This window comes from Cryptomeria japonica, chromosome 10 (genome assembly GCF_030272615.1).
Source record: "Cryptomeria japonica chromosome 10, Sugi_1.0, whole genome shotgun sequence".
Taxonomy (NCBI): domain Eukaryota; kingdom Viridiplantae; phylum Streptophyta; class Pinopsida; order Cupressales; family Cupressaceae; genus Cryptomeria; species Cryptomeria japonica.
In genome coordinates, this window is record NC_081414.1 from 744,597,107 (window position 1) to 744,669,195 (window position 72,089).

The 72,089-nt window shown below is 36.0% G+C and overlaps 1 protein-coding gene across 1 annotated transcript; it reads right to left on the reverse strand.

The window, feature by feature from the left end:
* Positions 1-5,973: 5,973 nt before the first annotated feature.
* LOC131076001 (calcium-dependent protein kinase 2) lies at positions 5,974-14,951 on the reverse strand. The gene is made up of 8 exons (XM_058013015.2): positions 14,056-14,951; positions 8,189-8,332; positions 7,906-8,058; positions 7,706-7,821; positions 7,450-7,617; positions 7,183-7,310; positions 6,986-7,085; positions 5,974-6,879 (listed from the first exon to the last, which is right to left on the reverse strand). The coding sequence occupies exons 1-8, from the start codon at positions 14,792-14,794 to the stop codon at positions 6,799-6,801; spliced, it is 1,629 nt and encodes a 542-aa protein (XP_057868998.1). The 5' UTR covers positions 14,795-14,951; the 3' UTR covers positions 5,974-6,798.
* Positions 14,952-72,089: the final 57,138 nt, after the last annotated feature.

A 72,089-nucleotide genomic window follows, 5' to 3' on the forward strand; every position in this document is an offset into this window, starting at 1 on the left:
CCACCATGATCATGCACATGCCCAATTGTGAGCCCAATTTTACACTCTCCTTAGCACTTTCTTTAGTTTTCATTCCCCTAGATGATATTAGGACCATTTCAAGCCATGAATTTAGCCCCCAACTCAAGATGATGTGTCCTATCCCATTTAAAAACATAATTATCTTACTTTGCATTTAATTGTCATCAAAAATCAAAACTAGGATCAGATCTAACTTCACAAGACTAGATTCCCACATCTCCCTTTCAAACAACTCATTTTTGTGGGACCAAGGCACCCTCCGACTATGTCTTTCCAAAATATTTCAAGTTTTAGCCTTGACAATACATAATTTGGTCTGTATTTTTGTTTATGATCATTTTACATTGGACTTTTATTAAAAATCAACCTTGTGGCTGGATAAAAGTATAAAATTGTGTCACGTTTCAAGCCAACTTATCAGCACAAATGAATTTAAGTATTTCTATATAAAAATTAATTTTCGTCGAATATCTGGTCTATATACATTCATTATAGCTAACTTATATATGGGCCACAACTTTTCCAAGTGGAAGTGTCTACTAAATGTATATTTTATACCACTTAGGGTCCAATTATCAAAATAATATTTTAAAAAAGAACTCGATGTTTCAACATCTCTTACTCTTATAGGGATGACCCCACAATGCAACAGTTGGTTGCAAGCCTCCTACATGGGAGGTCTTAGGCTCGAGTCTACTCGACTGGTTCTTAGCTCTAGGGAAAAGCTAAAAATGTCGCTTTGGTTGTGACTCATCAAAAAAAAAAACACTCCTACTCTTATAAATATACCCTTTGGATTAGGGTACCTAGCTACTATGTCTAACACTTTCAAGCTCTACTTTCAACCACAAGTGCACCTTGATATCACTATTCCATTTCTATAACTTTTAGTGGTTTTTTCTATCTATGATTTTTTTAAGCAATTTTTGTCAAGTCATTCATGCATGCTTCTAGACATAATTAGCCCACATATAAATCAATCAATCCATCTTCTATGCAACAAAGGAATAGAACCTGGAATGTTTGGCTATCTTTGATTAGATTTAGTCAAACATAACACCTTTGCTCCATTCATATTCCAATGTTTATGGAAGAGAGGTTGGTTCTGGTTAGATTAATAGGTAAATTTGTCCATCTATTTTCCATATCAAACATTTTGGTGAATCCAACATATTTTACACATCTTTTGACTCTAAAAAGAATAATATATGATTTGCATGCATTTTTTATGTCTACAATTGTGTTTTATTAATTGCTCAAGTGATTGAATGATTTGTTATTTCATTATATTACATCATTTAAAGGCATTGATTAAAACGCATTTTAATTTTCTTAAATTAGAAAACCACAACTTTAAACACAACATCCTTTTATTGACACATATCTTGGAGAAAGTAAGCTTATCCAACCATGTTGGATCTCTTTTTAGAATATTTTTATGCATTTGATGAGTGTCATTTAGTAGCGATGACTTTGATATATCAAATGAAGCCCTTGATGACTACATCTCTATTGGATCATCATCTGCATCACCTATGTTGGCATTAAGGTGTCTCGACCATAGAGTCCTAGAATGTTGGATTATTTAATTAATTATCACATATATTGTTATATCCTATGTTTTTAACTTCCTATTGTCATGTCATCTTTGTGGGACCTCTTGGTGAGGTGGCATCCTACTTGGAAGGTGAGACTATGACATGGACTCCTATTTTATTGGAATTTGGCACCTACTTTAGAAGTCCTAAATTTTAGGGGACTAGTTCTATAAGATGCTATGTTGAAACTATGGCAAGTTTCCATTATGACTATGACGACTACTAGTTTGGTGGAAAAGCCATTTACAACTCATGTTTAGTAGTTGGCATTTATGTTGTTCACTTTTGACAAGTGGTGTGAGGTAAGGAAGGTGCATATTCTTGCTTATAGCATTTTCTATGTTGAACATACATGGCATTAGGCAAGATGACCATTTTGGATGAGATAGGTATAGTGCTTTGGAAATAAGTTACTATGTGCAGCATGTCATGAGAATGGCAAGTTGTTTTTACACCACTTGCCTCTTAGATGTGGAAGATAGTTTTGGAAACCATGGGCACCTACCTATTCATGTTGATCTTTGTAAATACATTGTATGTCTTAGTTTATTTTATGAGATAGCTTGATTATTTATTGAGATGTCACTACACTATTGGAATTGCTCTAGAATTTTTTGTCATTGTATCGACTCTTGAATAGCATTGGTTTTGTACTTTGTATAATAACTCTTTATTGCTATAATGTTATTGAGCTCTCTATTTTGGAGTGCATTCTTTTCTCGAAAGGGTTTTCCCATGTAAATCTAGTTTTATTGTGTTATTTGTTTAAATCTAAAATTTATATGTACATCTAATCTATAATTGTTTAAGGTTTTGTAAGAAAAATTGTTGTATTTACTCTCTTATTTGATTAGCGTAGAAATTATTATTCTACTCATATTCCTTTCATTCTAAACCATCCCTTTGTCAAAGATTAATTAACATGATACATGTTACTAGTTATAAGAATGAACCTTAAAAGCTTAAGATTATCGTCCACTTTTGTCTTGATGTTCCTCAACCTCAAAACAAACCAATGATTGTTGTTAAAGTTATTAAGAGTCCAACTAGACCTCCTAATTACTACTTAAACTATACAAAACAACTCACTCAAAGAAATAAAATTAATCAACAAGTGTCACAACAAACTCATTATTTTCTTAGACATATAACATGAGAAATGATAAGAAACCTAATCCTATAACATTTGTTCCTCCTTCTCAGCCAGTGCCTCCTTTTGCACCTCGTCTTACTCAATACTTTGGAAAGGAGTTTGATCTTGTTGAGCAACTTTATGCTACTCTAACTAATGTCTCTCTTTGGTAATTGATTCAAACTTCCCCTATATACCATGATACACTCCAAGAGGCCTTATAAAAGATATTTGTTCAACCTTTTTGTAATATCAAATGATGTGGTAGCCGCATTAAAGTGTATACATGCAACAAAGTTGGATATTGTGTTTTCACGACGTGAGTTACTGCCATTAAAATTTCAAAATTGGTACGATTCCCTCATGACTATTGTGCTCATTAATAAACATGGGATAAAGCATACCTTAACTGATAATGGATCGGGCTTAATGTTTGTAGCATAAACATGTCACATCAAATCAATGTGGGTACCTCACATATTCAACTTGATCCTCTCTTTATTTGTGGCTTTGATAATGTTGGTAGATAATCATTAGATACAATCACATTGCCTTTTACAGTAGGCCACATGACTTTACCTATGCCTATCCATGTCATGCCCAATACTCTCACAAACAATCATCTTCTAAATGGATCATGGATTCATGTTATGCAAGCAATCCCTTCTCCTCTTCACTATACAACAAAGTTCATTTACAATTAAGTTGTAAGGACTTATTGGGTTAGGGATTGGTTACACGAAAAAAACATGTTCAGGCTCTAACTTATCGGTTGGCTAGGTGTCTCCATTTTGAAAAGATTCCAACTAAATCCAACATTTTTGTTTTCCATTCAAATCCACTGAGTTGCATTTGTTCCCTCAATATTCATGATAACAATCAAACCTAGGATGATAAGATAAACAAGCAACATTATGTTGTATTATTTTATCTATTATCTAGTTAAAAAATTTGATGCATCCTTATATTTGAATTTTGAAGGCCAAATAAACATTGTTGACGCTCAATTAACCTTGAAATATAATCGTACCTATGCTTTTTACTTCTCATATTTGTTAAGCAACTTTACAATCATGCTTCATTTTGTTTCTACCCTTATTATTAACACTTCTGATACAACTTCGTATCTTCTTCAATCCCTTGAAACGTCAACTTCAGAATATACCACTTGCGTTGACAAGATTCTTCTTTTAAAATTTAAAAAAACAGAGCATAGTTTTCCTTTAAATATACACCTCCTTCCAACCATTTTAAGCCTAAGTTAACTTTTTTTATATGAATTGTGTTTCTTGTTCGAAATTTGGAATACATCTTGACCATAACTTGGTGGTTTTCAAAAACTATGTTTGACTTAGTACATTTTTTTTATTGATAAAGCTATGAGAGCCAACAATCTTACCTTTATTTTAGTGACTACCATTTTACCAAGTTCTCTAAATAAAATTCTTGTTATATGACTTGAATGCTTGTTTCAAACAGCTTTCACGTATTGATTTTTGCCATGACGCTAGCATATACAAAATCCATTGCATTATCATATAATAATAATAATAAGCAAGACATGATAACCCAATTCAGTAAAATCGTTTGAGCCATTTTACATGACTATTTAATTAACAGTTTTCATTTTCAGTACCATTTATAGTACCAGATGTCTGCATGATAGCGTCATCATTCTTGTTTGTTTCCTCCGTGGTTCTCTTGACGTTCATAGCTTGATCTGCACAGGTGAACCATAATCCTTTCTTTTAAATTTCTTTTGCATGACTAATAGCCGTCTTTTTCATCGCCGAAGTTGGTACAAAAATTGTGAAAATTAAGGATAGGTCTCTATGTAACTGCTTAGCTTATTATTGCAAGCAATTACTGTTCAATATTTTAGGAGCAATTTATGTAACTGGTAATTCCATAAATATTTGTTTATTTATTGCTTATGTTCTAAGCGATTATTTTAAATTCTATTTTTAAATGAAATCATTAATAATAATTTTGGCAGTAAATTTAGAAGAAAAGAATGGAGGCATATAAAAAAGAGGGAAAAAAATTTGTGAAACCATATATCATTTTTTTCAATAAGGATTTGTGAAACCACATATCCTTTGAACTCTCATCCTAATGATGAATCACGGAATGTGCTTCGAACATTGATGATAAAAAAAATTCACACAATCAAATCCAGAAGCATCAAAAGAATTATAGCATGGATTGAACTCTCACCCTGATGATGAATCACGGAGTGTGCTTCGAAACGTTGATGATAAAAAAAATTCGCGCAATCAAATCCAGAAGCATCAAAAGAATTATAGCATAGATTGTGAAAATCTGAATTGCTGATTATTTCTAACCCCTTCTTTTTCAAAGCTTATTTATTTTTAATTTCTAAGCAGTAGTTGCTCCACTAAAAATAGAAAGAGATTCTAATTTATCATTTTCTATTTACATGAAAACACACTTACACACAGCTGTACCTGAAGACACACTTACACAGCTGCATGGAGACATGGGAACATGAGGTAACCAACATGCTCTCATATTGAATAAAGTCATAGCTTTAATAATGTAGAAACTTGTCCACATACTCTCATAATAGAAATAGAAATATAACTGTGTTAGAAATTAGTTATAGACTCTCATAATAGAAATAGAAATATAACTGTGTTAGAAATTAGTTATAGATTATCCTATGCAACTCTTCAGATTTCCCATAATGCAACAAGGGTATATGTTTTTGGTTTTTTAATTAAATTTTCACTTACGAGGGTACATTGGTAAGATATATCTGATTGCTTGCACAGAGTGTGTTTGATGGGATGCATGCAAAATATTACAGCAAATTTATTCTATAAAATATTAAAGATTTGTCACTTTCAACAGAAATATTAAATTTACTTCCTCGAATTGCAGAGAGAACTAGGTATGGCTTGCAAATCTGGTCAATGCGTAGTTATGGCTTCGTTTTGTAAAATTGATTATGTGCTCTGGTACAGACATGATATCATGCTAGTTTGTATACCCTCTCCTCTGTATACCCTCGATGTATGGTGTTCTGATTCTGAGGCACAATTCCACTGAATTATAATAGTTTTTATTGCATTCCACCAAATAGAACTATTTTTACCCCTTTCGCATTTATACTTGTAAAGATGGAATCCCATTTAAGATAATCAAGAAAAAAAAATGTGTAATTCCCACAAATAGACTTCGACTTATGGACATTTAAAATATTCAATTCCAACTTGCAATCCTTCTAATCCAAGATGAAATTGCAAGTTCTTGATCTATTATCGATTAGAAACTTCCATAACAAGTATTCAGATTAAGGAACAAAATCTTGATCAAGACAAAGCATTGAAAGACCCAGCAAAGAGTCGGATAGAACATTGCCAGAAAAGTTGAGGAGTAAAACCAATATCAAGAGATCACAAATCTTACCTCCGCAGCAAACCTGAGCTTTCCAATCCCTTGAAACTAATTATTCTTCCAAACTACTCAAGATAAGTGTACTAGTCTATATGCTACAACATCAAACTAAATTATGATGGGGACCTCATATTTCATGGCCCAGAGATAAAAACAATCTGTAAGATACCTTTGCCCTTTCTGAAGCAACCACCTCTAATGTAAAATTACAACACACTTAACAAGCCAATAGCAATCTAACAACAGATAACACCTCAACAAGTATTCAAGGTCTTTTGAGGTTCAAGTTAAATATGATGGACAGCTCCTGCCGCTTCCTTGGTTTAAAAGTATCCTCCCACAATAAACAAGACAGACAGCTGATAGATTGAGAAGAAAACATCTGTCCTGCAACAGTCTTCAGCAATTCCACCAAAACACTGTACAGAATATCAAATTGACAGTAGATGAATCCTGCTGTCTGTAAAATCTTGTTTCCCCTGGAAATTTTATGAACACATTCATCTAATGATTGTTCGAAAGGGAAATTTCATAAGGAAAAGAAGATCCATCATAGGAAGATGTCATTGTACACAAATAGTTCGCTTGGTAAGCATTTCTGATTAGAAGCAGCGGCATATGATTAGGTCAACGTCTCTTTTTGGGATTGTTATCTGGATTTCCTTTTCTCATCATTGCTGAAAACTCATCATAATTTATTCGCCCATCCTAATCATATAATTAAGCATGAATTAGTGCTACCTAATATTCATAGTAAAACTTTACTAAATACAAAACATTTAATAAAATATGACAAGAAAAAATATCTGCTCACATTGTCTGCGTCAACCTCAGCAATTATATCCTTAATAGTTCCCTCATCACCCATTCCATATTTTTTCAAGGCTTGTTCCAGTTCATCCTTTGTAATGTACCTGAAAAGGAGAACCCAATAAATACGCTCAAATAACATGGGAGTAATTCTACTAAACAAAAAAATTTAGATATTAATTTAGGTGCACGTGTGCTTACCCACTGTTGTCCTTGTCAAAATATTGGAAGGCACCATACAGATGATCCTCTCTTTCCATTCTGTTCATATGCATTGTAGCTGAGATAAACTCAAGATAATCAATTGTCCCATTCCCATCAACATCAGCCTGAAGCAGACACAAAAAACCACATAAAAGACTAGGTTAGACAAGATAGACCCAACGTCATTACATTGTTGCAGAGGTTCTACTTCACTCAATAAATTAATATGACAGTAATCACAAGGAATCAGAGCCATTGTCTTACAGCGTCCATTAATTGCCGGACTTCAGCCTCGGAGATTTTTGAGCCCTGTCTGGCAAGACCTGTCCTTAATTCTTCATAAGTTATAGTACCACTGCCATCAGTGTCCATATTCTTAAACATCTCCTTCAAACCCTTTATTTCCTCTTCTGACAGTCTTTCAGCAATAACCTGCAAGAGAAATCCACATGATTTAGAAGATGTCTAACCAAAACATATAAAAATCAAACAATTAAATCGTCAAAAAGTAAAACCACACCTTCAGAGCAACTTTCTTAAGCTTGTTTGCTGCCCTAAATTGCTTCATCCTAGTCAAAACTGCACTATCAATTGGTGTATCTGGAGCTTCCCCATCTTCTCTGATCCAGGGATGTTCTGCATTGCCCATAATCTTAATTAATGCATATATGACAAAAGAAAACTATTGCCAAAGCAGAAAATGGAATATTTGTAGCTTACTTAAAACTTGAAGTGCTGTGAGTCTCTCTTTGCGATCAGAATTTAGCATCTTTTTTACCAGGTCCTTGGCACTACTAGATATTGATGGCCACGGATCAGTTTCAAAGTCAATATACCCACGCAAAATTGCATCAAATATACCTTGCTCTGTCTCTGTTAAATCAAAGCTTAAGCATTAGTTTACAAAATTATAAACTTATCATCTATTTAAAGCACATGTCACCACAAATTCAAAGTGCCCTATGATTGCGATTCAATTGTATGCGTTCGTTAAGCAACCAACCTGCCCAAAAAGGGGGAACTCCACTAAGAAGAATATACAGTATCACCCCTGCACTCCAAACATCTACTTCTGGTCCATAGCTTCGCCTTAAGACTTCGGGAGCCACATAGTATGCACTGCCAACAATGTCTCTAAATACTTGACCTGAACCACATAGAAAACCTTAACTCAGAAATCAATAACAGAAAAAAGCCCCTGGAAAACAAAGAAAGTTCTCATAACCTACAAGAAGCCTTCAAGCTATTCACCCATGCAATTCAGTTGCAAACAGGCAGAATATGGGAAATAAAATGCACATAATTGTATGCAGAAGGCTACAATCAGACTTGTTTGCCCAAGAGAAAGCCACAGCAGTCTCTTGGCATCTCATGCTACACAAATCAGTTATTGAAATTCTCAAATCCAATCTGACCAAGCCAGGTCAGTCAAATGCGAAATGACTAGAAGGGTAGAATATTCTTTTGCATTCCTCAAGATTGTAGGCAAAAAGCAAACGAAAGAACAAAGATTATATATATATATATATATATAGAGAGAGAGAGAGAGAGAGGGAGAGAGAGAGAGAGAGATCATGACTAGAATCAAAATAGTTCTGGCTTGGCAAGTGGTGAGGCAAAGTTTTGAAAGCATCCGAAATTATATTACTAAGTTAAAGGAATTTTGTACTGTAAATTCTATGAAACTATTATAATGTAAAGCAGATGCTCAGCAGAAACAAACATTGATTAGCAGAGAGGCTGCAGTGAAAAGTATATCTTGCCTTCCAAGTTCCAAGTCAAAATTGTCAAGAAACCTCTTATATTGCAAACTTTGCAGCAAATTGCCAGGGCTCGGAGCAAAACAGAATAAGCACATTTTGTGGATATCGTTTACAGAGGAGTAGAAGGGGCAGTTTGGTCTATTAAAGCAACAATAATATACATGATTTGTCCCCTTTCCTACTTCTAGTCTTCTTCTTCTATCCATATTGATGCAGCCTTTGCTTGACTACAGAAACCAAATACACTGCTATGAACTGGTCATATGGAGCTTGCTTGACTATGCAAGCAATGTGCAGAATAAAATCAGGTTGTAAGTTGTCCGTATGAGTTGTGTGAGAGAAAAGAGGTTTAAGTTATACTTCGAACGCATGTCTAAATGACAAGTATGTGGTAATTGAAAACTTTTATTTCTATGAGGTTTCCTCTTTTCCCTGAAACTCGGCATAAAAAAACAAATTTTATTTGGGAAAGACGCTTATTGTAAATTTCGCATAACCAGGAAAACAGGTCTGCCCCACCATATGATCTCTAATTTTACAAGGGGTTTTAAAAAGTTGGTATTAAATGATAGAAACACATTTCCAATTTCAAATTTATTGATAAGCAACAAATCTACTCCCTGACTCCTTTTGGCAAGACTCATGGGATGGTCATGAACCCCTGGCAAACTATCAGAATATGGATGAAATCAAAAATATTATGACAAATATTTGGGGCCACAAAGTAAGGGTGTCAGTTAATGGACATTCAGGGTGGAAATAGAAGTCCTTCAGAGATATTGATGCTCCCAACAATCAGAAAGAGCTTTTACAGACAATATTGTCCAAAAGAACTACTTTTTATTGAAAGGGACAGTTGAGATCAATGGTGTGGTGCCAAATCAGTGAACTATACTGTGAAAATCGGTTATAGGCTTAGGAAGACTGCAGAATGGAAAAAAGATTGGCCATTCCATTTGATGTGGAACAACAAATGTCTTCCAAAATTCGAGGTGTTTTCATGGGCAGCTCTGCAGCAGATCTTGCCAGGTGACAGACTAAAGAGAAGATGTATTTTATGTGAAAAGGAAGTGGAAACTGTGAACCACATGCTGCCAAGGATGCGAAGTGGCAAAGTAATGCTGGAAAAAATAATGAAGAAACTTGGATGTTAAGAGCACACTCCCAGAAAATGTTGTCTTTGTCTAATATGTGGCCAATAATTTATAAAGAATCAGTCTTTACAAGTATTTGGACTGTGACTCCCTCCATAATCATATGGAAATTTTGGAAAGAAAGGAATCCAAGAATATTCCAGGGCAAGGAGTTAAAAAAGGAATGTCTATTCCTAAAAATTGAGGCTCTAATCTCAAAAACTGTAAACAATGCAGCCAAAAATCAAAACTTGAAGAAGAGTAGATTCACACTGTGGAATGAGAATTTGAAGAGGAGGCTGGCTGATTCTTAGCATCCCCCATCTATGTGGCTAAGCAGGTTGATCTGGCTTCGGACCCAAGAAAGAATGTTAGATGGACCCCCCCAATGTCTGATGGATGAAAGTGGATTTTGATGTCACTTCACATGGAAACCCAGGAAGATGCTGATGCAGGGTGTGTTATAAGAGATCAAAATGGGAATGTCTTATCGATGACAGCAAAAACAAACTGGGGAAAGCAACAAATAATGAGGCTGAATTTCAAGTGGTGCTGTTGGGATTGATCAAGGAGAGTAAATTACATATTCACAGAATTCATGTACAAGGAGATTCACAAATTGTGATCAATGCCATTCGAACAAATGATATGCCAGATTGAAAGCTAGGGAAGTGGCTGTGCAGATTAATGAAATGATAAAATGCTATGATGAGTTCACCGTATCCCACGTATACAGGGAAGGGGCCAATGCGGTGGATAACATAGCAAAGACAGCAGTTGATAAAGGGACTAGCGTGACACCCAAAATGGATTGCAAGAACAGTGGTGAATGATAAGTAGTTAAGCGAAGGCATGGGAAATAAGCCACCATCTACTCGAATGATGATCTCAAAACACTAAATTGAGCTAACAGGATGGATTTGTTTCACTGTGACATTTGCAAATTGAGGATGGATAAAACTGTATGCCTAAAGGCTAAGAAAGGCAGATGGCATTTTTGGGTAAATTTTCTAAGCAAAGATTAAAGAAGGTATTCAAAACAAAAGCTGGAGTTGTTCTCCATGCTCTACCTCTGGTTTTAACTTTTAGATGATGTGTATATGAAAGAAGAGGGTAGGTACCAGGTTAACAAGGAAATTGCATCAATGTTTGTGGCAATGCTCTTGGATGCAAGGGAGGAGCCAGATATGGTGGAGCACATAATGTCTCTGGTGTGACCACGATGGCTTGGGGGAATGAAGGGATCTGTAAGGCATGGTGCTGAGACGGGGCTTTTTGTCGGATGGAAGGGTCTGTCCACAGATTGGCATTGTGCAGAACAAACCTGTGGTGCAGTTTGTGATCCAGAGTGTGGGGATGGACATAAATATGAGACAGCACCATGCGAGTATGGGCATAAATTTCATTAAAGTGTGCACAGGTGTCGCTATGGAGGGTGGCATAGGCTGGTCCTTCACTCCAGATGAGACAGCTGCAGAGATGGAAGAGGCCAAGAACAAAGGGGGTTAACTGTTTGGTGATGGAAATCTTTATGCTTATATAGTTATAGATGATATTAAGGTTTAGCAAATGGTTTAGATATATTGGAATAGACACAGGGCATGGCTCTATTTGCATGCTTCGACAATATGCCAATATGTAAGGGTGATATGAGCCAATTTTGATAGACGGCTCTACTTTGTATGTTCTAGGGGAAAGAATGTGTCAAATTACAGCCCTGTAGAGGGGAAAATGTTATAAAGCTTTTGTTATCAATAGATGGGTGTGGCACCTTAGAGCCACATTTACTGTGAAAAAAAAAAGATCTACTCCCTGACATTTCCAGATGTATTTCGAGAAGGTACTTCAGAGAAGGTGCAGCATTAAACAACGGAAACATATTATTATATAGAACGCTGGCAAGTCGTCATTCAAAACAAATTGTATAATAGGTAATTCCAGTAAACTGGACAATTTACTAGATTTACATGATTTTTGCGATTCTGCTAAGTTAGTGTTAAGTTCTACATACAAATTTCACTAACAGCTTTCCAAAATACCAGCTTCAGACACTCCTCTATAATTACTAGGCTGTTCTGATGCGACAAATATTACTACGCTCTTCTGGTGCAATTAATACTTCTTACCAAAGAAATGAGAGAATCAAGAATCACTAGACTGCCCAGCCTCACTAAATCAGATTATTAGACTGTTTTGGTGTAGATTTAAGATCCTTTATTTAATAGAATTTTCTACTTGCATCTGAGATTTAAGGTTTCCTTGAATGTATAGTCCTGATCTTTTTAATTAATAAATTTTATCAAAGCAAATGAACGGTGGAAGTCAAAAAAGATGATCTCAAATAGTAAAATCTAAACCAACGGAGCTTTCATTGTAGAGACTGTACAAATCCCGGGAGATATTTTAGATGGTGAATTGTGGAAATGTATAATGAGGTAAAATACCACATCCAATTTTTGGTATACTCAACGGATGAAATGGTAGAAATGGCAGATTTTTAATTGGTTAACCTATGACGTCCAGTAAGAGACACAATTTGACAGTCAACCATATCATATGTTTAGTACACAAGCACACCTTGATGTTTTATCATTGACTGGATGAGCTGCATAATTAAAAAAAATATCATTTTTCATTTGTTCATGGATTTAAATTTTTAAATATTACTTACAAAGTGGAAACAGCAAGACGAGAAAACCCATTCTACAAGTGCTGACTTTCTCCGGTAGGCTTCCTTGTACATGTGAATCGTGACAGTCCAGAGTGAATGATTGTTTACAGATTGAGCCCATTGCTGTTCTGTGTTCATTGGCCTATAGCCACGCAAGCATTTCTGAAATGGATCGGTAATTACTAATTTATCTATTTGACAAAAGTCTATAGCAAGCTGCTAGCAAATCAGGAATTCAAAATTGATTTCTATGGATTACAGTGCTGGACACAAATATAGTAATAGTTCATCCTTGTTAGAATAACTGTAACTGTATTTGTGGTTTTACAAATAGGAATTCGTATTTTTTGGGAGGATCGCAGGGAACAGCTACATGTCACCAAAACGTCTGGGCATTCCCAAATAGAGGGATGTTCCAAAGGGGCATTCCCTTTGCAGAGAGGCGAGGCTGTCCCGCTTCAAAAAAAAAAAGGGATGAAAGGGGGATGTTCTATCCTTGTCCGCACATCCCCGAGACATTCTGGTTTCCAGGAGCAGCGGAAAACCAGGAGGAAAATGTCAACGGGGACCACTGAAATGAAATGAAATTAATGATTTTTAATAACATCCAATAGGCAAAAATGATCTATGGGATCAAGAGCCTTAAAAAGCTTGTAATCTCCTCTTAGATCAGATCTTCTGCCGCAAATTTTGATCCAGAAGTTTGCAGTTTTGTCCAACCCTTGCCTCCAGTGAGTTCTAAATTATTAATTTGGGCAGCCTGCCCAAAATTTTCTCTTTCATGTGATAAAAATCTTCCAAACCTTTCTGTTCTGTTTTACAGAAAAAATGTATAAATTCAGTCATACAGCCATCAAATTTAACCGGCATCCGATCCTCAGTATGGTGCACCTAAATGATCATTATATATGTCAATGTTTAATGTGGTAAACTACCGACCCTATGGAACGAAGCAGTATAAATGTCAATAATTTAATGGGCTAAACTGCTACATCCAATTCCGGGTGCACGGGAGGAATGCAGCAGATTTTAACTCCTGACATAGGTACAAAAGCATCTGCCGATTGCCAGGCAACGCCATCATTCTGAATGGTATGAAATTTACACTTAATTTCCTACAAATGAAACCCCTCACCTTCTAAATTCGCATAAATTTAGAGATTGCAAAATACAAATTGACAAGAACATGCCCAAACAGACATCAAAAAACAAATTTTCTAAGACGGTCGTCCGATACATATCAAAACGCATTACATACCAACAAGCAAGAGAGAAAAGGGTTTTAGGGGTAAAAGAAAAAAACCTTCTTTAAAGAAAGCAGAGAGGCCAAAATCGGTGGCCTTGAGAGGCGCATTCTCGTCCTTATTCAAGAGGAGGAAATTCTCAGGCTTCAGATCGCGATGGACGACCCCCATGGAATGGCAGGTGTGCACCATCTGGACAATAGTCCTGCAGAGCGTGGCGGCAGCCCGCTCAGTATAATGCCCCTTGGCAATGATACGGTCAAAGAGCTCCCCACCAGCGCAAAGCTCCATGACGAGATTGACCGAGTGCCGGTCCTCATAGGCGCCCTTGAGCTCAACAATGTTGGGCTGCCCTGTAAGATGATGCATGATCTGCACCTCTCTCCGCACATCCTCGACATCATCCTTATTCGACAGCTTCCTTTTCGCGATGGTCTTGCAGGCAAAGAGCTCGCCCGTAGTCTTGTGCGTGCACAAGTAGGTCACGCCGAACTGCCCGCGCCCCAGCTCACGCCCGATCGTGTAAGTCTCCCGAACATCCTCCATTGGGCGGCCCAGGACAGCTCCCATGGGCTTGGGCTTCACGGCCTGACGCGGCCGTAGGGGCGAAGGCGGCGCGCCGCCGGCCGACCCCACGCTCGTCCCCGACTGTACCTGGTCGTGGGCGTTGCCTCCCAGCCCATTTCGCCTCACCTCTTCTTTCTGCTGATTGTTTTGATTAAAATTCTGATAATGATTTCCATTGGCGTCTGGCCTCGTGGCCTGTGAGTCCTTGAGACCCCCTGCACAATTCCCCATTTTGCTCTCGATGCAATCCCGGAACTGAATCGGATTTCCCTGTTTTCGTCTTCAGAATTTGGAAGTAAATAGTGGCAGAGAGTTTAGGTTTTATATGCCCTGAGCGAGGGCGATGGCAACGCGTTTGGAGATGCTGAGAAGGCGGGTGGAGAGACGGTTTGTAGTTTCCTATGTGGAGGGGAGTGGAGAGGGTCAAAGGATTGGGTTGTCCACGCGGATTTGACACGTCAGCAAGGGTTGTCCCGTGTGCGCGTCATGACGCTTTGGAAATCTTCTAGCTTTCCCTTCCTCTTCCGACCGCAGTTGCAGGGTAGACGAGACGTCAACTCCCACGTGGAATGGGAAGATCCAGCGCACAAAGCACCATTCGTGTTCTGTCCAGTTATTATTGTTATTGGGAATAAAGCGCCATCCCTGCCCTGTTTTGTCTGGTTATTGGAAATTGAGGCAATGAAAGTGGGGCGGTTGCTCATGATTCATTAGTGAGCAGGCTTTTCATGTTATAAACGATAAGTATGAGGATGGGTGAAAGTACAATGATATTTTTAACTTTTTGTTTTAGATTAAAGAGAGGTCGGTAAAGATGATGTTTGGTTTGCGTCATAAGTGATTTTGGTAGATGGATATTTTCTTTTGAGTAAAAAATTGAATGAGGTTGAAATAGAAAGAAATGGATCCTTTCTTTTAGTAAAAAGTTGAATGAGGTTGGAATGGGAATGGAAATGGAAATGGAAATGGAAATGGATCTTTTTTATAGTTCACGATATCGGGCAGTCTATTTATGGGTCTATAGATACCGTATAGTAGTATGGGACTACCTTGTACTCCTTGCGGGAGGCACCTAATTGTGCTACAAACAAGGCATGCATACCTTACACCCTACAAGATTTGAATTTGTGATCTCTTTTTCAAGAGTACAAGTTCTCCACCACTAAGCCAACTTAGGTGTTCTAGTACTAAGTTTAAGGAGGTCAATGAAAATGAGGTCAAGTTCGAGTCGTAAGTGGCTTTGGTAGAATGCATACTCCTTAATCTTCCACACTAAGTTGAAGGACAGTTGATGAGGATGACATCAATTGAGTCTTAGATAATTTTGGCAAAATGGATATTGCTCAGTCCTTGACACTAAACTAGCATAGGTCAATGAAATCGATATGAGCCATGCTTAGTACTAAACAAAGGAAGTCAATGATATTATAAGATGAGACTAAACTAACAAGCTAGATGGCATTAGCAGAATAAATACCTTGCAATCCCAAACAGGTCATGATTTGAGCATCCAATATCAATAAAAGGAAAAAAATAATATTTGTTCTTTATTAATAAAAAAATAGTGCAAAAATCTATATTTTTAAATGGGATCATGATTTAAAGCTTTTTTAGTTATTTTGTTACTTGAATGTGTATATATATTTTCAACCATGTGTGTTACTATTAACAAGACCAAAAGGTGTCATCAGATGGCAATAGACATAAATATTTATAAACCTGTTGCTTTAATGTGGTGCAAAAAAATCCTTTCAAAGCCATTACATGTTGTACATGGTGGACAAGGCTATAAATATGTATTTATTGGTTATTTGAGAACACTTTTGCATGATGTGGTCACAAGTAGTCCCATGATATTATAAGATGAGACTAAACTAACAAGATAGATCGCATTAGTAGAATAAATACCGTTCAATCCCAAATAGGTCATGATTTGAGCATCCAATATCAATAGAAGGAAAAAAAAAGTTTGTTCTTTATTAATAAAAAATAGTGCAAAAATACGGATTTTTAAATAGGACCATGATTTAAAGCATTTTTAGTTATTTTGTTACTTGAATGTTTATATACATTTTCAACCATGTATGTTACTATTAACAACACTAAAATGTGTTATCAAATGGCAATAGACATAAATATTTATAAATCTATCACTTAAATGTAGTGTAAAAAATCCTTTCAATGCCATTACATGTAGTACATGGTGGAAAAGGCAATAAATATGTGTTTATTGGTTATTTAAGAACACGTTTGCATGATGTGGTCACAAGTAGAGGGATCCTATTTGGCAAAGTCACTATGGCGTCAAGTCTAGCTCAATCATGCCTTTAGGTGTTTGAAGCTTGGTGAATGACCAAATCAAGGAACATACCATCACCCTCACCAATTATGACCAACCAATTAAGCTACAACTCTTTGGCATTTCACTAGTTCTAAACATATCTTATAATCATAATGTAGCAAATTTTTGCACCATGCACATTGTTAGAATTCATAGGGTTGCATTTTTCTATGGTAGACACATTGCCAAGTGTTTCATCGCTTCTTGAACGCATTTAAAAATTCAAAGCTTGTTTATTATCACAATCCACTATTATACAATTATAACGATATTTGCCTTATTGCATTAATTTTCTAATTTGCATAAACTAGTGGTAAATAAAGGATTTTGGATATGGAGAAATCTCTATTTAGGACTTTGTTATGGAAGCTAATCTAGATTTTCATTAAATTATTGTACAAACTACATAAAATTGGCTAGAAATGTGTGACATGCCCTCTATAAATGCGGTATCTCCTTTCAACAAGCTAAATAAATCCCCCTGTACGAAAGTGCTCATAATCAAAGATAAAATATTTATAATATTTCTGGTCAAGCACTACACATTTATACTTTTTAGAGCATTATATACTTTGCTTTGTTGAAAGGGTCTTAATTATTTGTGTGTATCAACCATTTGATAATACTCTTTGTTGACATTCATAAGAAAGAAGTAGTTTTGCATGTATTTTTGTAGGATTGGGTATGAATCTAAGCACAAGCTTAGATCTAGGTGACTAGAAAATTAAGCTAAATGCAAGAAATAAATAATGTTGAAAACAAAATATCAACTAATATATAATACTAAGAAAATGAAAAGACTGGTTCAATTTATTGATCTTGATTACAAAACAAAGGAAAATACCTAATATATGGACTTTGAGAGAATAAATCAGAAAGGCATGTTTTCCAAGCGAGTTGAGTTAGCCACCAGTGAGCGAGTGGTGGATTTGACATAAAGAGTAGTTAAATGGAGTGAACTCAATTTGAAGATCAAGGGAGCTCAAACTTAAGGTAAAATGATCATTTTTGTTAAATCTACAAGTAAATAAAACTAATTACCTAATTAAACAATATAAAAATGTAATTAAATAGTTAAACCAACATCCTCCTTAAGTGTAACCTAGGAGAAATGTCACATGATTCCTAGCAAAATAATTAATGTTAGATACCCATGTATAATGATAAACCCCCAATGAGAGAAGGAAGACCCCCCCCCCCCTCCTAAAGAGAGATGCCTCATGCACTACAAAGAAAGGATGATACAATATGTTGAAGAAGGTTCGTGTGTACTAAACCACATTCCTTTCCTTGGGTAGAAGTAAACTCGATGGTTCATATTAAAGGCTTTCCTAATCTACAAAGGAGGGAAGAAAATGAAAGTTGAAAATTTATTAACCATGCATTGATCTCCAAGTCAATGATTAAAGGTGTCAAGATTATATGAAACATTGCATGGTAGAAATTGTAGCACAAGAACCAAAGTATATGAGATAATAGTTGCAAAGGAAATATTATTGAAGAGGACACTCAAGTCCTCAAAATTATCCTCCAAATCTACAAAGTAGGATTCACAATATAGATACCAAAAACTTGTCAACTACTTGTCTCAATGAACTACCTTTAGAAAATACATATGGTTTTAGTAAATTGAATAATTTGAAACCCCATCAATAGCAACATCAACCATGGTGGAATTGGTTCATGATGGTGAATTCTTAGTGAAAAAATGATATTGTTCATCCATAAATGTCGTGTTCACACTAGATGACTGGGCATGAGCAACTAATAAATTTATAAGTGATGGTATGAAGAAGTCATCAATCTTAGAATCAACTAAACTCTCATGGACATTAGCAAATTAAAAATATATCATGGTGATGTGCTCAAAATTAATCAAGATGTTTAAGACTAACCATTGTAAAATTGAATCCAAGAGTGAAGATTCATTAAAGTCTCCATATATCTCTTAAATTTGTGAAGCTTTCATGCATGTCATTGAAACTACATTTTTTATCCATCGATGTTATGTTCACACTAGATGATTGATGTAGACAAGTTATTAATTTCATAATCAACTAAATTTTCAAGAGAATGAAGAGAAGTCTCTATGTCATTTTGATGAGAAATATTTTCTCAATTTTCAAACACAACACAATTCTATCATGATGATATAGTCAAAATCTAATAAGAGGTATAAGAATGACCATTGCAAGATCATTTTTGTATGAAGATTCATTAGTCTCTATATATCATCCATCTTTTGTCCATGAGTCGTGAGGGGACTTGATGTGAGTGGTGGCCATCATAGTGTCAATATTGATATTACATAAAATTGATCATAGGAAATGATTAATAATCCTTTTATACAATTTTGAACCAAAAAAAAAGTTTAGGAACCATTCTATAGTGAATTAGTAAAGGTTTGACCCATCCTAAATGCTTTAGGAGTCCATCTCACCAAAAGATATAGTTTTATTTTATTTTATTTTATTTTATTATTGCAAGATACTTTCAATACCCATGTTAACCTCTCAAATTAGATTAAGAAATCAAACCACAATGCAAAACAAGAGTACTCCTATAATTTAGAAATGTATATCAGTGAATGAAATACAATATATCTAATGCATAAAACCCTCAAATATACTCAATCACATATGATCTCCCTAGCACAAAAGAAGATGGAATTTTATCTTAATGTGTTTACAAGAATGAGTAAAGGATAATTTGAAGCTAAAAATATAATAAATTGAATAAAAAATAAATAAAGCACTTTCGATCATATTGAAGAACTAACAAAGAACTTTTGGATGTCTATAAGAAGTAAAAAAATTGACAACTTGGAAAAAGGGTATGTCCATTTTTGTTCAAAGTGCTTGAAGAAACATTTTGAACTCCAACTAACTTTAGCAACACAATCAAAATCTCCACTAGAATATACAAATCTAACAACCTGCCAAAAAATCTTGCTAAATATATAAACAACTATCTATAACTTTAAAATTATCAAGTATGGAGAACCCACAAAGTTTGAAGAACTACCACAAAGTACAATAATTATTTCCAAACATATGAAAGAGCCACCAAAAAAGGGGGAATTGCTAAAATTGTTGAAATTGCCAAAATTTTGGAGGAAAGGGCCAAATCCTACCCAAAATGCTACATAAGACAATAAGTAAAGTTCCACATAAATACAAAGGGAGAGATGATGATTTTAAGGCCATGTAGGGCAAATGATAGTGGTATATGATATTAAGAGCCCATGACAGGTTAAGTGGGTGGTTGTTTTCATGGAGTCTATGAAAACCTTTTAAGGGGTTTGTAACCTAAAGAATAGCTTGTGACCTCTATGAGAAAATCACAAGCTTTTCAATGCCCATAACTTACACAAAGGCCCTATTTTTTGTTTTAAACTAAAGAAAAACTTTAAATGTTGGTATTGAATTTTTTTTTTTTATAAAGAATATGATTTAATTTTTTTAAAACCACAAAAAAAATATACACTTTTGTGTCTATATAGTGGAGTATATTTCAAGATTGCTAAAGAATATTCTATAGGCTAGGATCTTAAAAAGTTCTCCAACTACCCTACTCTAAAATCAATGATTTGATAGTCAATTTTGAAGCTTGATAACTTCCAAATGTGATACCATAATTTATTTCAAACTAGGATATTATCAAATGCAAATCTCTCTACTAGAACTTAAATTTGAAATCCCTACTCCTTATAACATATGGACTAGTTATAGACAACCACCTTACTATAACACCTTTGTATGATTTGATGGGAATCCAAACATGAACTTGATACCTTCCAAATGTGATGACACAATTTATTTCAAACTAGGATACATCAAATGTAAATCTCTCTATTAGAAGTACAACTCGAAATCCATATTCCTTAGAAGATATGGCCACTAGTTGTAGACACTTACATTACTATAGTACCATATAGGATTTGGTGGCAATTCAAACATGAGCCTAATCTAGGTGGTTGTAGAAGATTAATTAAGCTAAATATAAAAATAATTTGAATATAAAACATTAGCCAATATCTAATATTGAATACATGAAAATATAGATTGAATTCATAAACTAATTAAAAAATTGCATAATGTATAGACTTTGGGAGAACAAGTTGGAAAGACATGTTTCTTAAAGGAGTTGAGTTAGTCACAAGTGAACAAGTGATGGACTAACATAGAGGACAATTAAATCAAGTGGACTCAACTTGATATGAAGTGTTCATTATTGTTAAGTGTACCCAAGTAAATAAAAAGAATCATCTAATCATGTAACCAAAGTGAGCTTGATCTTGGGAGAAACTCCATGGTTAATCCACTTGAGTCGAGGTAGTACTAGGATGGGTGACCTTTCGAGAAGTTTTGCCACTTCACCCACATGAGAATCAACTAGATGCAATGAGTGCTAAATCGACTATTCGTTCTTATGAGAGATAGGTTTGTGTGAATCACAACTCATGAAATATCAGTCAATGAGTTTGACTCAAAAACTACATAGTTGAATCCTAATATAAATACTATAATTTATCACACTACAAAAAACACCTCCTACTTTTTAAACAATCATCGAATGAATTTTAAAATAATAGTACAATTAAATAATTACACAAGCAATTTTAATTTCCTAACATTGATTATTACGTCTAAAGATGCCCAAGAATACTTACTATTGTTTCTAAATATGATGCAAAAAAAATACATGTACAATCATAAAAAAGTATGCAAAATAACACACACAATCATAAAAAGATGCAAGAACACACACACAATAATAGATGCAAAAAGACGCACACCAAGTAACATTATGGGTAGTGAAAAAGTAATATCTTTATTTGATGTCCAAGAGTGTCATGATAAGCATTAACCATAAAAATTAAATAAATTTATAATCATTTCTAATTCATTTATCTTTCCAATAAAAAATGCATTATTCTTTGTGTGCACCTGGTTTGTTGGGAGCTTGCAAAACAGAAAGCAAACATCAAATGCACCCATGAAACATTATATTGAGAAATATAAATGAAGAAAACATGTTCATCAAATCAAATTGCTCAAAACCGTCTCATGGTCCTCTATCTCCAAGGATCTTCAAGATTCAAGGTGACCCTCACTTGGAAGAGCACTTGATCTTTAAGATGACAACCTAAAGAACGAGATTAAAGGATATGATCTAGGATCAAAATGGATGCAATTAAGATCCTAGTGATGAGATGAAAAACTATTGATATGATATGCAAGATGGAGGTGTATTTCCAAATTGAAAGATTAAGTGATCTAATTAAGCTAAGATGAAGATGAGATATGAGAATGCCATGAAATTGATATGAAATTAAGCTAAATGATAGTCTAAAACATGATATAATATAAGCTATGATGCCATTAGGATGGCCTAGATGCTTGAAGATGAACAATTGGAGCTCCTTGATAACTTGCACAACAAAATAACTATAATATGGATGCAAAGAAGATGGATGAATTGATTGAAGAAAGGGGCTCTATTTATAGAGAAAATAGAGAAATGGATGGTTGAGATTGAGAAATCTCAACAAGGGCTAGGATTGAAAGTTATCAATCCATGAGGGGAATTCAATCCAATCCCAAGTTGACAAATGCCAGCTTGAAATGGCTTGAGAGGATGCTAAGCAAGCATTAGATGCTAAGTAAGCATTATGGATACCATCAAGGGATGCCATCATTGGATAATGTCATTATCCAAGGGAGCATGCTATTGTCCAAGAGGTAAACTCTTGTGCAAAGTTGAGGGATGGCCAAAGGGACAACCATCATGGGCTAGGATGATGTCTTGTAAGAGGCATTAAATGTTCTTTGAAGACTTTGGAGGTTAACTTGTTGAAAGTTAGATAACCTTGCAAGTTTGGAAGACTCAACAAGTTAACTTGTTGAAGGAGGTAGAGTCTTCAACACATTTAGAAGACTTTCTTCCAAATTTGGAGAAGTGACTCTCCCAAATTTAGGGATGTGACATGATTAGAGGAATTAGGCTAATTAATGAGGGGCTAGAGGGGTTCTAGAAGAATATTAGCATGCTAAAGAAAAATGTAGGAGAATGCAAGTGGAGGAAAATAGGCATTTTTAGATAAAATAAAAGATTTATTCTAGCCAAAAGGGTGCAACTTGCATTTGTAGGATTTTGCAAGTGGGGGGACTATTCCCAAATAAATAATGATTTATTTAAATGCAAAGGGATTTTTAATTAAATGTAAATTCAATTAAAAGGGACAAAGGGGGATTTAATTAAAGGCTAGAGGGGATTTAATCAAACCTTAGTTTAATTAATAGGTTAGGGTAGAAGAAATGGATTTTAATCAAGTGTTTAATTTGATTAATAGTCTAGTTGGAAGAATAGGCATATTAACTAAACCTAAGTCTAATTAATAGGCAAATAAATGATGATTAAATGAATAAAATTCATTTAATTAGTTGTGCAAGTTTTAGGTGTCTACACTTTGAGAATAAAATGAATTATTAATGTGTATATTACTTGTATTGTGGACATTATTGGTAACTTCATCACTTATCAAATGTATTTAAACATTTAAAGCGTGTTTATTTTTACAATTTACTTTTATTCAACTCATCACATTAAAGACAAAAAAACACGTATGTGAGGACATGGGACCACTAGGAATCAAGTTTTGTTGTGCACAAAACCTCGACACCATAAGGGACGAGAGCGAGATCGTGTCCTAAGTGACTTTGGTAGAATGGATACCTCAATTCTAAGATATTTCTACAATCCATCATATACAAGAGTACAATTTCTGGATTTGATTGTGTGTAAGATTTTTGCATCAACGTTTCAGATCACACTCCATGATCCATCATTTGATGATGGATCATGGAGTGTGATCTGAAACGTTGATGCAAAAATCTTACACACAATCAAATCCAGAAATTGTACTCTTGTAGAATGGATACCTCTCAGTGCTTTCCTCTTAGTAGAAGCGGTCTCAAACAAAAACTTGTACTCCCATATTGGGTAGTCAAGTGATTCTATGGTTTTTTAAATATCAAGTTTTGTTGAGTGAAAGGCCTCAACATCCCGCTTTCAACTAGTTAATCCATTCTTTTCTGTTGACTATAACTATTACTCCCCACCCACCCCTAGTTTGAAGGGTTCCTACCCTGGCATGTTATTGGATTGGTTCACCTATTCACCTTTCTCAACTTTTTAACATTTGTTAGATATCTCCTACCTTGTATGACCCAAGTAATGGTTCATACAACTACCAACAAGACCCAACATCCAACCAGTTACTCAATCAATGTGATCGACCTAACAACTTCTTATGCTTAGGCAATGCTTCTCAGTCTCTGATTGAAGAGTTGTTCCTAATGAATAAGAAATAGGTTTCGATGATTAGTGATTAATGGGTGAAGGAATAGCAATATTGATTGCATTCACTAATAAAGTAAAGAGTTCGAACTTTATGTCCTCCCACAAATTTCATCAACTATAATCCCCTTCCCACTTATTCTAGCATATAGCTGCGATAATTGAACACTACCAAGGGATGATGACAAGATCATGCCACATGCAACTTTGATGGAACAAATACCCCTCAGTTCTTGGCTTCCATTGAAGAGATTTTGATATCAGACTCATGCTCCCCTATCAGATAACTAAATGATTCCATGAATTGATATAAAACTTAAAAAACACTATTTTAGTGTTGATCTCATGATCACACAATCATTTCTAACTTCAAGTTTTTTTACAAATTATGATGAAATGAGTTGATGATCATTGTTGACTTATGATTCCAAGTCGTGGACTTCTTTAAATCTTTCTCCAATGAGGAGACCCCCTCTTACCTAGTGAAAGGAGGAATAAATGTTCTTTAACAAAAATGCAGTCAGTGTGAGGTCATGAATTTTTTTTTTCAATATGGACAGGTGGAAAAAGCATTGGAAATATTCATTCGAAAAAAGGTGCGGAGATCTGCGCTGTAAAAGACGACAGTGATTTAAGCCTTTTCTGTTACATCACGTAAACATCTCTCCCGTTTCCCGTCATGCGGTTGCATACACGTCATCGTTATTATCCCTTGTAAAACATCAACCTCCGAAAGAAATTATTAAGACTGAATTTGTCGTTGGAAAGCACAGAGAAGTTTTATTTTACGCCGCCTTCTTTAATGAAAAGGATGCTTTTGTCGTTAGTGCCACGAATTTTCTGGGATTGATACGGGATTTAGCTTTTAATTACATTAACTATTATTATTTATTATTATTTCTTAAATTTATTTATAGGCATCTAAAGTAAAAGTTAAAGTTGAACGGTTACACAGTATACTTCTTTTTTTCTTTTTCTCTTTCTTCTTTCTTTCTTTTTTTTTTGGTGTCATTATGGTTTTTAATTGACTTTTTTTATTAAAAGAAATAGTTACATAGGGTTGTATTTATGAATATTTAAGTACAATTTAATGAATGAGAATATGATTAGTTAAAGAAAGTTGATTAATAAAATTCATTTTTATTCTTTTAATTTTTAACTTTTGATTATAAATTTGAATCTTTCTTTGAAATAGTGTTTAATTTATGAAAGATTCATGTGATTAGTTTGACAAAGATGATTAATAATGTCTATTATGATGTTAATCTTTTAATTTTTTATTTCTAATCATTAATTTGAATCTTTCTTTGAAATGGCTTTTCATAAGGAAATTGACCTTTTATTATTTTATTTTTAAAATCATTATACAAGGATGGTTCTTTGAATATTTAAGTACAATAGAACATGATTAGTTCAAGAAAGTTGACTAATAAAGGTCATCACAATTTTATTTTTTTATTTTTTTGCTATTTGTGAATTTGAATCTTTTTTTGAAGTAATGTTTAATTTATGAATGAAATCATATGTTTAATTCGAAAAAATTAATAAAGTTTATTATGATGTTAATCTTTCAATTATTGGTCTCTAATCATTAATTTGAATCCCTCTATTTGAAATAACTTAATTTAACTTCTCCTAAGGAAATTAAGCCATTTAAATTTAAATTGCTATTATTTTTTCTAGAATTTAAAGGACAATTCATATGTAAGAATATGGTTAATTTGTAGAGGAAAATAATTTTTTTCCTTAAATTAGAAGATATAAACCACATGGGTGGGAGGAACATTTTAGACTCTTTTTGTGTTATTATGAATTTTAATTTTTTTTATTAAATTTATTTTTAAAGTAATTATACACTTTGAACATTTAAGTACAATATAATGAATGAGAATATGATTATTTAAGGAAGTTGGTTAATAAAGTTTTTCATGATTTTATTCTTTTAATGTTTTTCTTTTAATTGTGAATTTGAATCTTTTTGAAATAGTGTTTAATTAATGAATGAAATCATATGATTAGTTCAAGAAATTTTATTAATAAAATTAGTTCAAGAAAGTTGATTAATAAACCATGTTGGTCACAGAGTTTAATTTATAAATGAAATCAAACAACTAGTTTGAGAAAGTTGATTAATAATAGTAGTTATATAGGGTCGTTCTTTGAATATACAAGTACAATTTTAATGAAACAAAACATTTCAAACTCTTTTTTTGTCATTATCTTTTTAATTGACCTTTTAATATTTTTTTAAAAAGTAAATATATAGGGTTGTTCTTTGAATATTTAAGTACAATTTAATGAGAACATGACTAGTTCAAGAGAGTTGGCTAATAAAATTCATCGTGATATTAATATTTTAATTTTTTATCTATAATTGTGAATTTGAATCTTTCTTTGAAATAGTGTTTAATTTATGAATGAAATCATAAGATTAGTTTGAGAAAGTTGATTAATAAAGTATATTAGTATCATAGCTACTTGAAGGTATAAACCACATGGGTTAGAGGAACATTTCAAACTTTTTTTGTGTCATTATGATTTTTTATTGACCTTTTATTATTATTTTTAAAAATAATTATATAGGGTTGTTCTTGGATTGGAGGAACATTTCAAACTTTTTGTGTCATTATGACTTTTAATTGACCTTTTATTATTTAAAAAAAAAAGTATTTATAGGTTTGTTCGTTGAATATTTAAGTACAATTTCATGAATGAGGATTGGCTAATAAAGTTCTTCAGGTATTAACCTTCTATTTTTCTTTACTTTTAATTGTGAATTTGAATATGTGAGATAGTGTTTAGCTTATGAATGAGTACATTGATGCCAATAGCTAACAAGATGAGGGGGGGTAAGGGGCGGAGGGGGGGGGGGGGGGGGGGGGGGTGGTGAATCATACAAACTTAATCTTCCATAAAATCAACAGATTCAACCTTGGTAACTTATATTTCAACAATATAATAAAAAACTGCTAAACATGCTAACTCATAAACACATAATCATCATAACACATATAACACCAGATTTAACGTGGAAACCCAAATAGGGAAAAACCACTATGGGATTTCGGACCCACTAAGAAATATACTCTTCTAGAGTATGCTCGGTTAAAAGCAAATCCTGTTAAAGATTACAAACACATTGTTAGATGTGACCCGGTTAAGGGATTTCCCTCAGATCTGTTAGGATCTTCACTTTGTTAGAAGTGACCTTGTCAAAGGATTTCAAACACTCATTTAGAATGTTACCTTGCTAGAGGGTTTACAACTAAGACTGTTAAGTCCACTCGATTAAGAGATTTTCTGTCACTTACAAAATAACAGTAATAAAATATATCTGCAACTTCACATCTAAAATGCTAAAGCGGATTCTATTTTGCTCAAAACAATCTTGTCATAGGACTTATCTAGTCCCTCTGTTGGGCTCCCTACTCTATTAATCAAACAGGTCTTCAAGCTTCTGTGCTCGGTAATCACTATGTAGCATCCCTGTGCTTATTGCCTGCATGCATTGTTTATCAACAATTCCTTATTTATAAACAATTTGCTAACCACTGAATCTCCTTGATCACATTTCCCATGATCAATCATAGCCATCAGATCTTCAATCTTGACTAGGTTCAATGTATCCTTCGATCTGAAAAATGTTTTACCTCGCCTTGGAACTTGCATACCTTCCTAGGAACTTGTGCTAGGTTATTGTGGTTCAATCTATGCTGTAGATCTTCCTTTTGATTTTCCATTGCCATAGATCCTTAACAAACTTCTGCGCAACATACCAATCATTTATTCATCTCCAGCTCATCAGCATCATTAAATAATGCTTTTATCCATCCAATGCGATCTGTTATAACTCGATTGTTACTCAGTAAATACTAAACTTTACTCGGTAGACATCCCGCCTTCATTAACCGATATTGATAACCTTAGGGTTTACCGACTAGGTTCTTTGCTCGGTGACATAGTATAGTATTAACCTTACAATCAAACAACATATGTAGGATATCAAAACAATCTAAACAACATGATCTCATCATTGTCTACCTCGGTAATAGTTGCCCATTGAATAACTTATTTCTCCCCTTATTCATCACATTCTTTCTATGTCTTTTACCGACATCTTAATTCTCTTCAAATCAATCTTCTCAAGATATGGCAACATCATACTGAATCAAAAAATCAATTTCTTGACATCAATGACAAAATAAGATTATAAAGATAGTTATCATCCTTCTTCAGTTATATCAATAATCTCCAACAACCTTCTCAATATCCTTAAGGAAATACCAACAATCTCCTTCTATTGAAATGCCAACAATCTCCCCCTTTGGCATTGATGGAAAAACCAACAATAAAATGGCAATACCAACTTGATTTATTCCAACTGATTCGGATTTAGATTGTTGTGGAGACTTCTCCTATTATCCTTGAGCTGTTAAAATCTTCTGAAGTCTTCTCCCTTTTTCAGTAATCTTCTCCCCCTATCATTAGTCTTCTGTTATCTTCTCCATTTAGGGCTTTACCATTTAGTTCTACCATTTAATCTTCTCCCCCTTTGACAACAATGCCAAAAGAAAAAAAAATGATTCATGATTTCTTCCCCTGTGAAGTGATTTGCCTTGCTGTGTTACACACGTATCATCTAAGTCTCAGTCAGAGCAACTTGTCTCTATTCACTATTTCCTGCACACCTTTAGAAAACCTCCTAAAGTGCATAAATCAACATCAATCCACAAATAATATTCTGTAGATTCATCGAATTGATGCTTTCACCTAACTTTGTCAGTGAGTAGAAGATAGGGGTAGGACACCTAACTTGCTTCTGAGATACTCAAAAGTGTCTCTTGGCAGTGGCTTTGTGAAGATGTTTGCTATTTACTCCTTTGAACTAATACATTCCAGCACAACTTTCTTCTCTTGAACTTCTTCTCTGAGATAACGATAATTTATAGAGATATGCTTTGTCTTAGAGTGCATTACCAGATTCTTTGAAATGTTAATGGCACTTGTATTATCACAAAATATAGTTATTGGCTTTGTAACTTTCTCATTAATACCTCCCAACAGTTTTTTTATCCATGCTATATTAGTGCAATTCAATGTTGCAGTGACATATTCAACTTCTGATGTTGACTGTGAAATACATCCTTGTTTCTTATTAAGCCAACTTACTAGTCTTTCTCCTAAAAAGAAAGCTCCACCACTTGTGATTTTCCTGTCATCAATGTTGCTTGCCCAATCAACATCAGTATAAACTTTTAAATAAAAATCATTTCTCTTTTCATATACTAAGCCATAATCTTCAGTGCCTCTCAGGTATCTAAAAATTCTCTTAATTGTTGTCATATGGGTTTCCTTGGGATCTACAAAAAATCTTGCAACAATACCTACTGCATGTGCTATATCCGGTCTACTATGCACAACATATTGCAACTTTCCAATCATAGATCGGTAAAGTGTCTCATCAACAGATGCAGATTCATCATTCTTTGATAGTTTACAGTTAGTAGTCATAGGAGTACTTACAGGTTTAGAATCCTCCATTCCAAATTTCTTCAAGATTTCCTTTATGTACTTGGATTGAGTAATGAAAACCTCATCTTTCATTTGCAATATCTGTAAACCTATAAAATACTTTATCTCATCGATTAATGATATCTCAAATTCTTTGCACATTTCATTTCCAAAGTTCTTGCATAAGGAGTCATTACCACAAAAAATAATATCATCAACAAATATGGCTGAGATCAGTATTCCATTGTCCTCATCATTCTTCATGTACATATTGTTTTTTTCACTTGTCCTTATAAATCCAATCTTGATCAAATAAGAGTGCAGTCTTTCATACCACACTCTAGGTGCTTGTTTCAGACCATATAAAGCTTTGTTCAATTTACATACCTGATCTTTACTCTTGTCTTCAACAAATCCTTCAGGTTGTTCAATATAAACTTCTTCTTCTAGTATACCATTTAAAAATGCAGATTTAACATCCATTTGATATACCTTGAATTTTTTGAAAGCAACATATGCCAACAATGTTCTTACTCCCTCAAGTCTAGCCACAGGTGCAAAAGTCTCACCATAATCTATTCCTTCTTCTTGAGCATAACCTTTGCAAACTAGTCTTGCTTTGTTCTGAATGACCTCACCTTTTTCATTTAGCTTGTTTCTGAAAATCCACTTTGTACCGATTACATTTTTGTCCTTCGATCTTGGGACCAGTGTCCATGTGTCATTCTTCTTGATTTGATCAATCTCTTCTGTCATAGCATTTACCCAATCTTCACTGTTAAATGCCTCTTTTACTATTCTCGGTTCAAATTCAGATATCAGACATGTATTATGTCTCAGTTTGTTCCTTGTCATCACTGGATCATCCTTATCTCCTATAATCTGACTTGATGCATGATGTCTTCTGACATATTTGGCTAATATAGGCTTAGTAGGCTCTGTATGATCTTCTTCATCACTCGGTAACTGGACATTATCTTCATTTTCTTCAACAACTTTCTCGGTAGGACTTCTCGGTTGAACATAAACAAATTCTTCATAATTTTTTGGTTCTTTAGAATTTCCTTCATCATTTCTTTCTGCAAATTCATCAATTTTCACATTTGCACTTTCTACTATTTTGTTAGATGATTTGATCAAACATTTAAATGCTTTACTTCTAGAAGAATAACCAAGAAATGTTCCTTCTTCACTTTTCTGATCAAACTTTCCATTTCTGTCATCTTTGTGAGCATAACATTACTACTTCCAAAGATTTTAAAATAGCTTACATTAGGTTTCTTGTCATACTAGATCTCATATGGTGTCTTCATAGTTCCTTTCTTTAGTTGTACTCGGTTCAGGGTGTAAACCGCAGTGCTGATTGCTTGTCTCCAAAATGTTTGAGGTACCCTATTTTCTATCATCAGGGTTCTGGCATAGTCTACAATTGATCTGTTTCTTCTCTAAGCTATCCCATTTTATTGAGGTGTTCTCGGTGCAAACACTTGCCTTTTTATACCATGATCATTGCAGAATAAGTTAAATTCATCAAAAGTGAACTCTCCTCCTGTATCAGATCTAAGACATTTCAGCTGTCTTCCTATTTAATTTTCAACTCTTGCCTTGTACCATTAAAACATTTGAAAAACTTCTAATTTTTCTTTTAAAAACATAACTGACATCATCCTTAAGTAATCATCCACAAATAATATGAAATATTTATCACCATAATAACTTTGAACTTTCATGGGACCACAAAGATCAATGTGTACTAGATCTAAAATTCCTTTAGAAGTGTAGGACTTACTTGTAAAGCTTGATCTTGTCATCTTACCCATCTAGCATCCTCGGCACATAGCATTCTTAGGTTTTTCCAGACTCGGTAGACCTCTTACTCAGTGCTTCTTACTTATTTTGACCAGATTATCAAAATTTACATGACAAAACCTTTTATGCCATAACCAGGTATCATCTATCTTTGCATAAAGACACTTGTTTCGAGTTGAGTCAAGATGAAATGTATTACCTTTTGTTTGTGTCCCAGTAGCAGCCAGCTTTCCATGTTTGTCATGAACTTTGACACATCCTTTCTAAAATTCTATTCGGTATCTTGTATTGTTTAGTTGTGCTACACTCAACAAATTGTATTTCAAACCTTCAACCGAGTATACATCATCACATTTAGCATTGTCAAGAAGTGTGATAGAGCCTTTACCTTTTACCAGACAAGGTGCATCATTACCAAATCTTACATAGCCTCCATCATAATCTTCTAATTTAACAAATTTGTGTTTATCACCTGTCATGTGATGTGAGCATCCACTGTCTATGATCCAAGAATCATTATTATTTATGTGAGATATTAGGGCTTTTTCTTCATACCTTTCTTCATCTGATCCATCTTTAATATCCACATAAACAACTTCCTCTATATCAATTTCATCAGACTTATCATCATTGGATTCCTCATCAGCTACTAGGCATGTCTTTCTATCTCTCCTTCTGAAGTCTCCGTGTCCTCTATATTGGTTGTCTTTCTTCCTGTTATCTCGGTATTCTCTCTTTTCACTAGATTCTTTGTCAAGGTAGTTAGAAGCCATATGTCCTAATTTTATCACAATAGAAACATTTTAAAGGTAGCTTTCCTTTATACTTACCTTTTCCTCTCGGTAACCTTCTGGCTAATAATGCTTCAAACTCTTCTTGTTTTTTGATTTCCTCATATAGTTTGTGTACCTCTTCCATATTCTTACGAAATCTTTCACTTACTCCACTGTGATTCCCTTCAGAGTATTTACTCATTCTATCATTGTAATCATCAGATTCACCAATATGAAAAGAACTGAATGCATATTCTACTTTATTTACTGAAGACCCACTGTTATCAAAATTACTTAACTCAAATGCATGTAGCTTACCAATAGTAGCATCTAAAGAAACTGACATATTTGGTACAGACCTTAGTTCATTGATTGCAGAGACTCGAATGGCATAAGTAGGTAGAAGTGTTCTAAGCAACTTACTTGTTACATCCTTTTCTTCAATAGTTCCTCCTACTCCTTTGATTTGATTGACAGTCTCCTTTAACCTTGTACTGTATTGGGTTATGTTCTCACCTTCATTCATTCTCATGGATTCAAGTTGACCTCTTAGACTATCTACTTTTGCTCTTTGAACATGTTCATCACCACCATACACATATATGAGCTTGGTCCACATTGCTTTTGCATCATTACAACCTTCTAGATCATTAAACTCTGAGTCAGTCAGTGCTGATGTTATTTCAATCATAGCTTGAATATGTTCTTTCTTTGCCTTTATCTCTTCCAAGGTCATCGGGTTGGTGCTTGGTGGTATGTAATCATTCTTCAAATAATATGTTGCATATTCTCCAATTCTTGACAAATTCAGCTTCATCCTTTTCTGCCATGTGGAGAAACTTGACTTGTTCAGCTTTGGTGCATCCCTTTTATACATCTTCGGATCTTTGCCTCAAGTACCTTTAAAATTTTCTTCCAGAGTCCAAAGCTCTGATACCAATTGTAAAGTTTTGATGCCAATAGCTAACAAGATGAGAGGCGGGGGGGGGGGGGGTGAATCATACAAACTTAATCTTCCATAAAATCAACAGATTCAACCTCGATAACTTATACTTCAGCAATATAACCAAAAACTGCTAAACATGCTAACTCATAAACACATAATCATCATAACACATATAACACCAGATTTAACGTGGAAACCCAAATAGGGAAAAACCATTGTGGGATTTTAGACCCACTAAGAAATATACTCTTCTAGAGTATGCTCGGTTAAAAGAAAATCCTGTTAAAGATTACAAACACATTGCTAGATGTGACCCGGTTAAGGGATTTCCCTCAGATCTGTTAGGATCTTCACTTTGTTAGAAGTGACCTTGTCAAAGGATTTCAAACACTCATTTAGAATGTTACCTTGCTAGAGGGTTTACAAATAAGACTGTTAAGTCCACTCGGTTAAGAGATTTTCTGTCACTTACAAAATAACAGTAATAAAATATATCTGCAACTTCACATCTAAAATGCTAAAGCAGATTCTATTTTGCTCAAAACAATCTTGTCATAGGACTTATCTAGTCCCTCTGCTGGGCTCCCTACTCTATTAATCAAATAGGTCTTCAAGCTTTTGTGCTTGGTAATCACTATGTAGCATCCTTGTGCTTATTGCCCGCATGCATTGTTTATCAACAATTCCTTATTTATAAACAATTTGCTAATCACTGAATCTCCTTGATCACATTTCCCATGATCAATCATAGCCATCAGATCTTCAATCTTGACTAGGTTCAATGTATCCTTCGATCTGAAAAATGTTTTACCTCGCCTTGGAACTTGCATACCTTCCTAGGAACTTGTGCTAGTTTATTGCGGTTCAATCTGTGTTGTAGATCTTCCTTTTGATTTTCCATTGCCATAGATCCTTAACAAACTTCTGTACGGCATACCAAGCATTTATTCATCTCCAGCTCATTAGCATCCTTCATTAAATAATGCTTTTATCCATCCAATGCGATCTGTTATAACTTGGTTGTTACTCGGTAAATACTAAACTTTACTTGGTAGACATTCCGCCTTCATTAACCGATATCGATAACCTTAGGGTTTACCAACTAGGTTCTTTGCTCGGTGACATAGTATAGTATTAACCTTACCATCAAACAACATATGTAGGATATCAAAACAATCCAAACAACATGATCTCATCATTGTCTAACTCGGTAATAGTTTCGCTTTGATTAAATTATTTCTCCCCTTATTCATCACATTCTTTCTGTGTCTTTTACCGACATCTTAATCCTCTTCAAATCAATCTTCTCAAGATATGTCAACATCATACTGAATCAGAAAATCAATTTCTTGACATCAATGACAAAATAAGATTATAAAGATAGTTATCATCCTTCTTTAGTTATATCAATAATCTCCAACAACCTTCTCAATATCCTTAATGAAATACCAACAATCTCCTTCTATTGAAATGCCAACACTTCAGGTATTAATCTTCTATTTTTTTTACTTTTAATTGTGAATTTGAATATGTGAGATAGTGTTTAGCTTATGAATGAGCGCATATGAGTAGTTCAAAAAAGTTGATTAATGAAGTTCAACATGATGTTAATCTTTTGATTTTTGGCCTCTAATCATTAATTTGAATCTTTCTTTAAATTGGAAATTAAGTAATTTAAATATAAATTGCTATTGTTTTTTCTAAAATTTAAAGGATAATTTATATATAAGAATATTATTAATGTGTAGATGATTTTTTTTTTTGCTTAAGTTTGATTTACATCAATTATATGCCTCCCTAGTTATATAGGTAAGGCTGCCCTCCAACAAATTGTTATTAAACTAGAGATTAGGAATTGATAGAAATTGTTCATTTGATTGGAAGTACAAGAGTTGTCATATCACTCAAACTAAAGATTTATGCTATAAAAACATTCACACACATACATACATACATACAGACATACATACAGACATACATACATACATACATACATACATACATACATACACACTTACATTTTAATCTATTATTGAAAACAATAAAGTATGTAAATTGAATGCTTATTAAGAAATTAAATATAAGGGATTAAGTATTTAGTTTTGGGAATGATGGTGAAAGACATTTAATATCTCATTGAAGGTTATTTGTCTTGGGTTTGAATGGCTTATAAGTAGATTAGTTCTAGGTGGACAATGGGGTTGAGTCTATGTACTCACTTGCAACAATTGTTTGAGGTTACACATTCACCCATAACAATTTTTACAATACACATAGCAAGGATTTGTGAGGCTACACAGTCACTTGCAAAAGATGTCAAAATAAATTAGACTATCTTAAGGTCACCTACATCACATTAGGAGTGGTAGGCTTTACTAAAATGTTATATTTTCTTATCAACAACTAATAATATTACATGTAGTAGCTCAAAATTGTCACTTGCAATAATATTGCAGATGTGGCTCAAGTTTATATGGCACTTACAACAATGATGTAGAATGGTAAAAAACTAGGGCATGTGAATAAATGTGTTTTCCATTATCTAGTAGGGAAGGGATGGGATGTGGAGATATGTAGTTGGCAACAAAACATTTAACTTGTGGTAGAAGAAAAAGAGGGAGTTAAAGATAGAACTATTATGACAACATTTTATATTTTAGTGTTTATGGTTGTTTAGAAATCATTGCAACAACTATTATCATTTATGGGTAGGCATTTGTTCACCTTCGTTAATGGTGAAATTCTTAATTGAAAAACAATTATTTACCCTTTGGTGGAGGCCATGATAATTAGGATTCTATGGGCATGATATAGTTATTTGAAAGAGTCATATAAAATCTCCAACTATTTGCATAGGTTTCCATTTTGTTCATGTCATTCACAACCTTCAAGATTTACAATCCACTACTTGATAGTTTCAAAGCTTCATAGTTTCCCTTACAACATTGTTTTCTTCTAATTTTGCATTCCCTTAGTATTAGTCTTAACTTCCCACCTTCCTTCCATCAAGATGACTACTCAAAGTTGGAAACAAAAAGAAGGATTACCTATTTAGGCACCTAAGGACTGTTTTTCCATCAACTACAACTTATTACTCATCTTGGATATTCACAAGTCCCATGTGTAGAGTTCTTCAATTATTATGCTAAGATTAATTTCTTTCTTTAAGTAGTTTAGAGTAGAAAATACTTGTTAGAATAATCATTTTATTTCCTTAAGATTATAACACTCAGTTAAAATTCTTGTATCTATAATAGTCTTTAAATTTAAATTATTTTTAGTTTCAACAAGTTAGATTAGATTTTTATTTAGTTTATTTTAATGCAATTATTAGAACTTGTAATAGTAGTTGCTAGTGTAGGTTTTTATTTTCCTAGTGAGTTATTTATTTTTCCCTTAGACATAGGTTTTTCCTACACTTCTATCAATCATACTTAGGCTAATTAAGTGGGTTTTACATAGGTTGAATTTGAACTCTCAATATTGTAAATCCTAACAAGATTCAACCATAAAAATCCTAGATCTAAAATGAAATCCAACACAACATTAATGAAGAACCATAAAATATGCAAAATCATGAAATAAATCAAACGATACCATTCACACATTCAATGGGTTTGATATTCATTGTTCTCCTATCTCCATTGGTCTTTCTTTTGATATTTTTCTCTCAAATTTGTATGCTTGCACAAGAGCTCAATGGTGAACAGATGTGATTGTGATGATGTATGTTTGATGTAGGCTAAAGTCAATTCAACAAGATGTAAGTATGCTCCAAGTATGCTATATGAAAAATGAGAGGAAGCCTCTTACATAGAGAACATCCTAAAAATGAAAGGATAGGATTAAGAAGTGAGAAGATAAATGGTCGGCTAGGATTGAAGGGTAAGTAGAGGAAATAATAAAATAAAGGGAGTGGTTAAGGTAAATGAGGGGAAAAAACTAAATGAATTAATTAAATAAATTAAAGAACTTATTTAATTAATAGAGGGGGGCACATAAATTAAATAAATAAAATATTTTTTAATTTGGGAAAAGAGAATTAAATAAATAAATATATTTATTTAAATTAAGATAGAAAACGAGCTAGAAAAGGATAAGCGAATTAACTAAACAAATAAAAATTAATTAAATTTTTAAAAAGTGGTAAAAACTTTATTAATAATCAGAAACAAGCATTACATAAGAAACCCAGAGTCACAAGGCTCCAAGAGAGAACTACAAACAATTAAGGCCATCATCCAGCTTCATAACTACCCATATCCTCTGATCCGAAGCCCACTTAGCCAAACAATCAACCGCTCTATTCCACTCACGAGGAATATGGATGAAAGACACCTTCTCCATCAAAGCACTAATATGTAAAATCTGGAGAACAACCCCTACCAACTGCCAGTTAATCCCAACCACCTTCTGCTTAGTCAACAAATTAACAATAATCTATGAGTCTGATTCACAGATAGCCTTACGCCACCCTGACTCATAAGCCTACTCCAGGGCATAGAGAATTGCTAATCCCTCCATATAATTATTAGCCTCTCTCCATCAAAGCACTAATATGTAAAATCTAGAGAACAACCCCTACCAACTGCCAGTTAATCCCAACCACCTTCTGCTTAGTCAATAAATTAACAATAATCTGTGAATCTGATTCGCAGATAGCCTTACGCCACCCTGACTCATAAGCCCGCTCCAGGGCATAGAGAATTGCTAATCCCTCCATATAATTATTAGCCTGTTGTGATTTATGCACTAAAAAGAAGAAAACCACATCACCCAGACGGTCCCTACCAACACCTCCAATCCCAGTAGGACCTAGATTACCACAAGAGGATCCATCTGTGTTGATCTTTATAAAATCATCGTGGGGGGGTGACCATCTTCCCATCCTTCGAACCTTCTTCATAGCACATCTACCTCTCCTGACACAAGCGGAGATAGGAGACAACTCCTGCAAACCCAACCTACTTACAATTTCAGCCTCTCCTCTATCTAGAGGATAATTCACCTCACGTTTAGCTTCCACCGTCTCCTAGATCATTCCTATTATTCTATACCACACTTGTTGAACTACCAACCTTTCTTCCGGAAAGATCCTTCGATTCCTCTCTAGCCAGATCTGCCAAAGTATGAAAATGGGCCCTATGTGCCATACAATCTGGAGAAAAGAGGACAAAGTAGGAGGCTTACCCATACTATTCCAAAAATCCACCAGAGAATCTGCATGAACACAAGGGTGCTTCCACACCCCCCACCAGAAATGTCAGATCTACATCAAGAAGGAGCATTTGAAGAACAAGTGTGTAGAATCCTCCTCCCCATTACCATACAAAACACAGAGGGAGGGACCATGGAATCCACACTTACAAATATTGTCCCAGGTTAGACATTTATTCAAAACTAACGTCCAAGTAAAGCAGTTACACTTTGGGCAAGAGAATATGTTCCAAACATATTTTCACCATTGCAACTCCCTCCCCTCCAATCTACGGGACAACAACTCTTGGTACCCACCGGCCACAGTAAAAACACCCTTAGGATTTGGAGACCAAGAAAGTCTATCCTTCTCCTTGAGGGAGCTATAGTGTCTACTAACCAAGATGCCACGGACCTCAACACGGTCCTCCTCCATACCAACAGTCGACCAATCATCATGCACCTTCCACCACACCATCTCCACTTGCCCACACCTATAAACTGATTTAAAGTCACTCACCCTAGACCACCTTGCCTCAAGGAACCTCTGATAGAGATTCACTAAATTAGGAAATTGGTTAATAATGAGAGGGTAGCCATCCCAAGAATTCGACCAAAAAAATGCCTCTTCCCCCTCTTATAGATCCAAAATAGACCTTCCTTTATTAGTGCAACCCCTTTCTTAAGTGTGTTCCAAATCGTAGAACCTTTTCCCAAAAGCGGATATCTTGGGATTTCCTTCTTTGGAATCCTCTACATATACTTGTGGGACAAAATCATAGCCTAGCTCCGATCCCATTCCACATACCACCTCGAGTACAATTTTGCTGCCAAAGCCACCCCAAATAAAGTAGACTACCTTAACTCAAGCCCACCCATCTGTTTCAAGCTACACACCATGTCCCACCTGACAAGAATCCAATTAGGGGAAGACAAGATACCTACCCATAAGAATTGCCTTGTCAAAGAATTCAATTCCTTCACAAACCACACCGGGGCCACTTGGAGCATACACCTATAAATCAGGAGAGCATGAACCACTGACTTAATCAATTGAACCCACCCAGCAAAGGATAACCATTTATGCATCCAATGCTCAACCTTCATGCAAGATTTATCTAGAATACACTGCCAAGAGTCCCTGGGAGGATTACCAGTAGAGATAGGGATGCCCAGGTAAGCCATAGGAAGAGAGCCAACCTAGAATCTCAAGATAGATATCCTCAACTGAATAGGTCCTGGAGTGTTGAAGAAGAAGATGAAAGATTTATCTTCATTGATCAACTGGCCAAAAGTAGCAAGATAGACATCTAAGACTTTACACAAATTTATGGCTTCTCTGATCCTAGCTAGTCCCATCAGGGTCGTATTATCCACAAACTACAAATGAGACTGAGGAGGTATATCACTACCCCAACTCCAACCATGAATAATACCCATCCACACATTATACTTAAATAATCTCCCTAGACCCTCTACTAGAAGGATAAATAAGTACGAGGAAAGAGGGTCCCCTTGTTAAAGACCTCTGGAAGCATCAAACAACTTAGTATGATCTCCATTGATTAGCACAGAGAAAGAGGTAGACAAAACACAACTCATTACCCACTGGAGCCATTCAGCAACAAAACCAAAGGCCCAAAGAATATTTTGAAGGACCATCAGACTCTATCATAAGCCTTAGCCATGTTCAGCTTGATAAACATAGCTTTTTCTTTAGAAGCATCTGTAGAATGAATGGTCTTAGTAACAATGACCACTCCATCCAAAATTTGATGAGCCTCCACAAAACCACTCCGCTCCTCAGAAATAAGTCCCTCAAGCCATTTCTTCAACCTTTCCACTGTCAACTTGGATATTATCTTGTAAATCACATTACAAAGAGATATAGGGTGGAATTAACTTAACTGATCAACCCCATCACACTTGGGGATGAGTGCAATGAAAGTTGCGTTCAAAGCCCGAAACATCTCTTTATTCCTCTAGGACTCTTGGACCACCTCCAATAAATCCAATTTGATAATATCCCATAATTATTGATATAATTCAATCAAAAAACCATCCGATCTAGGAGCTTTCTCCTTCTTCATATGGAAAATAACCCTCTCAAGTTCATCTAATGAAATAGGTCCCATAAGATGCTCATTCATCTCCCTAGTAACTAGAGAAGGAATACATGCAAGAACTTAAGTTTCCTCTTCATATTCCCCTTGAGCATCCTCACTAAATAAGGATTGAAAGTACTACATAGAATCCCTAGAAATCTCTTGCAAGGATAAACATTGCCCACCTCTATCATTAGCAAGCAAATGGATAAAGATACCATGTCTTCTAGCTTCCACCGAATTGAAGAAGAAATCAGTATTCTTATCCCCTTCTTGAAGCCAATCAATCTGAGCTCTCTATTTCCAATAGATCTCCTCCCTAAGCTCCCACTCCTCTAGATCCTTAGCTGCCTTAGCTTCCTCCCTAAGCAAGACTTTCGACAATCCATGCTCCCATACCTCTCTCATAATGCCATCCAACTGTAATTGAGCAGTAGCCTTAGCATGAAAAATATTACCAAAGCACTGACGATTCCACCGTTTAAGTTGAAACTTAACGAATTACAGTTGTTTGGCAAAAGTGTACATAGAAATGCCATAGGTAGGCCTCCCTTTCTTCCACCAATCTGCAACATGTTCCTACAAATAAGAGTCTCGTAGCCACATAAGATGGAATTTGAATGAAGGAGCTCAAGGAACCTGAGAAGAAGAGGACACTAATTTAATGGGCCAATGATCTGATCCTCTCCAATCTAAGATCTCAAAGCAAGTGGACCACCCCCCACTAACCCAAAAACTAGAAAGCGATCTAGTCTCTCCAAAATTCAATTCTCCCCTATCCTGATGATGGATCATGGAGTGTGATCTGAAACGTTGATGCAAAAATCTACACACAATAGAATCTGGAAACAACTGATTCAAATCTCCCTTATCCACTGGTTGTTCCAAGTGAATAAACCATTACTGGGGTTAAAATCAACAAGATTCAAGGTTGAGATTCTATCACAAATAAGGATGGAAGAAGGCTCCAACTACATACTACCCCCTTCTCTCACACAACTCCAAGATAGCATTGAAATCACCTGTCATAATCCACAAATGGAAAGGAAACAAACTACACATAAAAGCAATATGAGACCACAATTTTTCTTGCCATGAAGATCAGTAGGGGCATAAATATTAGTAAGCAAGATTTATTCCCCTGTATCAATACTAGAAGCAATCCCAGATAAGAATGATTTGGAGGAAACCCACCACATAGGACGAATCCTCAAGGGGTTCCATAGGCAAGCCACAAATCCAGAGGATCCATAAGCCCCAACACACTGCCCTTTTGCTCTCCTCCATAGCTTTGGCAACAAACCAAACATACTCTCCACAAATAATTTAGTTTCCTGCAAGAAAATGACATCAAGCGAATGACTCCTTATCAACTCCCGAACAATTTTTTGTCGAGGGCCACTATTCAAGCCCCTAACATTCCATGATAGAACAATCATTTTGGGGGGATTAAAAAAATGAGAATCTAGAGTCTTTACTGACCCTGACTAAATAAAATTCCCCCCCATCAACTTGATCTTATCTAAGTCCTTATTTCTACCTGTCTTCAATATCTTTTCTGTTGGTCCTTTTTTTATGTCCTTCTAAAGAACGCCTAGATGTAGAGAAATCTTATTTCTTTTAACCCCAATAGAGCCTAATTTTTGAACTGAAAGAGAAACTTCCCCATTAGCCATCTTCACTTCAGCACTAGAGAGAGGTCCCTCTTAGGCCACTAACTTCTAATCTTTATCCATTTGTTGGCTCCCAACCTCTTGCTGGGCCTGGGTAGTATCCAAGTTCACACAATCAGGTGTCAACCCCACCACACTTTGATACAAAAGAAGCATTCCTGGATTCACCTCCCGCTGGCTGAGATCATCCAAAACTTCAAATTTGTTAAAGGTATCCTTCTCTCGTCTCTCCTTCAAAGGCCTTTTTTGACCCTGGTTCCTATTCCTTGTCTTAATTGGGACAAATCCATCTACACCCACAACCTCTCCAGACATGGAAACATTTCCTTTATTAGCCCCAATAGGGTTACGGGAGGACTATTGAGGCTGATGCTTAGCTAATTTAGATCTAGGGCATTTTCATCACAAATGACCATACTCATGATATAGGCAACATCGGAAGGGTAAAGTCTCATAATCAAGCTATTGGACCCAAGAATAAGAGCCCACACACATATCCATAGCATCTAGCAAAGGCTTACTAAGATCAATTTTGACACATATGCTTTCAAGGCATACTAATATACTTCTTCAACTCTCTGCAACTTGATCAAACTAAGTTCATCTTGTATAGACATCCAAAATCCATTCAAATATCTCGCAACTTGTTCAACCTCATCATCAACATGTTTGAATCTGATATTCAACTTGTAAATTGCTTCAGTATACTCCTTCACACTAGATTCTTTCTGCTTCAAGTTCTGCAACTTTCAGAACAGATTTACTTGATAATCAACTAGCATAAACTTTGATTTTAACTTAGCAACCATCCTCTCCCATGATTTGATCTTCTCTTTACCTCTTCTCTATCTATCAACTTGCAAATGCTCCCACCAAAGAGACACGTGACCTTTCAACCGAGTATAGGCATATTTCACCTTCCTTTCTTCTGCGGTGTTCTCAAAATCAAAATACTTCTCCATCTCCAAGATCCAATCCATCAATTCATCCGAATCCAACTTACCATCATACTCTGGTGGGGTAAAATGAGGCTTAGTGTTCTCCCTACTCAAAACCCTCAAGAACCTCTCTTCATCTGGATCGATCACCAATAGATTTGCTACTTGTTCTGTCGGTGCTTCTTCTTCTTCATTTTCGCTCACATCTTCAATAGGTCGGCCTCTTCTCTGGGTTGTCTTAACGACTTCCAATCAGGCTACAATTCCTCTCAACATTTCCATTACAATAGGGTCTACATTCCCACGCACTCCACCATTCCTATTTCCTCTTCACGCCAGTCCTATGTAGCTGTAGGTCGGATCCACAATCCGCCACCCCACAACAAAATTTTCAAGACAACACAATCTTTGAAATGAAATCTCGCTCTAATACCACTTGGTGTAGTCACCAGTTAGGAGGGACCTCAAAGAGATCAATCTGGACTGGGCAGTAGGAGTAAACACATCAGAAACAAGAGGATATGATGGAGGCAATGCAAAACTGAATGAATTAGATCATGAAAATTGATTACAAATAACCAATAACATCCAGGTTACAAGATTCGGCTCAATGGCCTACTATATACATGCTCAACTCCAGACCTCTAAATCTTAAGATCTATCTTCTAACTTCTCTAGAATGAATCCTAGTGCTCAATTACAAAAATTTATATGTTCCAAGGAGATCTAATCGACCCAAAAAGGATCAAATGCCGAAGAACAAGATCAAATGTGTTAAACCAGTCGATCGGCCTTCACCAAAGAGATTCCTCCAAAAAATCCAAAGGATGAAGTGCGGATCAAAGGGAAAGTTGGCCACATGTCAAAGAACATTGGAATCAACAAATTGGGGCTATGCAAGCTATGGAAGGGATCTGTAAGATTCACCTATAATAAATAGGTCCAGGCAGTTCTGGTGCCTGAAAATTATCTCAGAATTCAGAATCGATAACTTACCAGAAAATGATCCAAATGCTCTACGATTTAGGAATAAGGAAGATGATCACATCCTTAAGCAAAATCCAACTCTGTAAGATCTAGTGAACCAACACAAGGAAATACAAAAAGAAATGTTGAAAATGCAAAATAGAAAACAAATAGAAAAGAAATATTTTTGGTTGATGCAAGATTGCCAAGAATGGGGGATGCTCCAGCATCAGACATCTGGGGTTGTTGAAAAAAAGTGAGTCCCTCACTTTGCTGGGGTCAAAGGAAAACCCAGGCGGTCCACCTCTACCTGAGAAATCCAATATGAATCTTCAACTGGTATGTCCTTCCACTTCACAAGATACTCCTTGTACTGACTACTCCAGGTACTACACCTAATCCTATAGTCCAAATGTCTTCAATCTGATCTGGCTCTTTCCAAGGCAACTTTTTTTCTAAGTTTGCAATACTTTCTTCACAGAACTCTGATTCATGATAATGATATAGATCTACCATGTTGAATACAGGTGAAATACTCAAACTATCTAGTAGCTCCACTTCATATGCATTTCCAGAACTGAACTTCCTCAAGATCTTACAAGGTCCAAACTTCCTCATCTGCAACTTGTTATAGGTTCCAACTGGAAATCTTTCTTTTCTCAGATATACCATCACTTCATCGCCAACTTCAAATTCCTTATGTCTCTTCTTCTCATCTGATTTCTTCGTATACTTGTTGTTCATATCCTCCAAATGTTGCTTAACCTGAATATGTAAGGCCTTCATATGATCAGCAAACTCTTCTTCTTCTGCACTCCTCTTGTCTTCATTACTAATATCTCTCAATTCTGATATACGTCTAGGGTGTGCTCCGGTAACAATCTCAAAAGGTTTTCTTTCGGTACTCATGTTCACTAAATTATTATAGGCAAACTCTGCTTGTGTAAGAATCAAATCCCAACTTCTAGTTTTCTCTCGAACTAAGCATCTTAACAAATTTCTCCAACTCTGATTTACTACCTCTGTCTGTCCATCAGTCTGTGGGTGAAAAGTAGAACTAAAATTCAAGTCTGTCTTCATCTTCTTCCAAAGTGTTCTCCAAAAATAACCAACAAACTTAGTGTCCATGTCTGAAACTATGCTCTTAGGTAATCCATGTAATCTCACTACCTCCTTGAAAAATAAGTCAACTACATGCACTGCATCTGATGTCTTCTTACAAGGTATGAAATGATCCATCTTTGAGAATCTATCCACCACCACAAATATAGAATCATTTCCTCTCTATGTCTTAGGTAATCCAAGTATGAAATCCAATCTTATATCCTCCCAAGGTCTCTCTGGTACTGTCAAAGGCTTATACAATCCCACATTCTGACTACTACCTTTTGCAACTTGACAAACTCTACAACTCTGCACAAATTTCCTAACATCCTTATAAAAATGTGGCCAAAAGTATTGTTCACTCAACAATGCAATTGTTTTATCAACACCAAAGTGTCCAGCTAATCCTTCACTATGCTTCTTCTTTATCAGATTCTCCCTTATAGAGCTCTTAGTTATACACAACTGAACTCCTCTGAATAATATCTCATCCTGAATGAAATAATCCAACCATTTGCTTCTATCTACCATAACCGATTCTCTACATGTTTTCCAAGGTTCTGCAAAATTTGGGTCATCATCATACAAGGTCTTCAACTCTTCAAATCCTAATATTGTCACTCTCATCTTTGTCAGCAGATTTCTCCTTCTACTTAATGCATTAGCAATGTTGGTTCCCAAATGGGTTTACATTGTAAGAGGCATAAACCAAGTTGATTCTTCAAATATCTATGGAGAAGCCAACTCCAACTATTAAAATCCTCAAGAACTTGGACCAACTGACAAGGATTCTGTAAATCCTTCTATGCTTCGGGCTCTGCAAAACCTGGGAGGGTGATTGTTTGCATTTGATCATTTTAACTTAACCAGTAATGTGTGTTTGCTTGATGCAACCGGATTATATCTGTTGTGCATAGAGATTATATTTATGTATGATGACTATTTTGTATGTTTTCATTGATGGCAACTATGTGTCTTAACTCATCTAAGTCCTACAATTCAACTGGCTAGACTTAATTGGTAAAGTAAAGACAATTTTATCAGAATCGGTAATTCGGACTTAAACCACTAAATGACAGACAATGTTACATTCCGACAATCGGTACATGAAAATCATGAAGATTGAAATGATGTGGTTTTGCAATAACATTGAAGACTATTAGATGAAGATATGTTCATGACCGCACATGTTGATTCAATTAGGTGAATGAGATATGTTTGATAACTTAACCGGTAGTGATGAAAATCACTTAGATAAGTAAAACAACACAAAATTGGATTTGTTATGTCGATGGCCGACATAAATAAAGCGTACAATACAAGATTGTCTAGATGAATTGAACCTAGGGAATTGTAACAAGGTTCTAGTCGACCTTATGATGATTTTAATTGTGTGATGAGGTATGAAAGGATATGTATATGAGCTTGATAGTGTGAACTATGATGAGCGAATTTTGTATTTCTAATAGTGCGAAGATCAGAGGAGTTGAGAGATGAAGTCTATGTGATGTTGTAATGTTTTGAAGCAGATCTTATCAGACACTGAAGGTGTTATACTAAGATCATTTGTACTTGTTGTCTCCCTAACAGTTGCAACAAGAAAATCCTCTTACAAGGTCACCCCTAACAGGGTGCAGTCAGATCCTAATAGTTCTGATCATTAAATCCTCTAACCAGGTGACACATTAACTTGTGTTTATAAACCCCAGTAACTTGGGTAGCTCCTAGCAGGGTTGGTCCTCACAGGCCTTTTGTAAAGCTCTTAATCGGGATTAGACACTTCTAATAGGGTGTGCCCCTAACCTGGTATTGTAGACCCTCATGAAAAGAAATGAAGATGTTACAAAGGAACTTGTTGAGGCCAATGAGAAGCTTGATAAATTCAACAAGAGTCCCTTTATGCTGGATGAATAGATTCAATCTTAGAGGATGAAAGGTGATACATCTGGGTTAGGATACAATACCTCTGAGAAAGGTGAACCTTCTGGTACCAAGAGCAACATGCATGAAGGTAAAAATTCTCCTAAGGCTCAGAACCCTACCGATAAGAAAGCTTACAAACCTATTTGTTTTAATTGTCATAAACCAAGACATACTGCTAATGTTTGTAGAAGCAGATCTGATGCTAATACTGGTTATAGATCTAATGCTAGATATGTGCCTAGGAAATTTGAAGGTTACTGTTATTCATGCAACATGTATGGGCATAAATCAGTTGAATGCATATATGGAGCAAACAATCCAACACCTCATATGAACCCAAGACTTATTGATGATTGGAGAAGGAATTTCAATGACCAGAGGAACACAAATTGGAAAAGACCCTATGTGAACCAGTCCAATCCTTATAAGATGGAGAAGAGAGTCAATGTGATTTGTTCAATTTGTAACAATTTTGGACATGTGGCAATGAACTGCAAAATAAGAACAGGTAGAGGCAACTCAGTGCTTGGAGAAGATCTAGAATGGCATGTTATCATTGCAACCAACCAGGACACATTGCCAAGTTTTGCAAAACATAGAAGAACTAACCAATGAATCATCCTACAGACCGGAAAGGAAAGCAAAAAGTTGATATTGAAGAAACCAGAGATGAGATTAATAAGATAGGGAAGAAGAAGAGTGATGACAAACCATCTGAGGAATCAGATTCTTCACCTAATGTGGAGAATCTATCTCTGGCAAACTAAGTTGTTTCTACAACTTGGAGTGAGCTTATTGTCAAATCTTGAGTTGAACCCCTAGATGATGCATTGTAAGTTAAATCTGCATATTCTGATGCTTTTTAATGTTTTAATGTGTTTTTGGATCATAACCAATAAACATCATTGAGTTTTCGCTACCAGTAATATGCTTTAGAGTATTTTAAGGTGTTTTAGGGTTGTGTCGCTAAGTGCATTTATTTTGGTAGACAAAGTGCAAATATATAGAAATTTTTGAATTTCATTTGTCCCTTTGTATCTTGAGAACTTTTGGATAAGTGAGTAGAGAAAAGATAAATTTGTGCTAGCAACATTCAGATCATTTACTAGCAATCTAAGGCAATCGAAGTAAAGTTTGAATCAATGATCATGTATTGAAAGTTTTTGATGGCCAAAAACCCTAATACCGAAGCAGAAGAGGTATTTATCTAAGAAATTCTACTCTTTGCTTGGTGATTTTCATATTTGAAATGGATACACCTCATCTTGTCAATGTGAACGAGAGGGCAAGACTCGAATTCAAATGACATCTATATAAGTATGAGGAAACTGACCTTGTCGGTGCCCTATCTGGTGTACCAAATGGTGTTTCGCATGTAGAGGATGTAAGATCCTTTTATCACTGGAAACTTGAAGACTTGGGAGTTGCAGTTATTCATGAGCAATACAGATCTTTGTGTAATGAATAGGGAAGATTGAAAGAACAGTTCATAAGCATAACTGATAAAGGTTTTCATCATGCAATCAATTTCATTGATGATTTTGATGACGAGTTGATAAGATTTGTTTTGAGCCACATTCATAATCAATTCATGTGGTTGGACAAACCTCACAAAATCACTAAGGAAGCAATCCATGCAGTAACCGATTTCTGCTCAACCGGTGAAGTACCATTGCTTAGGTCTGTACCTAAGAATGATGTTGAGAATTTAACTAGATCTAGATGGGATAGAAGAGCCATGATTGTGAATGATATTAATGATCCTGCTATTAAATTTCTATCTATGGTGATTGGTTATAGAATCTTCTATTCAAGTAGAATGAACAGTATACCGCTAGCAACAATTCACACTGCATACTAAATGATTAAGGAAAATGTGGACTATGACTTGATTGAAGCTCTAAGGAGTCAATTAGTGGCAAATTTGGAAGCAGTCAAGAAGGACAAGAAAATTATATTCAAGTTTGGACAGCTTATCATGGGCTTATTCTTTTATTTCCAAAATTTTTTCCTCGGTATTGGTGATGTACAATGGATAACCGAGACACCTTCCCTATTGTAGATGAAGAACATCATTAAGATGCTGAAAAACAAGTGATGATATTTCATGGGGATATTTTAAGAAATTTCAGAAGGAAATGCATGCTAGGGAACACATACCGGCAGAGGTAGTCAATCGGTATGAGGATTCTATCTGTTTTATGGTTGACACAGATACATGCCTGATGAAAGTTGTTATTCCCTGGACAACATGGGTAATGCCCATGGGTTATGAAGTAGATAAAGATCTACTTGTTGCTTATGTTGATCATTTGTTAGCTCAATCGGTCGATACCACTATTGAGAGGTTTGGAACCTACAAGGAGAAACTAATAAAAGTGCACTCTGAATTACAACAACCAATGATAGCAAAGAAAGTAAGGAAAGAGGTAGATGCCTTTACTGAGCAAGCCGGATTCACAAAAGAACATATAGTTGCAACAAGAGCCAAATATGAGGCTCAACAAGGTGAAACTTCCAGTGTACCTCCATCGATAAGACCAGAGTAGCCAAAGCAACTGATAAGAAGAAGGCAGAAGAACCTAAGGTGAAGCATGTTGAATCCCAAAGAGGTAAACACTCTAAAATACAATTTCGGAGGAAAGGTAAAATTGTTGAACCTCTTGTTGTGCTTGCCCAAACCGGAAAAAAGAAGGAGAAAGCTCACAAACCAGTGACAAATATAGAGGAAACAAAATCAAAAGAAGATAAGAGAGCACTAAGGGCAAGTGATAAGAAGCAGAAGACTACTCAAAAAGGTAAAGCAACTATGAAAATATTGACACTTGAAGATTCTTTCACTAGAATGGTTAGAATAATTAAGGAGTATGGGATATACAAAGGAATAAACATACTGTTTACTCATCTATTTGAAAGTCGATGAAGGGAGATTGAAGATGCAGTCATCTTCAGTATGAACAAGTTTAGTAGAGCCCTCATTGAATTAAAAGGGCAAATTCCTAATTCCTTATATAATTAGTTTGATACTAGGTGGCAAGGGGCAATTAACCTAGATAAAGGATTTATTGATTATACACTTAAACACTTGCAACCAAAAGCAACTGAAGAGGAAATTGAGTAGATAAAGGTTAATACAAAAGCATTGTTCAGATCAAAGAAAAGATTAACAAGAATGCTTGTTGGAGAGACCAAATCAGTTCAAAAGGAGACTGAGATTTTGGTGAAAAAGGCTTTAGGTATCATTCTCGATGAAGAAGAGGAAAAAGATGAAGTAATTAAGGATAATACTCTTGAAAAGCCAAAGTCAGAAGAACTTCCTGAAGGTGTAAAGATCATAGAATTTGAACCAGGCAACAAGTATATGCGAGATGATCCTATTGATACTGAACCGATAGATATAACAGATGATGATACCGGTGATACTCATAATGTTGCTAAGAGTGCTGAGAATGTAGATGTTTTTGAAGTTGATGTACAAATGTTTGAACATCAATAGGAACAAGTTGAGAACAAAGGAGAAGAGAAAGAAGGAGACAAAAGATCAAATGAGCAACCAATGAATGCATAGTCAACATAGACTCAGACTGCACTAGTCAATGTAAGTGCAAATGCAAATGTAAGTGTTACTATTGAGGATAATGAGAAGGATACATTTTATAAAGAAGAGGAAGTGTCGGTGAAAGAACAAACTATTGAACATCTGCAATTGGTCAATGCCACCACTAATGAAGTGAACACATAAAAAGATAAGGAGGAAGAGAAGAAAATAGAGAAGGTGGAATAGGAGAGGAGAATGAAAGAAATAATGCCAACTCCTGAGGTACCTTCTGAATCCAAATTTGAAGAAAATAGTTGATGATGATGATAATGACTCCACGATTATTAAAGGTCCTATTAATATGGACAATTTGAGTTCTTTAGATTTAATGGAGATTGCTACTGCAATGCAATCCCGTGCACAAAAGAAAAGATTGAAGAAACAACAAAGAGAAGTACAAACTCTAAGGACTATTGTGATATTTTATCAAGTCTCCTACCAGAGACTGATACAAAACATTTGGCTACCCCTATTGCCAAACTTGGATAGTTAGATGTTAGTGTTAGTGAACAACTTAAAACCCTTGAAGAAGCTACATACATTTATGTTGAAAAGGGTTACAAGAAGAAAAGATGAGAACCATTAATGGTTAAGATAGATAAAGGAAAAGTAGCCCTAATGGTGAATAAAGACTTGTTGAAGACCGGATTGGAAATCGATTGTAAGATTTTGGCTAATATTTCCCAATTTTCACTATTTTGTGAAGACTTGAGAAAGAAGAGAGCTGATACTAAGAAGGAAATGAAAAAGTTAAGTGAGACACTCATACCGGTATAGGACTCAGTGATCACTTTTGGTAAAAAGGTTGTTGATCTACAACACCAGTTAGAACTTTGTGAACATGAGCAAGTGAAATGGGTCAGATCACTGAAAGAACTCCAGACTCAACTACTTCTGAAAGTAGATATTCTTCAAAGAGCATTCAAGGAGTTAGAGGCAATTTTGGCTACTCCAGAGATGAGTATAGTTGATGCTATGGAGGAGTTCACAACTCAAATCTTCACACATGTTGATGTTGGCATTTTTGATGTTTATGTTGTGATTGTCATTGATGGACACACACTTGTATTGAGATCCCCTTTATATGTATGAGCTCATGCTCAACCGGTATGTTGTATTCTAGTCTTTAGACTAGTAGTGATTTTGCAGAATGTGTTTCCCGGTCTGAAGCGACATGTCGACCCCAAGCGGTTCACAGATCACAAGCGGTATGAGGGAGCAAAGCGGCACGACACATTTTTACCAGTCCTCATTTTTGTCAAACCGACAACTAGTATTTTGTATGAACCGGTAATACTTTGTGATGAGTTACCAACCGACATTTTGTGATGAGTTACCAATCCACCGATTGTTTGACGGTGCCGACACATTAACAGTGATTCCTGTGTCGTGTTACTAAGTATGTCTAGGTTCATTGAACCTAGGAAATTGTAAAGAAATCCTATTGGACTGACATGAAATTAGATTCCTTTAAAAAGACATCATGTCTAGGGTTTTAGGTTGTTTGTGAAAAAGGGTTAATTTTGAGCTAGGGTTTAAGGTGGATGTTGAGTTGTTGGAAGAGCGATCTTATCTGAGAAGATCAAGTTGTAACTGAGAGAGAGATAGAGAAGACTGAAGTAATGCTGGAATGCAATAGCTGTGAGCAATACTGGATCTAACCAAGCAGTTTGTGCTATTAGATAGATCAAACACTTGTTGATTACTCACATCTTTAACAAGTCAGTAGCCCCTAACCAGGTAGGCCTCAAAGCCTTTGTAAAATCCTCTAACAAGGTGGTTCACACATGTGAATCTAAAATCCTCTAACAAGGTAGTCTTTAATCAAAATTATCTCCTAACAGAGATTGAGATTCCTAACAGGATCTATTCTGGTGAAGAACATTGTAAGACCTTAACCGGTCTGGTTTCTATTCTGCAGATAGTGACTTGTGAGTTCCATCTCACCGTGGTTTTTCCCAGTTGGGTTTCCACGTCAAATATCTTGTGTTATGGTTGTATTGCTTTTGTGGGTGAATGTTTTATTCGCATTTTGGTTTTTATGTGTGGTAACCGGTTTGACTGTCAGACTGCTTTACCAGTTTATCTTTAGACTGTGTAAGTGCTTTAGTGCAAAGATTTTTGGCATACTAATTCACCCCCCCCCCCTCTTAGTATTCATCAATTGGTATCAAAGCCAACCTTTCTATAAGTTTAACCACTTGGAAAGAGATATGGGGGAATACACCTTGAGGGAACTTACTCAATGGCTCACTAAGTCTGAGCAAGCCTATGATGATCTTATGGTCAAATACAAGGCATCTGAAGCAAAAAGAAGATAACATGTAGAAAGGCTGATGGAACTATCTGAAAGTAGTTTTGAAGATGAAGCTAACATGGAAGCTATGATTGCTGAAGTGAATAAGCTGAATGATTAAAACTCCAATCTGAGAAAGGAGTTGGAAGGACTGATTATTCGGTTCAGTCAAGAGCTTGAGAACCAAAGAAAAGCTGAAGATCTGGTAAAAGACAGAGATCATGAGATCTCCAAGTTGAAACATGAGATTAGTGCACTAACTACTTGCCTTCATGAGAGTAGAATGGAAAAAGAAGACATGCAAGGAGAACTGAACATTGCCATCTCTGAAAATGCAACTCTTATGGAGACAAACACTGCTATTTCCAAAGAACTCTTTGAGTCAAAGGAAATACTTGCTAAGTTTGGCAAAAGTACTGTCAAGCTAGAGAAAAAGCTTAAGTCATCTAAACCGGCAAAGAATACCAATGGTCTTGGTTTTTCTGGACATGAGGAAGGAGAATCCTCAGGAACAAATGCTGAAGCATCAAAGAAGCAACCGACACTCAAAGGAAAAGGTAAGCAAAAATTCAAACCTGTTTGCTTTAACTGTCTTAAAGAAGGACACACTGCCAATGTATGTAGGAGCAAAGCCTACAATAATTTTCCTTATTTTATCCACAATGTACCTAGATTCAATAAGTTCAATGGTCATTGTTATGCATGCAACAAGTTTGGGTATAGAGCATTTGAATGCAGGTCTGTAGTGGATAACACTAAAAGATATCCTCAGAGGACCTAAGGAACTGGTCCTGAATCTTTTATAAATCAGAACCATAACCGGTTTAATGACTTCAATCATCAGTCAAGAAGCGGTGGTCATCAAGCGACAACTGGATGGAGAGAAAGTTGTATGATCTATCATGGTCATGGTCACACTGCTGCAACATGCAAAAGGAAGATTGGAAACATGTACAATGGACCTTGGAGAGCACCTGGACTTGTTTGCTATCACTACAACAAACCGGGTCACATTGCAAGATTATGCAGAAGCAAAAAAAGTATATCTCATGATATACCGGTCACTCAAGAAGGAAAAATAGATGTTGAAAAAGTTCAAGGAGACATGAACAAAACATGGAAGAAGAAACCAATATTGTTGGAGGAACTAGTTTCTACACCTAGTTTGGAAATATCAAAACCAGCAAACTAAGCCTCAAAGGCTTAGGTGGAGCAAATGGCAAAATGCTTTCGAACCCCTAGTTAACACCGGTAAAAGACCTTAACCGGTATGCTATACCTATCGCTTGGTAGAAGACCGGAAATGGTAAAAAGGCAAATTAGGGTTTACGCCCTAATAGAGGAGCATTAATGATGGTAGGTGAGAGACATGTATAAATGCATTTTTCAAATCATTTCTCACTATCCGTTTTCAAGTGAACAAAAGTTTTCAAGTGCAGAGCGAAGAAAAGGCAATTTGAGCTTAGATTTCAAGAAATTGGATAACCTTGAAAGAGATTCAAATTTGGTTTGCAAGCGGTAGTGGAGAACTCAAAGCGGTGATTTGGCATCTAACAAAGAGCGAAGTAAAGCAGAATCAGGAAGCCCTAAATTCGTGTTTGAAAGGTATTTTTCATGTTCTTGAAATACTCTTCAATGGCTTCCGCATCTCATACCAATTCAAGCACATCCATTGAGTGAGAAATTTTCATTCAGAGGAAGTCAAAATATAATGCTTTGTCACAAGTCCCAGCTAGAGTCATAGTCGAAGAAGGAATTTCAAATTATATTGATTGCAAGATAGAAGACCTAGGGTCCTTAGCCATTCATACTCAGTTAGGTCTATTTTGCAGAAAGGACAAAAGGATCAAACCGGAGTTCAATATCTTAGAGAAGAAGAAACTCCATAATGCGGTATATTTTCTGGAAGACTTCACAGAGGATCACATCAGGATCATCTTGAGCAGAGTCCATGGTGACAAGATGTACCTGGAGAGAATGCATGATATCACGCCCGAGGCAATTCATGCAGTCACTAGTTTCTGCAACACAAGGGAAGTGCTAGCCCTGAGAACAGTAAGAAAAATGAAAATGACCAAGCTCGCCGGTTCGACAAGTGATTCACGAGGAATGCCAGTCAATCCTATCAAGGATGATCTGGTGAAATACGCATGCATGGTGATAGGCTACAGAACATTCTCAACCAGTAGGATTAATTATGTATCTACTGCAATGGTAAATGCCGCTTACCGGATGATTAAAGAGGATAAATCATTTGACATATGCACCGGTATGCAGAGGCAACTCCTGTTAAATCTTAAGGCAATCAAAAAGGACAATTCACTGAGATTTAAGTTTGGACAACTACTAGTAGGGTTGTTTTTCTATTTCCAAGGCTACTTTTTGAGTGTAGGAGATGTCCAGTGGTCCCCTGACCAACCGGTAACCAAGCAGATAAAGGAAAGTGTGCAAGCCATTGGAACCGGCTACCCTGAGGTACTGAACAAATACTTTGATGAGTTCAGAAGAAAGATGAGTCAGAGGGTACGAATCTCAGGTGACATAGTGAAGAAATATGAAGATGACATCTGTTTCACTATTCAGGTGGACAAATGTCTAATGGAGGCTATGGAGCCTAGAATGGAGGAAGTGGAGCCTATGGGCTATGAGGTCATGTTTGACATGCTGGAAGGGTATGCTTCAACCCTTATTGCCTCGCCTCTTGATCCAAAGGCTAAGCGAATTGGAACCTATTTGGAGAGGATCGCACCAGTTGAAGAACCATCAGTGAAGAAGGGAAAAGAACTGGTAGCTAAGAAAGCTAAGGCAGTTCCTACAGCATCAACACCAGCTACCACTGCGACTCCAAGAGTAACCAAGTGGTCACCGACAAAGAAGAAACCGGAGGTAACACTGACAAAAGTCTTCAAAAGGAAGAGGAAGACTAAGGCAAATGAACCGGACTCCGAAGAAACCAAGTTTGATGAACAGCCAAAGAAGGCTAGACAAACCAAGAAGATGAAGAAGAATGAACCGGCAACATCCGCACCAGTAAATATAGATATCGCCTCTTACAAACGTTTGACACATTGTCAAAGAACAGTAAAGAATATTAGGAGAAAGTTACTTCATGATTTAATAGATTATTATGATGAATTCAATAGTGAAGAAAAAGATGAAGTACTGCAGGAAATCATTCTTTATTTATGTAAAAATGACTGGTCACCATCAGAGATTAAATCTCAGACATCAGATTCATTATTTAAAGCATTGGATAACAAATGGTGCATTGCCATTGAAAAGGAACAAGAGATTAGGGAGAAAGTTTTTGCACAGTACTTCCATGAACTCTCAAATTCAGAATTCTTTGATGTATTGGATCAAAATAAAGGTCTCTTCTTCACAAGGAGAAGAAGACTTTGGTTGTTGGAGGGGAGAGTTGATGATGTAGAAAAGGATACACATCAACACATGGCCCATGCTATCAGCTTTCACAAAGCTCGAATGGCCAACCTCCAAGCGGAAAAGGAACCGGTTATTTCCAAATCGGATGAGGTTTTTGATGAGGAAGGAAACCTAGTGGAGGAACCAATCGACACCATAGATGTCAATGCCCTAGATATAGAAGATGTCACTCAGGACATACCTTTTGAGGGAACTAAACAGGGGCAATAGGTCGATCAGGGTGGTGAACAAGTTGTGGACACACAACAAGCGACAAAAGAACAAGAAGAGAACAAGAAGAAGGATGAAGATGAGAAACAAAAAAAAGAGGAAGAGAAGAGAAAAGAGGAAGAGGAGAAAAGAAAAGATGAAGAGAAGAAGAAGCAAGAAGAAGAAAGGAAGACGAAAGAAGAAGAGGACAAGGAAGAAAAGAAGAAGACGGAAGAAGAAGAAAAGAGGAAGAAGGAAGAGGAAGAAAAGAAGAAAAAGGAAGAGGAAGAGAAGAAGAAAAAGGAAGAGGAAGAGAAGAAGAAGAGGGAAGAAGAAGAAAAGGAAGAGCAGAAGAGGAGAGCAGAGGAGAAGAAAAAGGCAGAGGAAGACAAGGAAGAAGAGAAGAGAAGAGAAGTGGAAAAAAAGAAAGTTGAAGAAGCCTAGGAACGAGAAGCGGCAAAAAGCTCTCAGGTGGAGACTTCGAAGGCAACTGGAAGTCAACCCTCACCGGTTGATCTCTCTAGTCCTATCGATCTCCAATCTGCAAGTGAGTCAGAGCTTATGCAGAGCATCAAGGTTGCTCAAGAGCACCTTGAGATCATTCACAGGAAAAAGGAACAGGACATCATTCAGGCAGCTGTAGACACACTTACCGGTTTAATCCTCGGTACTAATCTTCCTAACACTTATTCATCACTAGCACAACTCAAACTTCTGTGTACTATAGTGGATGATCGGGTGCAAGGTCTAGAAGAAGAAGCAGAGGCCAATGTAAAGAAAGAGCACCAAAAGGCTCTTAATGTTGCTCTCATGAAGAAATTAAATGAGCTTAGGACTGAACTGCTCAAGGATCAAAAGGACACAAGGAGTGCCTTAGATGAGGGAAACTTTCTACTCAGCAAAATCTGTCAACCTCATCTGTTTTGTGATGATGTGCTAGCCAAGAAGCAATAGATTCAAATGGACTTACAGTCCTACTTGAGCACATTCAAGACTCCTTACGACTCCTTTGCAGCATATGGGCAAACCGTTCACCGGTTCCAGATCCAGTCAGCCAAGACAGAGCAAGAGATCAGCACAAGGTCTAGGGATTTGCAAGAGCTTCAACTGGTATTACTTCCACGATTGCAAAATCTCTAGAAATGCTATCTGAACCTGGATGCCCTGACAGTCACACAAGAACTGAGCACAATAGATGCCATGGAGGATAGGTATCACAATGCAGATAGAGAAGGAAGTGGCGACCTCCCTACTTGAGTCCTGGTCTCTTTCCATGAAACAATTTTTGCAGGACTATAAAGTAGTTTTCGACAAGTATTATTCATTATTGTCATAAAATCTTTTATATATATATGGAAACAAGTTTTTTAGCGATACTTTGTCATTGTTGGCAAAGGGGGAGAAGTATATCTGGTTTTTGGTTTTAAAATTTTGAAATTTTGATATATTAGGGGAGAAGTATATCAGAAGGAGAAGTATCTATTTTGAAAATTTGATATATGCTGTGATATATGCTATATGCTCTGAATGCAAAATTGCTATACACTCTATTGATTAAGGGATAGTGTATATGCTTAGGGGGAGCAATTTTGTTAATGGCAAGTTTTTTGTTGTAAAACACTTAGATGTCAAACTTTTATTTTCCTAAGTGTTGCCATCAATGCCAAAGGGGGAGATTGTTGGCATTTTTGTTGTTTATGTTGTGATTGTCATTGATGGACACACACTTGTATTAAGATCCCCTTTATATGTATGAGCTCATGCTCAACCGGTATTTGTTCCAACTGGTATGTTGCATTCTAGTCTTTAGACTAGTAGTGATTTTGCAGAATGTGTTTCCCAGTCTGAAGCGGCATGTCGACCCCAAGCAGTTCGCAGATCACAAGCGGTACAAGGGAGCAAAGCGGCACAACACATTTTTACCAATCCTCATTTTTGTCAAACTGGCAACCGGTATTTTGAATAAACCGGTAATACTCTGTGATGAGTTACCAACCAACATTTTCTGATGAGTTACCAATCCATCGATTGTTTGACAGTGCCTACACATTAACGGTGATTCTTGTGTCATGTTACTAAGTATGTCTAGGTTCATTGAACCTAGGAAATTGTAAAGAAATCCTATTGGACCGACATGAAATCAGATTCCTTTAAAAGGACATCATGTCTAGGGTTTTAGGTTGCTTGTGAAAAAGGGTTAATTTTGAGCTAGGGTTTAAGGTGGATGTTGAGTTGTTGGAAGAGCGATCTTATCTGAGAAGATCGAGTTGTAACTGAGAGAGAGATAGAGAAGACTGAAGTAATGCTCGAATGCATTAGTTGTGAGCAATACTGGATCTAACCAAGCAGTTTGTGCTATTAGATAGATCAAACACTTGTTGATTACTCACATCTTTAACAAGTCAGTAACCCCTAACTAGGTAGGCCTCAAAGCCTTTGTAAAATCCTCTAACAAGGTGGTTCACACATGTGAATCTAAAATCCTCTAACAAGGTAGTCTTTAATCAGACTTATCTCCTAACAGAGATTGAGATTCCTAACAGGATTTGTTTTGGTGAAGAACATTGTAAGACCTTAACCGGTCTTATCGTGGTTTTTCCCAGTTGGATTTCCACATCAAATATCTTGTGTTATGGTTGTATTGCTTTTATGGGTGAATGTTTTATTTGTATTTTGGTTTGTATGTGTGGTAACCGGTTTGACTGTTAGACTGCTTTACCGGTTTATCTTTAGACTGTGTAAGTGTTTTAGTGCAAAGATTTTTGGCATACTAATTCACACCCCCCTCTTAGTATTCATCAGTTGAGATTACCAAGACACTATTGGAAACATGGGACAATGATCTTAAACAATTGAAGTCCTAAGTGTTGCCATAAATGCCAAAGGGGGAGATTGTTGGCATTTGATCATTTTAACTTAAGCGGTTTATGTCTGTTGTGCATAGAGATTAGATTTATGTATGATGAATATTTTGTATGCTTTGATTGATGGCAACTATGTGTCTTAAGTCATCTAAGTCCTACAGTTCAACTAGCTAGACTTAACCGGTAAAGTAGAGACAATTTTATTAGAACCAGTAATTAGGACTTAAACTGGTAAATGACAGACAGTGTTACATTCCGACAACTGGCACATGAAAATCATGAAGATTGAGATGATGCAGTTTTGCAGCAGCATTGAAGACTATCATATGAAGATATGTCTGTGACCGCATGTGCTGGTTCGATCAGGTGAACGAGATTTGTTTGATAGAACAAATTAGTTGATGGAGACTTAACTGGTAGTGATGAAAATCACTCAGATCGGTAAAACGACACATAATTGGATTTGTTATGTTAGTGGCCGACATAACTAAAGCGTACAATGCAAGATTGTCTAGATGCATTGAAACTAAGGAATTGTAACAAGGTTCTAGCCGACCTTATGATGATTTTAATTGTGTGATAAGGTATAAAAGGATATATGTATATGAGCTTGATAGTGTGAACTATGATGAGCGAATTTAATATTTCTGATAGTGCAAAGATCAGAGGAGTTGAGAGATAAAGTCTATGTGATGTTGTAATGTTCTGAAGCGGATCTTATCAAACACTGAAGGTGTTATACTAAGATCATTTGTACTTGTTGTCTTCCTAAGAGTTGCAGCAAGAAAATCCTCTTACAAGGTCACTCCTAACAGGGTGTAGTTAGATCCTAACAGTTTTGATCATTAAATCCTCTAACCAGGTGACACATTAACTTTTGTTTGTAAACCCCAGTAACTTGGGTAGCTCCTAGAAGGGCTGGTCCTCACAGGCCTTTTGTAAATCTCTTAACCGGGCTTAGACACTTCTAACAAGGTGTGCCTATAACCTGGTGTTGTAGACCTTAACCGGTCAGATCTCTATAGTGCAATTAGTGAATCTTGTGGGTACTAACTCCCATCGTGGTTTTTCCCATTTGGGTTTTCCACGTATAAACTCTTGTGTCATGTGGTTTATGCTTTATCTGGTGATTGCATACTTGGTGTTATTTCTTACATGCCTATTTAGTTTTAAGTTGGCGAAATTGATATTTATATTTGTATTGTTTTTACTATCACTGATTCACCCCCCCCTCTTAGTGCCTTATAAGTTCATCAATGATCCCTTAGTGAATTCTATGATCTGTACACCATACTCAAAGATTCACTAAAACAAAGCATATGATCTCATATATAGGCTCAACAATAGGGAGAATACTCAAGGATGACAAATCCTTAAGTGATCCTCAAACTAATTGGAGCATGGGATTGGTAGAACACACAATAATATACATGAATTGAAAGGTATTCTGATAATCAACAATTTGTAACAAATATAGATGAATAGAGCATAAGATTGACTATAAAGACTTGAAACAAGCTAGGATCAGTGCCTTATTCCATTGGGTGCTTGAATTCATAAGATATGAAATGATTTATAACATAATCATATCTAATAGAATTTAGATCTAAGAAAGTATTGCCTTACAATATTTCTTATCTACAATCCCAACCTAGACTAAGTATAAAATCCCTTAACAAGCCCTACCACTCTGCAATCTTGTTTTAACATTTAATTGATCCCTTGCATCAAAGCATAAGCAAAAATCACATACATCACAACAATGCACTGAACAAAAGAAACCCTTGATTTACTTCATTCAAAAGATGATAGAATTATACACTAGAGAGAAATAGATCAAAATTTTATTTTTATTGAATAAATTGACCATTTATGTCATAAAACAATTTACATCTAACTCCTTCAAGAACCTACAAAAACTAAGACACGAGACTCATTCTATTTTGCTTTGCAAAGGACTCTACACTTTGCTCATTTCTACCTATAACCTGCTACATGGGACCTATGACTCTGACCAAGCAAAAATCAGTACAAAAATCAAATTCGGAACCCTATCTCATGGCCTTGAAATCCCTTTTATAGAAACAAGGGAGCAAACAAGGTATGGGCCAAAGGAGACACCTGTCATCAGAATGATCAAGAAGACTTGATTCTATTAAAAAATATTCCATAGTTTCTCAAAATATCCTAACTGCTTGCAAATATTCTTTATGCTCTTTACCATCCTTATTGTTAAAGGTCAATGAAAATATGATATGGGCTCACAACATACTGGGTTTTCTCCCTGAGGAAACAACTACTGCAAGAATACGAAACCTACTGCCAAATGCTTCAATCGCACCAGAAAACCCTAACATTGTGCTTCGAAGTCCCATTTCAATCTTCTTTTGTTCTTAAAATTTCTCAACTCATGCTCGAAATTCCTTTGGAACTATCGTCCTTGCTTTTCTAATCAACCTTGACTCAATAGAAACCTTCAAAAAAAGTCCCTTATGAATGAGTTAGCATCAAAGTGTCTCAACTTGTCGTTATCTGTTCCATGTCGACAAGCCTGCAATTTGTCTGTTCTAACTTTCCTGCGCGGGTGACAAACAATACCTTTAATTACCCTTTTAAATATTTGGTTTGAAACTCTACCATAGATCTTGCCCCACCTGACAAATCATATGATCACCAATGGTCAATCTGACATTGACCTTCCATCATGGTGTGCGGACACATCAAATCATGTGACGTAGCAACACCAACTCATCTTCTAGCCTAACGTTGTCAACAGCCCCACCATCAGTCTTCTCACTCATCCCAAGATACGTGGCATCATCTTGTGATGTCATGGTCCATAACCTTCTTTCATCTTCCTTCACATGGTTACGAGGGTCGTTGGATCTATTCTCTCTTTACCTTGCAACCGCGGCGCCCACCAATCTTTGTAATTTAAACGTCGAGCATCTTTTCACCTAGATTAAAACATCTTCGTCCATTATAAGAACATGCAAATTGATGATCCATTAGTAGTCCAGACCTTGTTGGGAACTGATAACATCAAAGGTTTGAAAGGTCAAACCATTGGCTTAACCTCCCCACCGAGGACATGTGGCATCATCTCGTGATGTCATGGTCCTTATCTCCCTTGCACCTTCGACCGCTGGGAAGCATAGACTGTAGGATCTGCCTTCCTTTAACCACCAGTTGGAATATTAAAACCTTAGACTTGGGAAAAATTTAATAGTCACAGGCATAAAATATTAAAGGGGGACCCGCTAGATGATAATGAAAAGACACAACCCTAGGGAATAAAAGGGGGACCTGGCAACGAGGCCAAAATAAAATATTTCAAGATAGACTTAGGAAAATATAAGGGGTCGACAAAAGAATTAATTGCTAGGAAAATAACATGCCCCCCTCGACGATAAGCTAACGCTCGGGCTTAAGTGAAAACAAGTAATGAGGAATTATAACAGGCTCAAAGGTTTTAATAAAAGACTTAAACAAAATGCATAAACCCTAAAACCTGAACCCTAAAACCTGTGATAGAGAGCAAGACTAATTCAAGATGACCAAAATTTTGATAGGGACATTACATTTTTTGCACAACCATTTTTAGAACCATCAGTGGCTTCAAGAATTGTCCATGAACATGCAATTCAAGAGTATCATGATAACTATTCCATTTGGGCATAGAGTCAAAAGATTTACTCTACCCCAAGCTACTTGTGGCTTAAAGGTCAAACCACATGTGATGGCCCAAGGCCATCTTAAAAGGTCAAACAATGCTTTCCTCTGTCATAAACATGGGTTTCCTTTGATTGCACTTAAACCAATCTAATAATATAGTTGGATTGCTATTGATCAAATATGCTGACATTTTTCATCCAATTACCTTGCTTAAAATTATCATTGCACTCATTGTTGAACCTCTAAGACTTATGCAATGATTGAAAATTTAAAACACTATGTGACCAAAACAAGTCATACTCACTGAAAAACACACTTCTATGCTGAACAGAACATGCATCATGACTCAAATGATTGTCACACTCAAGATAGACATCTCCCCACTGAAAAAACAATTTCTCATATTTTGATATACAACTGGGAAAGTAGGCCTAGTTCAAATCATTAGTTTTCTCATCAAAAGAGGAACTCTCAAAAGAATCCACCTTCCCACTATCTACAATAAGCAAACTGTAATTAAGAGAAGGAAAAGGATCACAACTGATCCTCTCATGTAACTGTAAATCATCAAGCTAAAAAAAGATTTCAACCTCTGTCTCTAAGTCCCATTTGACGTCTTTCATATCAGTAACTTGGATGCATACTGGATCATCACATTCACTTCTCCATGTTCCCTCATATGCATGCATTTTGTCTTCCCACTCACATAAAAATTCATTATCTTGGGGTTCAACACACTGGGCTGGGGTTCTGCATCTACTTGGTAAATTGGATTCATCATCACACTCTTCCAACCCATCACCACTTTGATCATAGCCATCAAGAGCCACTTCCCCCTCATATGAACCTTCATTCTCACAAAGAGTGCCATTATTGGCATCCATACATGCTACTAAAATAAAAAACCAAGTTTTTATCAGCACGTAAATCCTCATTATCAACACACATGTCAAAGTTGAAATTAAATAATCTTATGTATTCAAGCTCTTTTTCCTCTTGTATATCAGTTGGTTCCATCATGGAAAGGAAATTTATAGTAGATGCACTACTTAATGCATCATAAGAGACAACCTCACTGTCAAAAACCAAATAAGTAGGGTGCATAAGTTTATCACTCTTTCCATGTGTATATCTTAGGTACTCTACTGCTAGCAAGTCTAAGATTCCTTCACTACTGATAGAACATGTGTCATCTTGCTCACTTACATGTCCCATACTGTTTTCCTCCTCAAATGAGAACCCACTGGATTCATGCGAGCATGTGTTTGTCATGTTATGGGAGATTGCATCCCCAATAACCTTCTCAGAATTACTGTCATCATCTGAAAAAGAATGCTAAACTTGTAGATTTTCAATTTCATATTTATTTAGGCTATCGTGGCATTCATTTTCAGGTTTATGATCTTCAACCATCTGTTGCTCACACACATTGTCTTCTTCATGCTGATCATGTGCCTGATCTTCAACAATATAGGGAGCGTCATTATTAACTTGTGCAATGTCATCACACTCTTGCTCAACCTTGTCATTATTAGCATGCAAACTTTCACCATCTAGTTGCATCTTAGATTTGACATATTCAAATATGTCAATCCATGCAACCATCTGATCTATATTAGCCGGTTTTGTTCTCCTTGGCCAATGAACAACATTAGGTTCATAGACTTGCAAAAATAAGTCTACCCACTCAGAATCTTGAAGCATAAAACTCATAGAAATACTTTGTAATGCCTTCAAGAATCTGGATAGCAACACATAAGGGTGCTCACCCACTTGTATATTTATGTCTAGCTGAGTGTTGACATACATCATTGGGTTCTCAACATAGGAGCTTTGTTCTTGTGCTAGTTGGGGCTGATAAACTTGCTCATACTGCTAAAAAGTATAAGTTAGGACAACAATGACACACATGTTTTGAGATGCACATTCAGTACTTGACACATGTTGCTGTGCATACATTATATCCTCACATGTTGGAAAACTCTGAGGACTAGGAGGTTTCTCATGACTAACTATATCATAGTTGCATCTCTCCAAAAACAACCTCCTGAAGCAATCCCATGAAGCCACACTTTGTGCGACTAAATATTCATACCAATCCTTTGCACCATCTTTCAATGATCTCACAAAGAACTTCATGATTATATCTTAATTTCAAAGCTAGTAGTCTTCAACAAACTCACTGAATAACTTGATATGGTGGACTGCTAACTCAGATTCTTGTGCATGAAACAAAGACACTTGATCTTTATCCTCAATGGGGAAGGGATGTGGGTACCCTTCAATGTTGCTGAAATTTAAAGGTTTGTATTGCTTAGGGATGAACACCCTTCTAGGCCAAATTTCTTTATAGTTACACATCTCTTGATTCTCTTTTTCACCAAGGTCTTAAGTAAAAGCCATACATAAATAAGACTGAAATATCATACTTAAGACTTTTGAATGAACCTATTACAAAGATTGCACAATTCTCCTAATATAAGTATATAACTAAGAAATGAAACTAAGAAGTATGCAAACCTGAAAAACTAACACTTTCCCATTTACTTAGTGCCGCAACATTGGGTAGGGAAATATTTTCTACAAATGACTTTCATGGAAATACATTTGACTCATGAAAGTCAAAATACCTAGAAATGTTGTAGTGGCTGCAAATCAACTTTTTGGTTGGAAATATTAGTAGATGTGAAGCTAGCTTCACATATTCATTAGGTTCTTTGGTCGACTCACCACCTCTTTGTAGAGGACAAATATTTGAATAGATGGAATTTCTTCACAGGTCAAATTTGTTCCCAAACTAGCACTGCAATACCTCCTTATCATCACATGGCATCATATGGATTCCATCCTCAACTTGTCAGGGTACTTCATCATAAGAGCTCAAATCTTCTTCATCTCTACTGCAAATTCTTTTGTTCTTCTTGCTTCTTCTTCAAATAATGTACATTGGTGCAGATATCTCAGAATCGCCACTCACAACTTGTGAGGTATTGAAATATTCAAGAAATATGGACAAATCTAGACATACTTACATTGAAAGATGAATTACAATAGATTCTCTGGAAACATTTATGAGAATTGTCTCAACTGAAAGGGATGGACTTAACAAGATTATGACTCTATAAGGAAAAATGTTTGGGTCCTATGATGTGGGAGCATAGCTCAACCATCAAATCACAGAAAGACATGGAAAACTATGTGCAATATTGCTGAGCAGAGTCGCCATTTTGTTGGTTACTCGAATGGGTTAATCTCAACTATATATTGAGCCAATCTTTTCTAACCAGAGATTTTGGGCACTTATCCTCAACAGAGTTACCATTTTGCTGGTTCCCAAATGGGTTTACACTGCAAGAGGTAGAAACCAAGTCGATTCTTCAAATATCTATGGAGAAGCCAACTCCAACTATTAAAATCCTCAAGAACTTAGACCAACTGACAAGGATTCTGTAAATACTTCTATGCTTTGGACTCTACAAAACCCGAGAGGGTGATCCCTTAGTGAATTTTATGATCTATGCACCATACTCAAAGATTCACTAAAACAAAGTAGATGATCTCATATACAGGATCAACAATAGGGATGATGCTTAAGGATAGAAAATCCTTAAGTGATCCTCAACCTAATTGGAGCATGAGATGGGTAAAACACACAATAACATACATGAATTGAAAGGTATTCTAATAATCGATAATTTGTAACAAATATAGATGAATGGAGCATAAGATTGACTATAAAGACTTAAAACAAGTTAGGATCAGTGCCTTATTCCATTAGGTGCTTGAATTCATAAGATATGAAATGATTTATAACATAATCATATCTAGTAGCATTTAGATCTAAGAAAGTATTGCCTTACAATATTTCTTATCTCCAATCCCAACCTAGACTACTAATTAAATCCCTTAACAAGCCCTACCACTCTGCAATCTTGTTTTAGCATTTAATTGATCCCTTGGATCAAAGCATAAACAAAAATCACATACATCATAACAATGCACTGAACAAAAGAAACCCTTGATTTACTTCATTCAAAAGATGATAGAATTGTACACTAGAGAGAAATAGATCATAATTGTATTTATATTGAATAAATTTGCTATTTTTGTCATAAAACAATTTACATCTGACTCATTCAAGAATATGCAAAAACTAAGACACGAGACTCATTCTATTTTTCTCTGTAAAGGACTCGACACTTTGCTCATTTCCACCTATAAACTGCTACATGAGACCTATGACTCTGACCAAGAAAAACTTAGTACATAAATCAAATTCGGAACCCTGTCTCATGGCCTTGAAATCCCTTTTATAGAAACAAGGGAGAAAATAAGATATGGGCCAAAGGAGACACCTGTCATTAGAATGATCAAGCAGACCTAATTCTATTAAAAAATAATGCATTGTTTCTCAAAATATCCTAATTGCTTGCAAATATTCTTTATGCTCTTTACCATCCTCATTGTTGTGGTCGATGAAAATCTGATATGGTGTCACAACATACTGAGTTCTCTCCCCAAGGAAACATTTGCTGCAAGAATACAATACTAACTAGCACATGCTTCAATTGCACCAGAAAACCCTAACATTATGCTTTGAAGGCCCATTTCAATCTCCTGTGGTTCTTAAATTTCTCTGCTCATGCTCGAAATGCCTCTGGAACTGTTATCCTTGCTTGTCTAATCAACCTCGACTCAGTAGAAACCTTCAAAAAAGGTCCCTTAGGAATGAGTCAGCATCAAAGTGTCTCGACTTGTCACTATCTGTTCCATGTCGACAAACCTGTATTTTGTCTGTTCTAACTTTCCCATGCGGGTGACAAACAATACCTTCAGTTACCCTTTTAAAAATTTGGTTTGAAACTCCGTCGTGGATCTTGCCCAGCTTGGTGAATCATATGCTCACCAATGATCAATCTGACATTGACCTTCCATCGTGGTGTGTGGACCCATCAAATCATGTGACATAGCAACGCCAACTCATCTTCTAGCCTAACATTGTCAGCGGCCTGACCATCGGTCTTCTCACTCAACCCGAGACACGTGGCATCATCTCGTGATGCTGTGGTCCATAAAATTATTTCATCTTCCTTCATGGGGTTACGAGGGTTGTTGGATCTGTTCGCTCTTTACCTTGCGGCCATGGTGCTCGCCAACCTTTGTAAATTAAACGATGAGCATCTTTTCGCCTAGATTAAAACATCTTCATCTATTATAAGAACGTACAGACTGATAAACCATTAGTAGTTCATACTTTACTTGTTGGGAACCGATAACATCAAAGGTTTGAAAGGTCAAATTGCCAGCTTAACCTCCCCACCGAGGACATGTGACATCATCTCATGATACCATGGTCCTTATCTCCCTTGAACCTTCGACCACGGGGAAGTGCGGACTCTAGGATCTATGCTACCTTTAGCCGCCGACCGAAATATTAAAACTTTAGACATAGGAAAAAGTTTAATAGGCACTGGCATAAAATATTAAAGGGGTCTGCTAGATGATAATGAAAAGACATAACCCTAGGGAATAAAATGGGGACCTGGCCGCGGGGCCAAAATAAAATATTTCATGCTAGACTTAGGAAAATATAAGGGGCCAACAAAAGAATTAATTGCTAGGAAAATAACGTGGCCCCCTTGACAATAAGCTAACGCTTAACCTTAAGTGAAAAAAGGCAATGAGGAATTATCATAGGCTCAAGGATTTTAATAAAAGACTTAAATAAAATGCATAAACCCTAAACCCTGAACCCTAAACCCTGTGATAGAGAGCAAGACTAATTCAAGATGACCAAAATTTTTAGAGGGACATTACATTTTTTGCACAACCATTTTTAGGACTATCAAGCATCTTTGTTTGATTTCACACTTCTATGCTCCAACAAAAATGTTTAACTCTGCAAGAACTCTACCCATCTCATATGTCTCTGATTCAACTTACTCTGTCTGTTCAAATACTACAAGGCTTGATGGTCAGTATACAACATAAATTCTTTAGGAAATAGGTAATGTCTCTATTTCTTCAAGGCTTCAATTATGACATAAAATTCTTGATCATACACTGAATATCTCCTCCTAGTATCATTCAAAATTTCACTGAAATAAGCTACTACTCTCCCTTCTTGACTCAATACCGCTCCAATTTCATTCCCACTTGCATCACAATCCACTTGAAATAGTTTGTTGAAATTTGGTAAAGCTAACATAGGATATTCAGTGACCTCCTTTAGCAATTGAAAAATATTATTTGCTCTGGTTGTCCACTTGAATTCTTTCCTATCCCCTCTCATTGTCTCAGTCATAGGACTACCAATTGAACTGAAATTTCTAATAAAATTTTGGTAAAAACTAGCCTATCCATGAAATGATCTAACCTCCCCAATGCTTTCCGATGTAGGTCATTCAACAATTTCTCTTACCTTCTTAGGGTTTATCTTCAATCCATCCACATATATCATAAATCTTAAATAGACTAACTCTTCTTTCATGAAACTGCACTTCTTTATATTTATCAACAACTTCTCTTCTCTCAACCTCTACAAAACTTGTCTTAAATACAACAAATGCTCCTCTTTTGTCTGACTGAAAATCAAAATGTCATCCAAATATAAAATAACAAACTTACCCAATAATTTCTTTAATACCTCATTCATCAACCTCATGAAAGTACTCAGTGCATTAGTCAACCCAAAAGGCATCACCAACCATTCATATATTCCTTCATTAGTCTTGAATGTTGTCTTCCACTCATCTCCTTCTCTGATTCTGATATGATGATATCCACTCTTGAGGTCTATTTTTGTGTAGGATCCACTCAAACAATCCATTATGTCATCCATCCTAGGTAAAAGAAACTGGTACTTCACTGTGATCTTATTTATTGCTCTGGAATCGGTACACATCCTCCATTCTCCATTCTTCTTAGGTGCTAACATTGTTGGTACTGCACAAGGACTCAAACTTTCTCTAATTAAACCTTTCATCAACAACTCCTGCACTTATCTATTCAACTCCTCATTCTTTATCGGTGTCATCTAGTGTGCATCTTTGTTAGGCAAACTAGCTCCGAGAATCAGGTCCATGTAATGACTGATACTCCTCACAGGTGGTAATCCATTAGGCACTTTATCTGAAATGATATATTCATACTCTGTCAACAATTATTTTATCTCCTCCAGTTGTTCTTCTTCATGCTCCAGATTCTCAATCTTCTTAGGAACTAAATCAAAACACACATTTTCATGTCTCATCCCATCCAAGAATTTCCTTCCATCCACCAAATAGATTCTAGCATTCGTACAGACTTCACTCTTCAAGGGATCCTCCAAGGGTAGTAAGGTCTGTTTCATCCCATTTGCCACAATAAGGTATATGTTCTTTCTTCCATCATGTATTGCTAATCTATCAAACTACCAAGGTCTACCCAACAAAAGGTGATAAATATCCATAGGCATAATATCACACAAAACTTCATCATGATAATTCCCAATTTTCAATTTCACTAAACATTTCTCACTTACTAACAACTTATGATCATCATGAATCTATGCTATTTGATAAGGCTTAGGGCATTTCAATCTTTCCAACTTCAATTTATTCACCATTTCTTCTAAAACAAGATTATCTGAACTACCACTATCAATAACTACCTTACAACACTTACCGGATACCTTACATCTGGTCTTGAACAATTTTTGACTCTGCAAGGGCTCTTCATCCTCTCTAGTACGACACAAAGCCCTCCTCATCATCAACAATTCTCTATCTTCCAATTTGTTAGCTAATCTGGTGGGGATTTCTTCTACCAATGTTATTTTCCCAGTCTTCTCTATTTTCTTACATTTTAAATCATGACGTCCTTATCCTCCACACTTATATCAAGTACCTCTAAATACTCTCTTGTCTTGTCTCGTCATATTTTCCAAAACCCTCATTCCGGTAGCCATCGGGTTCTCTCATCTGGTAGAAATTTCTATCATCCTTCAGGTATGAACTTCCATCTTTGCTTACTTCCTTGTCTTTGTTCTGATCTGTACAAGTTCTTCTTCCTCCAGAATATCCTCTTCCTCCTTGAAATCTTCCTCTGGAAAACTTTAGACCTCTACCTCGCTATCTTTGCTCATGTATTTTGTTCAGCTTCTCTTCTACTTTCAAGGCATACTGGTATGCTTCTTCAAGACTCTATAACTTGATCAAACTGAGCTCATGAGATGAATAGACATCCACAATCCATTCAAATATCTCACAACTTGTTCAACCTCATCGTCGACATGTCTGGATCTGATATTCAACTTGTAAAATGCTTCGGTATATTCCTTCACACTAGATTCTTTCTGCTTCAAGTTCTGCAACTTTTAGAACATATTTACTTGATAATCAACTGGCATAAACTTTGATTTTAACTTAGCAACCATTCACTCCAATGATTTGATCTTATCTTTACCTCTTCTCTATATATCAACTTGCAAATGCTCCCACCAAAGAGACACATGACCTTTGAACTGGGTACAAGCATATTTCACCTTCCTTTCTTCTGCAGTGATCTCAAAATCAAAATACTTCTCCATCTCCGAGATCCAATCTATGAATTCATCCGAATCCAACTTACCATCATACTTCGGTGGGGTAAAATGTGGCTTAGTGTTTTCCCTACTCAAAATCCTCAAGAACCTCTCTTCATCTGGATCGATCGCCAATGGATTTGCTACTTGTTCTATTGATGCTTCTTCTTAATCTTTTCTCACATCTTCAATAGGTTGGCCTCTTCTCTAGAATGTCTCAACGACTTCCAACCGAGCTACAATTCCTCTC

Coding starts and splice junctions, on each gene's coding strand:
- LOC131076001 (XM_058013015.2), bottom strand. CDS start 14,794: ATGGGGAATTGTGCAGGGGGTCTCAAGGACTCACAGGCCACGAGGCCA. Junction 8,059..8,188: donor AGTTCCCCCTTTTTGGGCAG/GTTGGTTGCTTA, acceptor TTGATTTAACAG/AGACAGAGCAAGGTATATTT. Junction 7,618..7,705: donor TTAAGAAAGTTGCTCTGAAG/GTGTGGTTTTAC, acceptor TTTCTCTTGCAG/GTTATTGCTGAAAGACTGTC.